This window comes from Rhipicephalus microplus, chromosome 2 (assembly GCF_043290135.1).
Source record: "Rhipicephalus microplus isolate Deutch F79 chromosome 2, USDA_Rmic, whole genome shotgun sequence".
In the NCBI taxonomy this organism is placed as follows: Eukaryota; Metazoa; Arthropoda; class Arachnida; order Ixodida; family Ixodidae; genus Rhipicephalus; species Rhipicephalus microplus.
In genome coordinates this window covers 87,252,323-87,324,411 of record NC_134701.1, presented here as the reverse complement: position 1 = coordinate 87,324,411, position 72,089 = coordinate 87,252,323, and the positions used below count along the sequence as shown (strand labels likewise).

Sequence of the window (72,089 nt, the reverse complement as noted above, 5' to 3'; positions counted from 1 at the left end):
TTGGCTCACTCCCGCATATAAAGCATTGGGACCTCAATAGAAAAAATGCATTACTGTTTTGCCAACCTTTTGTGAGTCACCAGTGTTCTTGGGAATCAGCAGGGGCATGCACATTTAAAGCATCATTTGCCCAAGCCACACCAACACTCCCCCACCGCAATGCAACCCCCCCCCCCCCCCCGCCAAGACTTAACTCATTCATGCCGACGTCCATGGTAGTTTGGTACATATGTACATATGTACTTTAATGTACATATGTACATATGTTTCTCACACATCACTGTAATATATACCACAGTGATGTGTGAGAAACTTGAAAGCTACTACAAATACATGACCAAATGACAGCTGTGCATGACATTTCAAGCAGTAAAACCAGTTCATAAGCGTGCATAGTATAGTTGCAATATCAATTGAAGAATAGCCACAGATTGACTGTACTACATGTTATTGTAACTATCATTATCTGGTGTCACTTAGCAAAAACCAATTTCATTTCTTAAATGAAATTTAATGTTCTCTCTGTACATCGTGAAGTATTTCCCTGCAGCTATAAGTTATTAAATTTCTTGGTTAATGGGCATTTTCGGCAAATAATGATGGTAAAATATTACATAAACATTACTAGAATGTTTACCTGTTATGTCAATTCTTTGTACAATTTTAACATTTTTTTAATGTTTGAAATATAACATTCAACATTCAATGTTTTGTTGGAATGTTGCAGTAATGTTCCACATTCAACGTTATTTTAACAGTGTATTTCTAATATATATATAACGTTTTACATACAACAAATAACGTTATATGTTTCATGTAAAACGTTTAGACAACGTTGTTGGAAAACATAAAACGTTTCTTCAACATTCGCAACAAAAATACAACGTTACTTTAATGTTTTGTGCTACCTGGGGTGTTCCCGCTCCTGCAGTGGTGGTGGAGGTGGAAGCCACTGAAGCGGCTGCAGGTGGCAGTGACACAGTGACACGTAAGCATCTGAGAACTTAGTGTTTTATTGATTATGGGACGTATGTTCCCCCAGTTCGTGAACTTTTAATCTTTACTCCACAGAGGGCCCCCCAAGTTACCCTGAAAGCGCGCCCGCTGCACCGGGTAAGTTATTGATCATCAAAGTGTTTTGAGAAAATAGCCTCTCGTGTGTTATTCGAATTGCCCAATTATCCGCAACATGGCCATAGACTTAAAGCATACCGCAGCATGCGGTGATGAAAATGCTGCATGTTTTCAGTGTCTCAGCCTCCTGTGCGGCCTCGCCGTCGACAGAGGCCACGGCGCGCCGACACCTTGTTGCGGGTGTCTTCGCTGTGCGACCAGAGCCTCGAGCAGAACGAGCAGTTGCTTGATGTGAGTAGACCCCTTGTTTACATTTTACGAAGAGGGTGTGAACATTTTCGATGCTCTGTTATGTTGACTGAAACCAACTTGGGCTGTAAATAAGAAACATGCATTGTATTGAGGGCACGGTATCTGACACCTGCAATGATAAACTGCCGGGCAAAAGGTTGGTTAGCCCTGAAAAGGGCTGTTTGATGGTAAGAGATGCATTTGAGGAGATGAATGAAGAGTAGTTCCAGCAATTGTTTGTTGATCCAAACGAAGAGGGCATAGCTTGTACACGAAGCTTCACACTTTCAAAGGATGCCACCAGCCCAATGAATTTTCAACTGAGGGGAAAATGTTGTGCACGTTGCAATTCTTGGCAGCAGCAGCTTCGAGCCGCGAGATGGTCAAGAGTTCTCAGCAGCTCATGAAAACATTTCCACCATGATGATTCATTGCAGGTGCTGTTGGGGATCAAAAGGTCAGCCACCCACATCACTTTCCTAGCGTGGCGTATGGCAGCAGCACAGGAGCGAGCGGCAGCGGTGCAGGAGAGCATCCTGCAGGGGGTCCAATCCTTGGCCCGGGCCACGGCTGAGGGCCCTCTGCGGGAAAGAGCTACATAGTTATTTTAAATTTTTCATCATGTTTTCAATGTTTTAAATTTTTATCATGCATTATTGGTTTGCTAGTTTTTATACGTTTACACGTTGCTGTCAATGAGGTATTTCATACGTTGTTTGTTTGCATTTAATACATATTACTAGCTTCAGGTTAGCATTTACTTTGTACAAGGAGTACAGCCTTTTTTTCTTCACATGCCTTTCATCTCTTTCGATGTTCGATATATGCGTTTCTCAATTTATGTTCGACCAACTCGTGAGGCAGCGTCTCCCCCCTCCCCCCCCCCCCATCTTAAAGGTGTCTAGTCATTCACACGAAGACCACGAGCGTATAGTTGACATTTTTGTGAATGTTTTTAGCACTGTGATATTTGTGTTGCCTCACTGTTTTCTAGCTCACTGCGCTTTTTGTGCAGCATTACCACATAGTGTTGGACTGTGATATCTTTTAGCCTCACACTCTTTCGCAGCTCGCTGCATTCTTTATGAAGCATCTTTACCTGCCGAAAATTGCTTACACTATGATATTATATTTCAGCGCAATGAGGCTAAGGTACAACTACAACCAAGTCTTTTTTGAAATCACTAAACTAGCAAGTGGGTATGTCGCACAGTTTCAATAATGAAAACGGTCACCATCACAGCAACATTCCAGCATCTGTTTTCATCTAGTATGCATTGTAAATTACTCATTGCAGAAATTAATTTTAAACGTGGTATGCTTTGGGAGCAGTGAGATTGCTGAGCCAAACATTCATGCCGTATGTCATCAAAATAACCCACATGTTATTTGCTGCTTTGATTCACATATTTTGTAGCATCGCAGTATAATTGCAGTCGAAAATTCAAATCAAATGAAATCTTATTTCAATATTTATACAATGTTGAGGACAATGAACAAAAATCCGGCACGGCATTGTGCTCGGCAAGCCTAGCGTGTACAATTGAATGCTTGTAGTGAATTACTATGAGAAGAGACGGATCTCTGTATCATGCGTTCATGCAACATGTTTCTAATGTAACTGCAATTTTTATGCGTTTTCGTGAAAGAAGTTGTGTGACGTTGCTGCATTGTTCCCACAATCTTTTGATGGCAACAATCAGCACAAGGTGCCCTTCATATGCGCTTGCTCTAATCTAGTCTGTTGTGACTGTGATCACTGATATAGAAAAGGGTGTTTCCGTTGCCTATATCATGTGACATATAAAGAAAATGGAGCATTTTCCCATTACCACCATGCATTTTGTTGAAGCACGAGTAAGTACTTTGTGTTGTGGCAAACACGGCCCTGTCTTGCCTGGGTGCACTGGAATTAGTATTGTTAAGGCGTTTACTAGCCGGCAACGAGCGAGAATATGTAATGGCGACAGTCACAGCCAAGCACGGGCTCCCAGCGCGAGCGGCGTCCTTGTTGGGTAGCCCCACTAGAAGGTACTCAAGAGTTCGACCCATTTCAGCGTTCGGAGGCTTCGCTACAATTACCCCGGGGTCGAAGAGGGAGCCGCCTGGCGACCTAACAGCTCGTTACTATGAGCGGGTCATAATAAGCCTTCAGGCGCTCCACGTTGACGATGTCTCGCCCACGGCGGCGCATGTCCGAAGATTGTTCAACGGGTTCGATGAGATAGTTGACGGGTGAGGTGCGCTCGATGACACGGTAGGGGCCTTCGTATTTCGGACGTAGCTTGGAAGAGGGGCCAGCTGCAGATGTCGGGATCGAGAGCCATACAAGCGCACCAGGAAGGAACGTGGGCTCAGAAGTGGTGGAGCCATCACGAATACTCTTCTGCCGCTCTTGCTCTTGCATTGTAAAAGTCTTGGCAAGCTCGCGACACTCTTGAGCAAGCCTGGCTGTCTCGGAAATCGGTGTACACTCAGATGGATCCGGCGTGTACGGGAGTATCGTGTCCATGGTGTGCGACGGGTGCCTTCCGTACAGCAAGTAGAAAGGTGAAAAACCAGTCGTGCTCTGAGGGGCGGTGTTGTAGGCGTAGGTGACGAAGGGCAGTATATTATCCCAATTAGTGTGGTTGGCAGCGACGTACATAGAAAGCATGTCGCCGAGGGTGCGGTTAATGCGTTCGGTGAGGCCATTCGTCTGTGGGTGGTAAGCAGTAGTTTTGCGGTGGACAGAATGGCACTCCGTCAGAATGGCTTCGACGACTTCCGACAAGAAGACACGGCCTCGATCGCTGAGAAGCTCTTGGGGTGGTCCGTGGCGCAGTATAAATCGATGCAGCAGGAAGGACGCAACATCGCGCGCAGTAGCCGCAGGGAGAGCGGCGGTTTCGGCGTATCGCGTTAAATGATCAACGGCAACGATGGCCCAGCGGTTACCAGCCGACGTCAGAGGAAGTGGTCCGTACAAATCGATACCTACGCGCCCAAAGGGACGGTCAGGGCAAGGTAACGGTTGCAGACCGGCGTGCGACATGTGGACTGACGGTTTACGGCGTTGGCAAGTGAGGCAAGAGCGAACGAACTGCTGCACATAGCGGTACATGCCGCGCCAAAAGTAGCGTTGTCGAATGCGATGGTAGGTCTTGAATACCCCGGAGTGCGCGCATTGCGGATCTGAATGGAAGGATTCACATATTTCTGACCGCAGACTGCGGGGTATCACGAGTAACCACTGCCGGCCGTCGGCGTCGTAATTGCGTCGGTGTAGAAGGCCGTCACGGATGGTGAAATGGCGAGCTTGACGACGCAAGGCACGCGTGGATGGCGTTGCGGATGGATCAGAGAGCATGTCGATGAGCGTGCCGATCCAATTATCCTTTCGCTGTTCGGTAGCGATGATGTCAACATCAATGGCAGAAACAGCAGCCGTGGATACTGAGCAGAGCACATCACCTTCAGGCAGAGGGGAGCGCGAGAGGGCGTCGGCGTCAGCATGCTGGCTTCCGTTGCGGTACAGCACGCGGATGTCGTAGTCTTGTAAGCGAAGAGCCCAACGGGCGAGACGGCCTGAGGGATCCTTCAATGAAGAAAGCCAGCATAGTGCATGATGGTCGGTGACGACATCGAATGGGCGACCATACAAATAAGGTCGAAACTTTGTAAGAGCCCAGACGATCGCCAGGCACTCTTTCTCCGTGACGGTGTAGTTTTTCTCGGCTCTCGTGAGCGTACGGCTTGCATATGCTACGACATATTCAGGGAATCCGGGTTTTCGCTGCGCCAGGACAGCGCCGAGGCCTACGCCGCTGGCGTCTGTGTGCACCTCCGTTGGGGCTGTAGGGTCGTAGTGGCGTAGAATGGGAGGCGACGTCAACAAATGGCGGAGCTTCGCGAACGCGTCGTCGCACTCGGATGACCATGAATTGAAGGGCCCGTTACTTCCAAGGAGCTTCGTCAGCGGTGATATGATCGTGGCAAAATTTCGTATGAAGCGTCGGAAGTAGGAGCACAGGCCCACGAAACTACGCAGTTCTTTGACAGATGCAGGTTTGGGGAATTCGGCCACGGCCTGAAGCTTGGCAGGATCAGGAAGAATGCCGTCTTTGGACACGACGTACCCCAGTATGGTGAGTTGCCGTGCTGCAAAGCGGCACTTTTTCAGATTTAGTTGCAAGCCGGCATTGCTCACACGTGCGAAAACTTCTTTCAGACGTTGGAGATGCGTGGAGAAATCCGGAGCAAAGACAATGACATCGTCGAGGTAACACAAGCACGTGTACCATTTCAAGTTGCGCAAAACGGTGTCCATCATGCGCTCAAAGGTCGCAGGTGCATTACATAGACCAAACGGCATGACGTTGAACTCGTACAAGCCGTCTGGCGTGATGAAGGCGGTCTTTGGTCGAGCGTCGTCAGCCAAGGGTACTTGCCAGTACCCCGAGCGCAGATCGAGAGAAGAAAAAAAATCGGCTCCATGAAGGCTGTCAATCGCGTCATCGATGCGTGGCAGTGGATAAACATCCTTGCGAGTGATCTTATTGAGCCGTCTGTAGTCCACACAGAACCGCACAGAACCGTCTTTCTTCGCAACAAGAACAACAGGAGACGCCCATGGACTGTCCGAGGGCCGAATAACATCGCGTCGGAGCATATCGTCAACCTGATCATTAATTACTCGACGTTCAGCAGGCGACACGCAATATGGACGTTGCCGTAAAGGTGGATGGGCACCAGTGTCGATGCGATGCGTAACAACGGACGTGCGACCGAGAGAACTTCGCCCGACATCGAAAGAAGAACGATATTCTTGCAACAGGTCCAGAAGTTGGGAACGCTGTACGGCCGTAAGGTTGTCAGCGATGGAGGGGCCAAATACATCAGCAGATGACGAATCAGAAGTGGAAACAGCATTGATGGTACACGACCTGGGACCGCGCGTGTCATCGGGTACGTCCAGGACTTGGGCGTCGTCGACTGGTTCCACTCTGCCGAGACATTCCCCTCGAAGCAAGGTAACAGCATACGGGGACGGGTTGGTTACAAAAATAGCAGTGTTGCCCTGGTTGACCTGCACGGTCGCGAAAGGTACTAGCAACCCTCTCCTGCTGCAAGCGCGGTCAGATGGGGAAACAAGTCCAATGGTGTCGGAGAGACCAGCGCAGTAGACAGACACAGCCGTCGTCGAGTTTGGAGGCACTGTTGTATCGTCTTTCGTTAGAATCTTGCTCAGTGTCGGGGGACTGTCTTCTGGCGTCAAATGCGAGAAGGGTGAGAGCTCAATTTCGGCGGCGGCACAATGGATGACGGCGTCATGGCGGGAGAGAAAGTCCCACCCCAGGATGACGTCATGAGAGCATGCCTGAATGACGATCAACTGGGCGACATACAGAACGTCCTGGATGACAACGCGAGCTGTGCACCCTGCTGTAGGATAAATGCGGTGCAAACTTGCAGTACGGAGGGATAACCCAGAAAGTGGCGTCGTCACTTTTCGAAGTAAGCGGCAGAGTTTTTCGTCCATAACTGATACGGCAGCTCCCGTGTCAATAAGCGCCGATGCACAAACACCGTCCACAAACACGTCAATGACATTCGAGGGGCTGCTCTGAGGGCTTTCACATTGCGATAGCGTCGCAGTCCTTGCCTCGGGGACTGCGACGACTAGTTTTCCCGCTCATGAGCTGCCGCACTTGGCCGCATGGGGGACAGGGAACGACGTCGTGGAGACGGCGATCATCTAGATGGACCTGGGCGAGATCGAGGTGGCATAGACGGCGGTTCTTCGCGATAAGGACGGCTGAGTTGGCCAGCAACAGGTGAAGAAATTGGAGCCGGCTGTACGCGATGGCAATAACGGGCCACGTGACCGGCGTAACCGCACGCAAAGCAGATGGGCCGGTTGTCGGGTGTGCGCCATCTGTTCACCGGGGTAGGTCTCACCCACGTCGCAAGGGCTGATGGACGGAACGGTGGCTGCATGGTGGACTGAAGCTGAGGCTGAGGGGTTACGTCAACATACGTAGCGGGAACACCCGCTGCAAAGGACGGAGGTCGAGCGGCAGCTTCGGCGTAAGTCAGAGGGGCGGTTGCTGGAACGACTTGGGGCGGCCTGGCGACCACTTGCGCGTAACTCAGGGGCGCAGGAGCCGGAGGCTGTGGGGGGTGGTACGCAGGCATTACCTCCGCTATTTCCTGTTCAATCGCTCGACGGATGGGAGGGAGAAGGGTAGTAGGCGATTGTTGAACAGTCGGTTGGTGGGCGAAGGGCAGGAGCGAGAACTGACGTGCGATTTCCTCACGGATGAAGGACTTTAGTTCTGCCATCAACGCCACTTGGTCACAACTGGCCTCCAAGCCAGCAAGCGTTGCAGCTCGTGGTGGGGAGCGTCGGGTCATCGAACGCTGCCGGCGGAGCTCCTCGTAGCTCTGGCACAGTGTGATGACCTCAGCCACTGTGCCGGGGTTTTTGGCGAGCAGCATCGTGAAGGCATCATCGTCAATGCCTTTCATGATGTTCCGGATCTTTTCAGACTCGAACATGGTGGGATTAGATTTGTTGGATAGGTCCAGGACGTCTTCAATATAGCTCGTGAATGACTCACCAGCCTCCTGAGCACGTTCACGCAAGCGCTGCTCGGCTTGCAGCTTGCGAACAGCAGGGCGGCCGAAGACGTTGATGATTGCGGTCTTGAAATCGGACCAGGTGGCAAAATCGGACGCGTGGTTGTTATACCACAAACTGGCAACACCCGTAAGGTAGAATACCAAGTTGGTCAGCTTGCCGTCCTCGTCCCATTTGTTGGGGACGCTCACGCGCTCGTAAATAGCGAGCCAGTCCACCACGTCAGTGCCATCAGCGCCAGTGAAGATGGGTGGATCGCGGATTCTGGGGACACCGGGACAAGGGGGTGGCATTGGAGGAGGCGTTTGCTGAGAAGCGTCGTGGTACATAGTAGATGGCAGGGTACGTGATCGTAGCTCCAAAGGCATAGACAGGGATCGCAGCACTCTCCACCAAATTGTTAAGGCGTTTACTAGCCGGCAACGAGCGAGAATATGTAATGGCGACAGTCACAGCCAAGCACGGGCTCCCAGCGCGAGCGGCGTCCTTGTTGGGTAGCCCCACTAGAAGGTACTCAAGAGTTCGACCCATTTCAGCGTTCGGAGGCTTCGCTACAGTATGAATAAATTATGTGTGTGATATGACAGCTTGCCATTCCTGTGTACCTCAAAAAAAGGCCCACGACAGCGCTGCGCTGCTGCTTTCCTCTGAGCAGCATGTTGCGCGGTGTGAGCATATGGCTCTCTCCTGGCTCCCCATCGTCATCCTCAGCTGGTGGCATGTCCCCAACATACTCATCCAAAGTGCAGTCCCCCGCGTCCAATGCAATGTTGTGGAGAGCAACGCAAGCATAAATAATTCGCGCTGCTCGATCGGGGTTGCAGAGCATTGTTCGAAAGTGCTGCAAGCAGCGGAACTTACTCTTCAACACTCCGATACATCTTTCCACAACATTGCGCATGGATGCGTGCTCCTTGTTGTATCGGCCTTCGGAAGTGTTGCCGGGGTGACTGCCAGGGACTAGAATCAGGAGCCATGGCTCGAGGGGATACCCTGCGTCTCCTGCAATAGAAAAATGGCGGCTGAGTGCTCTACCCCAGTTAGTTCACATTAATACTTACCAAGCAATTATTCGCCAGGCTGCAGCTGTGCAGCTAAACGTGCACGCAAAGGGTTGTGTTCCTAAACCCAGGAGTCGTGGCACGAACCTGGGAATCGTGGGTCCACGACAAGGATGCGCAGCCGCGCGTTGCACACCTGCAATGAACGATACAAAATAGTACTGCATCTATGCTCCAAACAAACCCCTTTTTGCTACACATAAGCCGGAAACAATGCATACTAGTACAGTCATTGGTGCAGGCAGTTTCACGTAGAGGGGAAGACAGGGACAGGGTGTAGCAACTGAGGAGGGAAGGGGGCAATGACCATTCTTCTGTAAACATGGCTACGACTTCCACTGAATGATTGACAAGTTAAAACTTACGCCTTGCTCTTGGGAAAGAACACTAGGAAATGCCAAAGCCACCTCTTGCAATTGTGGTTGTAAGCATTTTCGTGTTTGAAATACATCCCTATCGTTTATATAACTTTGCTACGACTGCGGCCCATATTCTGATTACCTTCAAAGAGCACAATTCCATTGCGCATGCACGCCAGAACGAAAACCCAAAAAACAACAACTAGCTCGCTCACACAAACACCTGCCACTTACGATAACCGAAGCCATGCGAGCCACCAAATAGCACGCACCTATTTGTCCGCAGGTTCTATCTTATTCTTTGAATTAGTACTTATTTTAGCTCCGACGCCAAAACTGAACAACTACTCTGATGGGCGAGTAAGAAAGGATCCTAACGGTACTTACGATCATGACGTTCAAGGCATAATAGCCCTTTCTGGACATGAAACTGGCCGTGTCGGCCAGGCTGTATCCCTCTGGCTTGCGAATGGCGACCATTGTGCGGTCGACACACGCCAGGATGCTTGGGATGCAACTACGTGGTGCAAACTCCGCCTTAGCCTCATCCTTGGCAACTGTGGTCAGTGGGAAGTCCACCACCTTTTTCCTAGCAGCCACAATAATGATCGCCTCCGTCACCTCGTGGATGGTGTTGCTCACCACCGTCTGAGACATGCCGATGTGTTCCTCGCGACCAATGCTCCTTTGGAAGCTACCTGTGGCGAAAAATCACAGCGCGCACAACACCTTTCTCTCTGTGGAAAGGCCACTGGCTCGCTTGCATCCGATGATAGGGTCAAGTTCATCGCACAAGCTACGCACTGTTCGTTTGGACAGACGAAAACATTGCGGCAACTCTTCTTCGCTGAACTCTTCAAATGCATCTTTTACCTCACGTTGTCGCCTCTGCTGGGTTACAGCTGCCGCTCAGGCAAGACGAAAAACCGTTGCAGTAGGAAACGCCATGTTGTCTAAGTGCCCCGATGCCGAAAAGTCGCGAATCCCTTACATTTCTATCCAATCCAGGCCACCTTGCAGCCATTTCATTTCATCCGGTCGCTTTCGGACGGTCTGTCCGACCGTTCCTTCGCCTTTCTCCGAAAACCGGAGAAAAAGTCCCGTGACACCCCAGCCCACGTCACTCATAACGTCACAGCATTTGTCACAGCTCGTATGGGCCAATCGTGTGCGACTCAATGGAACAGACCGCCTTTGTCCGGATTTGGAACTTGTAGTATATAATCGCACCACAGAACCCGGATGACAAAATCAGTGTTGCCAGGTCTTGGTAAGGAAGCGTCGACGAAATCAGACAAAATCACTCGAAATGTGGTCAGGGAAGTATTTATTCACAACAAAACTAAAAATGATTTCAAGCCTCCTTAACAAAAGTGATATTTAGCACTCAGAAAGGCAGCGATGGTCTAGTGAACCAGGAAATGTCAAAATCTACTGTCGCTCTGCTTGGCGTGCTGGTATCACGGCCGAGGTCGTGGTTGGCGCAAAAGACAGTGAAACGAATTTTTTTTAATGAAGTAGCATGCAATCGATAGAATTTTACAGCACCAGCTGTCTGTATAACCAACGAAACGAGCGTACTACTACTTACGACTGTGCTAAGCTTGCGTTGCGTGTCACACGGACAGCTACCATAGCGGAGGAAATAAGACGGTTGCGATCTGCGCATCGCAAGTTCCGACTCTCAGGCTGTGATTTAGCTAACGTCTTTGCTAAACATTTGCGTGATTCTGCGCCAAACACAACCTGAGAGGTCTGATCACGATCAAAAGACACCGTTACAAAGCATCAGCAAGAAAAATCAGGCGATCCTCGCAAAATCGCGAAAACCAGCATCAGCTGATCCGATTGCTGCATATATTTCATTTCATCATGCCGGAGTCCTGGATGGTATGCAGCTGCAGTAGTCTTGAACTCGACAAGCGTGAAAAGCCGTGGTTGTACGGGCTAGAATGATGCGTAAATACCAAGCGAGAATGACAGCCGTGAAAAGGTGAAGAAGCGCACAATTTTCGTCCTAATTAAATTAAGTTGTAGTACAAGGTGCTAGGCGTTGCCGCCAGGTTGGGTGCAAACTATACAATTCAATACAATAATACCGGCTCAGCCATACCGTGGGTTCCATGCTTCACCCAGAAATAAACACTGGCTACGCCCTTGAAAACGTGACCCAACATGGTCACATGTGTGTGTGTACTTCTAATTTCAGATACACCTCGCTCTGATTGCGACATACACCAGACCGCGTGAACACAATACGGCAGCACGTAAAATAAAATAACTAGGCATATACACGTGTATGCTTTATTAGTAAGAAATGTGCAAAGCCATAACAGTCCACCTACGCCTGTCCGCTATTAACTTAGTCCTAACAACATTACATGTATGCACTCTGGAAAAGTACCCGACTATGCTACCAGAGAGCGTATAAGCAAAACGTCGCAAAACTAACGAGGACTATGGTAGAGTGTGCACTACACGAGCACTAATTTTTAACATTTTTGACAGCTTAACCGCTAAGGAAAGCTCTGCATCGGTGCGAAGGGATTGGTCAAATTATTACTTGCGTTTGAATGCATAGCAATTGTAGCTGCTTCTTTTCGTTGCAACAATATTATAGCACACTACATTATTACTGTTTCATATATAAAACCGCGGAGCCACCACAGCAGTATGAGACGGTTTTTTGAGAAAGAGCTCTAGTCTCAGGGCTCTGATGACAGAGAAACAAAGAAGAAATCATTCTGCATGTGGCAACTCGACCATGAAATTGATGTACTACATAAATTGATAGTGAGAAGCACTATCTCAATCGGACTGCAATTGAAAAAACTTTCCAGGCAGCCTTACCAAATGACGCATATATTTATTATTTCGTTGAGTTTTATAGGCGCAAGGGCATCTAAGGCCAAAGAGCACCAGTACAAGTGTTGTTTTATTTCGGTTATTTATTTATTTATTCACAATACTGTAAGCCCTGTCGGGCTGTTACAGAGTGGGAACTACATCATACAATGACAATTCTAATTTACCAACAAAAGATTCAACTGTGTCTACATTCTCAAAGAAATCGGCGGCAAGACAGTTCCAGTCGACAATCGTTCTGACAAGAAAAGTGTTTTTAAATGTGTCAAATCTCGGAGTGTAGGGCATACTTACGTTTGGGTGATTGGTTCTTGATGAGACTCTTCCTGGGGGACGCAAAAGAGAGAAGGGTTTAAATTGAGCTCATTGTTGTAAAGCTGATATAAAAACTTTAGTCGAGTGATTTTTCGGCGAATGGCAAGTTGAGGAAGTTTAACCTCAGTGAGCAGGGTTGTTATTGACTGCCTCCTCTCATAAACGGAAAAAATAATGCGCGCTGCTACCCTCTGAACACGCTCCAGTTTATCTCTTTGATATTGGTGATGCGGGTCCCAGATCACACTAGCGTATTCTAAGGTAGGCCGAACAATAGTTTTGTACGCCTGAAGTTTAACCTCAGGAGGAGCACCTCTTAATTTACGTCTCAGTAGTCCAAGTTTCCGCTGCGCTGATTCGCAGATATTGTCAATATGTGCATTCCAATTTAGTGTATCTGTAATTGTCATACCAAGATATTTAATTTGGGTGGATCTTTTGATTTGGTTAGTATTCACTGTATAGTCAAACATTAAAGGCGTTTTCTTGTTTGAGACTGTCATGCAGGCAGACTTCTTAGGGTTGATTTCCATATCCCATTTTGCACACCAATTGTGAATAATGTTTAAGGCATCATTTAAACAAGTTTGGTCAGAGACAGTCTTGACGCGTGTAAACAAAAGACAATCGTCGGCAAACAATTGCACTTCAATGTTGGGATGTGCACCACTTGCAATGTCATTAATGTACAGCAGAAACAAAATTGGGCCCAAAACCAACCCTTGCGGCACACCAGAAGAAATGGGCAAAAAGGATGAATGTTCGCCGGCTATTTCCACAAAATGTTGACGATTCGTCAGGTAAGCTTGAATCCACCTAATTATTTGTAAATTAACACCGTAACCATGTAATTTATTTAGAAGTTTCGCATGACATACCCTGTCGAAAGCCTTTGATAAATCTAATGAAATAACATCTATTTGTTCTTTCGAATTTATAGCTGCAGCAAAGTGATGAATGGTTTCAAATAACTGTGTCACAGTTGAAAGGCGTCGGCGAAAACCATGTTGTTTGTTGTAAAATAGGTTGTTATTTTCAAAATACGCAACAAGATGTTTACCAATTATATGCTCTAAAAGTTTACACACTGTACATGTAATGGAAATGGGGCGATAGTTTTCAACCATCAGCTTGTCTCCAACTTTGCGCACAGGCACAACCCTTGCCAGCGGCCAATCACTCGGTACAACACCAGTTTCCAATGAGGAGGCAAAAATTTTGACTAAAAGTAATGCAACCCATTCGCAATAGCGCTTTAAAAACTCGTTCGGTATTTTATCAAGCCCTGAAGACTTCTTGACATCTAATTTTAAAAGCAATTCAATTATACCTTCCTTAGAGATAACAATGTCATCTTCACAATGGCTACCATGTTCTTGACTTATCGAGGCCATGTCCGTTGGGCTAGTATATGTACTGTTAAATAAATTGTTAAAAGCTTCAGCAACTGAAACTGGATCACTGCAAATGTTTCCATTTAAAAGTACTCTGATTGTAGCCGGCTTTGACCCAACCAAATATATCCAGAACTTCTGAGGTGAATTTTTCAAATAATCAGCCAACGTTGTTGAAACAAAATGCTTTTTAGCAGTTTTTAACTCCTTCCGCACGTCGGTACTAAGCGTAGCGATGGCAACGGGGTTTCTCGGTCTTTTTTTGTCGCGCCTGGCGCAGTCGTCGTTTCAAATGAATTATATGTCGATCAACCCACGGGTTTGTTTTTTGTAAGCATTTCTTTCTTTTCGGCACAAAACGAGATAAGCATTCACTTACAGTAAGTGTAAAGTATTCCCAAAGTTCATGAACGTTATTTCCTCTGGGCATCTTATCAAGAGCAGTTTCTAGTAGATCAAGAATGGATGTGTCATCAGCGCGTTTGAAATTGTAAACCTTCACGATCGGATTCTTTACTACGCCCTTATTTGCAATTTGAACCGTGGCCACGACAATCTTATGGTCAGAGATCCCTTCCTCAATTTCGACTGTGTAATGAAACGTTTCCTCTGACAAAAATACGAGGTCCAGCAAACTCTGGCACTGTCCTTGTATTCGCGTGGGGCTGTCAACTACCTGAATAAGACTGTGTGTTGCCATAGTTTCCAATATGCATTCCGCGTGAGGCTTCTCTAAGGGCCCAGGAATGCACGCCTCCCAATCTATTCCAGCCAAGTTGAAATCCCCAACCATAATTATCCGGCTTTTGGTACTAGTTAGGGCTGTTAAGTGATCATCTAATTTCTGAATGAATTCGACCGGGCTTCCCGGGGGTCTATAAATAACGCCAATTATTACAGCTATTTCGTCAAGAAACATCTTGCACCAAACACTTTCGTGGTCACCTAAAAGGGGTAACTGCTCATACTTGATGGAATCTTTAATCAGCAATGCCACACCACCCCCTCTCGTTGCCCTATCTTTACGGATTACGCTGTATGAACTGGGAAATACTTCGTCATTCGTAATGTCTTCGTTTAACCATGTCTTAGTTATGGCAATTAAATGTGGATCATGCTGTAACGATACGCACTCCAATTCTTCAAGCTTGTTTACGACACTTCGGGCGTTTATGTTTAGTAGCTTAATTCCATTGCTCGCCTGCTGTCAGTCCCGATCCCGCGAAGCAGTTCCATTATTACTGCGAATTCTGGCCCGAGCATTCGACTGCTTGTCCCACGTGTACATTGCACCATTATTATCGAGCTTGTCGTGAACAAGCTTGACTTTCGCCCCCTCTTTCTTGTCTTTTTGGGCTGATTGCCAAAGTAACCTCCGTTTTTCAAGGCCCCACCGCGGCGGTCTAGTGGCTAAGGTACTCGGCTGCTGACCCGCAGGGCGCGGGTTCGAATCCAGGCTGCGGCGGCTGCATTTCCGATGCAGGCGGAAATGTTGTAGGCCCGTGTGCTCAGATTTGGGTGCACGTTAAAGAACCCCAGGTGGTCTAAATTTCCGGAGCCCTCCACTACGGCGTCTCTCATAATCATATAGTGGTTTTGGGACGTTAAACCCCACATATCAATCAATCTGTTTTTCAAGAGTTTCCTGTGAGTAATCATGGGATATACTGATCTCTGATCCTTTCAATTTTTTACACTGGTTGACTATCGCAATTTTTTTGTTGTAGTCATATAGCCTCATGATAATAGGTCTGTCTTAATCGGCCTTTTTTCGCCCAAGTCTATGGATTCGCTCTACGGACGACACAGTGACACCAAGACGTTTAGTGAATACGCTTTTTAGCACCTTATCCTGTATATCTTCCCGCGTTTCGTTCTCAGCTTCCGGAATACTGAATACAATGAAATTGTTCTGTCGGGCTTTATCTTCCATTGTAGTTATTCTTTGCTGTTGGTACTGTATAGTTCGCTCTAGGTTGCGGATGGTTTCTTCGAGGCCAAGGAGCCTCCCACACTGGCCCACCAGAGATTGAATTTTGCCCTCAATATTAGCAAGCCTGGCCTCCATTTGATTTTGGTTGTCTAAAATTTTTTGAAGGAGTTCCTCAGTGGTTGGGCCCGGATTTGTTTCAAAATCACCAGAAAGTAACACTTCTAGATACGACCACAAAGAGCACAGAATTTCACAACACCTCAGTGGGAGCGGCAGCACAACAAGAAAAATGCAGTTAGAACGATAACTTGTTTTTGAGTAATAACTAACCTGCAAAGAGAGCCATGCGTGCGTGAGCGACATGGTCGCGAGCGTACTGCCGCCCCCACTGAAGTCCGGCGGGCTCGGCGACGGCTTTATATCCACGCTGCGGCTGACTTCCGGCGTTGTCCCACTAGGCTGGTCCCACCGGGTGTTCCAAGTGACGTCATATGCTTGCAGACACGGCAGATCCGGAAAAGTTGGTAGTTCCAAGCTTGATAACGTTGGCTCCACGATAAGCGGCAAAAATTAAAACAAATGATGAATAGCAAATATCTATGAATCATTTAAAACACGGTGCATTTAAAAGGAATGTCACTTTGCTAAAACCTTCATTTCGTTGGCTGAAGTCTGTGATGATAAATTAGTCTGCAAGGCCCAAGACACTCGACGCTGAAGTCCTTGCCTGGGCAAGAACTGCGAAGGCTCAGACATACTTTTTATGCACCAGGCGGAAGCTCACACTTGAGGCGCAGCCTGGTGGCTAGGATGGAATGATATCTTTGTTAACAATTTGACTTTCCTAGGATAATGAAGAAGTCTCTTAAGGTCAACCACTGCATCAAGTGATAAAAACAGCGCTGGATGAAGTGGGATATGATATCGATAGAGCTCCCTGAAATGGGTCAGTCGTGCTTGGTGAAGCACAGGACATTGTATGAGGACATGCACAATGGTTAGACTCTCTCCAGAGTGTATACATGTAGGTGGATCAGTGCCTGTCAAAAGGTGTTTATGTGTAGCATAAGTGTGGCCTATTCTGAGCCGTGTTAGAGTGACTTCGGTGAACCTGTTGAGTTTTTGTGGGATAACTTTTCTCAGCTGGGGTTTTACAAGGTGGAGTTTGTTGTCGACTTCTCTGTCCCATTCAGCTTGCCAGTGGTTGCGTAGACCTCTACGTACAACAGGTTTTAGATCTACACCCGGAACAGAGGTTATATCTATGGTTTGCCGACCAGCGGCTTCTCGTGCATTCTTGTACACTATTTCATTGCCCACCATTCCAGAATGACCTGGAACCCAGCAAATAACAATAGAAAGTTTTAGGTAGTAGGCCGCATAGATTTCGTTAAGGAGCTTGTTGAAAGTAGGGTTCTTGCTGTACTTGCCACAAGACAGGGCCCTGACAAAACTTAAAGAATCTGTGTACACTATAGACTTTTGTATCTTGTGTTGTTTAATGTGTTGTATACTAAGCAGGATACCATAGGCTTCCGCTGTGAAAATGCTGGTATGTGTATGCATGGTTCTGGTGTCCGAGACCTTTTGTCCATAGGCTGCACAAGATACAGATGTCTGAGACTGAGCCATCAGAGAAGAACGCGGTTGAACGATATTTGTGTTCAAGGGCCAAGAAATGTTGCTCAATGAGTGCACTTGGACAATTTTCCTTTATGATGTCTTTAAAAGACCAGTCACAATTGACTGGACATTGCTCCCAGAGAGGGATGTGTTTGACATGGTCACTTTCCTCGTAGTCATTGAAAAAAATTGCAAGTTTTTTTTCTGCAGGTCTTATTGCCAATGAAAACGGTGGGGCGATAGAAGGACGGTTTAGGTATAACTGGGTAGTAGACACATCGTTCATAAGTGTGTTACATGGGTGCTGCTTCAGAGACATGATATTAACTGCATAGTTAACTCCTAGATACGTGCGCTGATAGTCTAGTGGCCACTGATCCGACTCTGCATAAAGGCTTTGAATAGGGCTGGTACGGAAGGCACCAAGTGCCAGCCGGATACCTAGGTGGTATACAGGGTCCAACATTTTCAGTGCTGTCCTTGAAGCTGACTGATATACTATGCATCCATAGTCTATGCGTGACAGAACCAGGCTTCGAAACAGAGATATGAGACAGTGCCTGTCTGTCCCCCACGACTGATGCGATAAAATCTTTAGAAGGTTCATCGTCTTGAGACATTTTAACTTCAGCTGTTTTATGTGCTTGATGAAGGTGAGTTTGGAATCAAGAATTACACCGATGAATTTTAGTTCTTTGGCGATGACTATGTTTTGTCCATTCATTAGTATGCAGGGGTCAGGATGCATACCTCGTCGTCTCGAGAACAGCACACTAGTAGTCTTGTCAGTGTCAAACTTAAAACCATTCTCGTCAGCCCATTTTGCAAGTCGGTTAATACCTAACTGTATCTGGCGTTCGCATACAGTCAAGTTACACGATTTGAAACTAATTTGAATGTCGTCCACGTATACAGAGTACGATATCGCAGGTGGAATAACAGAGCGAAGAGAGTTCATTTTAACTATAAATAGTGTGCAGCTTAATACTCCTCCCTGCGGCGCTCCATTTTCTTAAAGAAATGTGCGCGATAACACAGTACCTATTCTTACACGGAACTTCCTTTCAGACAAGTAATCTTTTAAGATGGTAATCAACCTGCCACGTTTTTCGAAAGACCGTAGATCTTGCAGGATTCCATATTACCAGGCAGTATCATACGCCTTCTCAAGATCAAAGAAAACAGACAGACAGTATTGATTGTGTACAAACGCGTCACGTATATACGACTCGAGGAGGACAAGATTGTCGGTTGTGGATCTAGCTGTACGGAAACCAGACTGGCACGGGTGCAATATGCAGTCGTATTCTAAGTAATAGACCAAGCGACAGTTAATCATTTTTTCAAACACTTTGAGTAGGCAGCTTGTGAGGGCGATAGGCCTGTAACTATTTACCAAAGAGGGATCTTTGCCCTGTTTAAGGATTGGTAGTACTAGTGCCTCTTTCCAAGCAGAGCGTATCTTGCCGGTATAGAAAATCTTGTTGTTAAGTGCTAAAAGGCAGTTCAGGGTTTCATCAGGGAGATTTCTGTTCATTTCATAAGTAATTGTATCAGAACCAGGAGCATAACTTCCACAGGAACCAAGGGCGAGCTTGAGTTCATATAGTGTTAGTGGTTTATTGTATCCGTCTGATACAGGCTTGTTCCGGCACAGAGGTACACGTTCAGCTATGCTTTTGTGGCGTAAGAACTTAGTGGTATAGTTTTCTGAGCTTGACATTTTCTCGAAGTGTTTGCCAAGAGCATTTGCCTGTTCTTCTATTGTATCACCGCAGTCATTCACCAAAGAGAAGGAATTTGGGCCTTGTCCTTTAAGTTTATGCACCCTATTATAAACCTTGCTGACGTCTGTGTGGGAGTTTATTGAGGATATATAGCGTGCCCAGCTTTCCCGTTTGGCTATACGGCGAACACGCCTGCCATTCAATTTGCAACTTTTAAAGGTTATCAAGTTTTCTGCTGTTGGGTAGCGAGAAAAAGTCCTCCATGCTTTGTTTTGCCATATTTTAGCAATTTCACACTCCCGATTCCACCATGACTTTGTGTTAACCTTATTATTCCTGGACTGCGGCATGCACTTTTTTGCACAAGTAAGGACATATTCAGAAATATAGTTGGCCATCTCTTATACTTCCGAATGGTCTACTTCTTCGAGGTGTAGTGTACATAGCTCTATGAATTTCAGCCAGTTTGCAAGAAGAAAGTTCCACTTTTTGGGATAAGACGGCCGATCATCCCGTTATTTTGTTACTTAGAGATGGAAAATGGTAACTTCCATATGGATTATTAATAACTTTCCAATCTAAGTAAGGTAGGAGTGACGGTGACCCAATGGCTAAATCTATGCATGAATATGTATTGTGTGTGGTACTGAAGTATGTTGGCTCTGCCTTATTGAGCAGGCGGGCTCCAGATGCGAGAAGAAAGTTTTCTATTGCACGACCTCTCGCATCACATTTGGTGTCACCCCATAGCAAACTGTGAGCATTAATATCTCCAATTAACACATATGGTTATGGAAGCTGATCAATAAGCTTTTCGAACTCTGTTTTATTGAATGGTTCGTCAGGGGCAATGTAGATCGAGCAGATAGATATAAGACGGTTGAATAGAATAGCGCGAACAGCCACAACCTCAAGAGAGCTTTGTAGCCCAAAGTGCTGCCATGCTACGCTTCTTTGTGCAATGATGGCCACACCTCCAGAAGAGAAATTGCCACCATTTCGATCTTTACGAAAAACCACATATTGATTTAGGAATTCACATGAGTCGACTTTAAATGAGTTTCTTGAACACAAAACACTTTTGGCTGATAGTCATTAAGCAAGTCTTTGATATCATCTAGGGAATAGGCCTCTGGCATAGCACTGTAGTATTTGTGTGTCCAATTTAGATCTATTTTGTGTTGTGTGCTCAAGGATGGAAAGTAAGCTCACGAACCCTTTCCATGAGCCGTGACACGAGATTTTTCTTTTTTGGATCGGTCGACAGAGTCGCGCCGATCCTTAGGCGCTGGCTGCGCCCTCACGCTTGGTGTTGGGTCCATTGCCTGTTGCGAGGCGCTGGACACGCGCTCTTGCGAGCGCTGCATTTGTTTTGAGGGCCTCGCCTCAAAAGACGAGACCTTCGCAGCCCCCAGCCCGGAGGTTGGTGGATCTTTCTTGAATGGCGGAGCAGCACTTGATGCAACCGCCAAGGGGGCGGATGGCGTCACCGCTGGCTCACTACGCGTGTGCCAGACAGGCGCTGGGGGCCGTCGTGGCGCTGCCCCTGACGCGCCACTTCGGCAAAGCTAGTTTCTGGTAGGCAGGACACCTGCCTTCGTGCCTCCCTAAATAAAATGTTTTGTTTTACTTTAATTGTGATAATTTCCTTTTCTTTTTTCCAGCATGGGCATGACCGTATGTGACATGCTCCTCATTACAGTACGCACAGTGAGGAGAGTTTTCACAGGCATCAGATGTGTGGTCTTCAGCCCTGCATTTTGCGCAAGTTAGGCGACCTCGGCAGTTTTGCGAACTGTGGCCGAACCGCTGGCATTTGAAACATCGTAGAGGGTTTGGAATATAAGGCCTCACTCGAAGCTTGATGTACCCACCCTCAACGGAGTCGGGCAGTACACTTGAATTAAACGTACTGAGTGCTTAGTCTGGACTTCTTTGGCATCACATCTCCTCCTAATTCGTTTCACGTTGATGACATTCTGTTCGCTGAAACCCTCCAGGAGTTCAGCCTCAGCCAGCCCCAACAGGTCATCACCTGAAACAACACCACGGGTGGTGTTCATGGTTCGGTGTGGGGTTACTATGATTTTGGTATCTCCAAATTTCACTAGATTAGACAATTTTTCATATTGTTTCTGGTCGCGGAGCTCCAACAGAAGGTCACCACTTGCCATTCTCGATGCTTTATATGCTAGGCCAAAGATTTCTGTCAAAGACTTGGAAACAAGAAAAGGTGAAAGTGTTCGCAATGGTTTGCCGGGTGTGTCATCGTGGATAACGTGGAATCGGGGGAAGGATACTCTCTGGTGACCAAAAAAATGGAAGGCTTTCGGTGCGCCCTCTTTTCTGATGGCGATCAGGGAGTGGGGGGAAGCACTAGCCGTATGAAAAGGTTTATTTTCAGCAGCGGCGCCAGCCACCTACCATGGAGTCCTAAAAGGGGACGCTGCAGGGTCTGTAAGCACATGCCCTGCAGACGCCAGCTGTACACAACCACTATAACCGAATATGGTGTATCCAAGGTAGGATAGCCACATAGGGTTAACCCTTGCCGCCAGGAAACATGGAAGTCAACGGAAGAGAGTAGAGGACAGGAAAGATTTAAAGTAAGGGAAAAGACAAAGATGTGAGGTGGAGACGGGAAAAGGCGACTGGCGATTCCCGGCCGGGTAAATCCGGGGGTGCCATCTACGTGAAGCCGGGGCAAAAGGGGTGTGTTGCCGCCACTGGTGGGCTTTACAGCTCCAATCACCCAGCATTGGCTCAACCCCCAGGATCCCCTTTTCCCCGGGCACGGCAAAGCCACGCACGGCTAGGCGTGGGACGGAGTCGAACCCCCCCCCCCCCCCCCGTTAGCTGGGGTCCGTGGTGTCGCTACAAACCAAACGCCTGCTTGCGCAGGCGCCCCTGCGGGGCAAATTACGCATGTATTTACAGATTTTCGCGACTTCACTCAGCCCAATATGGGCTGTCTGTTGGTGTTACTGTGTTCTGCGAATGGTGCTGAAGGCTAAATCAGAATGCTGATGGCATAGCACCAACAGTCAACTGAGCCTAGCTGTTTCAACCCAGCACCTCCCATTGATATATAATGTCAGATATATGATGCAGGTTTTCTCCGATATTGGCCTCATGTGGTCCTACCATCAAATACTTCAAGAAGATGTGTAGATTTCAAATAACATACTGACAGTGACACCGTTCATTGTGTCTGATCTTCTACATATGCCATGCGGCATGACAAATTTCAGACATACATTCAAGCATTTTCTCCGGCCTTGAATTCTATCATGCTTGCCTCGACAACCCACTCATCGCGAGTTCGTCAGATGAGCACAGTTCACATCTGAGTTTTGTAATCCATCATCTGAACAACGCACATTTGTTAGCGCAAGCAGCTGTGCATTTGATGTCCAAAAGCTAGCCTAGTCCTATCTTCGTGTTCTCCCCATCCAGTCTTCAGCTCTACCCAGGCAGATTTATAGTTGTTGAGAGCTTCCCGTCCCCGAATACTAGATGCTAATAAGCCCTACAAGCTCCTTCGTCTTATTTTTGTGAACCACGTACTATACTAACATTTTGTACCATGGTGCCAGGCCATTATACATATTCCCTCCACTTCGTGCTATTGATACATAGAAATTCTACTATATTGAGCTCCCTTGGACCAAGATCTCCCATACAAACTTTGGGGGATCAACAGATGCATGCGCGACAGTGTATGGTACGCCCAAAATATCAAATGAGAGTTCCACTATACATGATCGTACGACATCTTGAATGCAATTTGTGCTAGATCACCGACTCGTCAAAGGAGTACATAAGGTGGCCAATCAGTTCCTGACATGTTCTGAAAACTTATGCCCACTATCTGAGCAGTATCACAGTATTTTTTTGTGGAGACTAAAGCCAATATATCCTAAAAAATGTCACTGTATCATGTAGTTGGCCCTGTAAACATATCCAGCAATGTGACAATCCGACAGAATCTTGAAGTGTCACAAAGCAATCCACTCAAGTGGTACGTACACCCACCTGATGCTATACTACACCTCATGTTATTTGCCTGGGAAATTTTTTAAATTTCCCGTGTACCTAAGTGTATGTGAAAGACTCTCTAATTGTGATATACCTAATTGTGCTTACAAGTGGGCAAAATGGTAAGTGCTTGTGTCATTACATTATTACATGGAAGAAATTACGTGATTTCTTTGTCATAGATTATGTGAGTACATCTCTTATCGGTACACGATACACTCCCTCAGTTACAATCGTTGCGTCCATATTCCCCTGAACTGCAGCAGATGTCAAACATATCCGAAACATATCATAGGAGCTGTCAACATTGTCATTGATGCCCTGTCACATAGCCCAAACAACATGTTCAACTGTCCCAGAGAAATATACACCTTAAAAAGTGGCGACTGGTTGACATGACAGCAAATTCTGCTATCTGCAAGAAATATAAGCTTCGACGCTGCTAGACTTTCAGTGGTGCAGGGTGGTTTGCCACTAACAGGAGACATATTAGCTTCAACACATGCCGTGACTCAAGAACTGACCATTTATGCCCCCTTGCAAGCACAATTAGGCATATTACTAGACTGTCTTTCATGCCCGAATACGCGGAAAATCCAAAGGTTTCCCCTGGCAGATAACGTAAGGTGTATGACATCACGTGGGTTTACGTGCCATCTGTGTCAAATGCTTTACAGCACTTCAATATTCAATCACATTGTGACATTGCGGATATGTTTGCAGGCCCAACCTCTTGATTCAGCGACGTTTCCGAGGATCTTATTGTGCCACTGACTATACTGCTGCCTTGCAAAAGACAAACTTGTAGGCTTGTGTTAAATTGCATGGTTCAGTGTTGGGTGGAATATATTCTTACTTCAGACATTTCTAGGTCACGCACTGTTGCTCCTGCTTTTTTAGCTGCTGGCTGCGTCACTCATGTCAACCTTGGTCCCAACAGATAGAGAAAGCCAATATGGACCGACAGTATTCCACCAAGCCTTACCTCCCAGTGAGCAATGGAAATAATGAAACGTATATGCATGACATTCAAGGCAGACATTGGTTGCAATACTGTAAAACTTGCTTTAGGCCTGACTGTAGGTCTACCCAGTGACCATGTTTTTTTACTTTGATAGACACGAAGCCCACCTTCCTGCCAGTAACTATACATCTCGCCTATGTTACATCATAAAGAAGCTTCTACCAATAGCTCTGTGGCAGCGCATCGGAAGGCACATATGATAGCAGTGAACTAGACTCATGTAGACGCATGCATAATGATATGATGTGGGCTAACCATCCCTCATTGGTGTCTTGTTGCCAACATTAAAAAACCTTTCTCTCAAGTAACTTTTACTGAAGTTTTATGAAAACAAGACTATGATTCATTTCTTATGCAGAAGTAATCATCAGTGCACAAATGGCCTGAAACAGCAAAAATATCTCACTTACATAACAAACACTTCCCAAAATGCCATGATTAAAATTGCATGTTAATTGGTTGTCAAGTCATTCTAGCTAATAAAGCCTTCACCAGCACCATCTCTTCAGGCAAAGTGAAAATATCTTTTTCTGTGATTTATGCATATGTTATATCTGAAATAATATTGTATGTGCGAAAAATGCCTCATTGAATTTGTGACACCTGAGTTATGATGGCTACAAAAATTATTGAATAACAGCTGTAAAGTTATCATATGATTCAGTAAATTTATGTTTTGCATGGGTGTACAAATGTGCTCGTTCTCCAGTGCCACAAATAGAAAGCGAGAATGTAATTTCAATTTTTATTGCCTGGTACTTGTGCTCAAGTGCTATGATAAACAAAGTGTAACTTCGTGTTTGTGTGAGCTTGACCCCTGCAACCAGACCTCACTTAAAAAGGTTGGTGCACTATTCTAAATACCTGAATTTTCAATCAGTTGGAATAAAATACGGTGTGGTCTTGCATCTTGAGCTTTGTCTCATTTGTAGATCAACAAGCTCGTGGTCGTAAGTCATGCCTAATTGTCTTTCCTAACTTATTCACCTCATAAAAGCACTGAAGCTTGTAAAGCCACATTTGCAAAAATTAAACATTGAGATCGTGCATGTGCCCCTGAACAGCAAAAAGCAATATTCACGCCACCAATGTGATGAATGCTGTGAACCCTGTCGTGCATCAAACAGTCCTCCAAACCTTTTGAGAGGCATGCTTGGTCATAACTCTGACATGGTTGCCAACACTATAGTTGTATAGTTCTATACAACTATAGAAGCCAGAACGCTTGAATAGGACTGAGAGATTCAGTTGGTATGGATTCATGATATTAGAACAGTACAACAAAGAAGATTAAAAACAAATGAGCCACAGCAACACAAGTGCCGATTCGCGGCTGAGGTTTATTCAAAATTACAAAACAGATATATACTACTACATCCACATGGCAATACGCAAAATTGATCAGAAATACCAAAAAATAAAAAACAAGTTGTACACAAGAGTGGAGGATTTGTTTACCCTGCAGTATAGTTGAAAGAAAGCTGATGCATGATTGTTTTTCATTTTGGCTGTACCTTCTCAATTTCTTCCTTTTTTTTTCAAAACTTCATCACAGGACAACTCAGAAAGCCTGTCCTTGCGCACGTTACTCAAGTCTTTTTTTTCTTCTTTTTCATGCCAATCAAAAACCAGAAAGCTTACTGAATCTCCAGATTAGTTATAGTTGTTCTTCCCCTACTTGTTTATGTGAAAATCCATTAGTATGAGCTCTTCGACTCCACTGTTGCCGTAATTGTCGTGTATCTTCTGCCTGAGTAGTTCTTTTTTGAGTCAACTCTAGCACACTGAAGTATAGCTACTATTCCGACTTCCAGCAGCTTTAGTGCAATGAACTGAATTTGTCGCTGACAGTAAGTCAGTGCAGCAAATTTTCCTGCAGTTCACTGAATCAAACACACATTCAAGGCAAGTCAAGTAAGAGGACAGCTAGTGATGGCATTTTTCATATTGAAAAAGTTGTTTGGAGCAAGGTACAGCATTAGATTTTAAGAAAGGCCATATAAATTGAGGAACATGTGAGCCCTATCTATATACAATTAATAATAATAATAATAATAATAATAATAATAATAATAATAATAATAATAATAATAATAATAATAATAATAATAATAATGAACATGAGAGCCGAGTCTGACAGGGGCTATACAAGAAACCACGTTGATTGTCATTCTCTGATCAGCTTCGAAGCCTCACTTTAGCTTAAGCAAGCCCGGCCTTATCCACTCATTGCATGTAGAAAGGTATTAAAAACACAGTACAAATGTTTCTTTATAATATACACAGTGTCATTAGAGCGACAATTCGTTTTTTTAATTCTAAATGAGTTCAAATTTGCAATAAATAAAAGACGTCTAAAAGTTTACATGCCTCTCTTACTGATATTTATGTATTTCATGCCTTCCATTAGGCACAACTACTACACTAACGTGTCAACGTGAATATAACAAATGGCTCAGACGTGAAAGGTGGTCAAAGATGACCATGCAGGTCATTGCTCATTTATTCGAAGAGCACCATCTGCATACAGCCCCACCAGTGCCCTCTGTCTCCTTTAATTTGAACACACTCCCAGCAACGATGAAGGTGGTGAGCTGATTACAGAGAAATTTGGTGAGGCGGTTTCTATAAACCTGAAAACAAGAGTCTTTAATCACGTAAAGATGAGTTGTGTGCGTGTATATGCCCCTGTTTCACATCATGGCGATGGGCAACAGGTCATCGGAACATTCTTATTGTGTTTGTGAGGTCGAGATTTCGGTTGGGCACGTTGCGTGTTCCCAGTGTTCAAGATTTCTTGCGGCATCCACTCTAGCATAAGTTCATGATTAGTGATTAATGTGTTCATTGTGTCACATTGTTGTCTGGCTTCATGTCTCGTTCACTTGCAGTCAACACTTATGAGGGTATGTTCAAGAGTTGTACTGAAGCCATTGTTAGGAATCCAGCCAAGTATCTTCCATCAGTGTATAAGAGCCGGATTTGAGTAATGGCTTTCTTCTCTATCAGTGCGCATTCCTTTTAATCTTCTTGTGCAAGAAAGGCATTGAAGGTAGGTTTTCATGACTTTTCAGTGCTGTGCATGAACTGCTGGCATGCCTGAAAGGTTTTTTTTTGTTGTGTTGTCTCAGTCAGGGTCACGTAGCCTCCTGTTGCTTTATAATATTTCGCTTCGTAGGATTGCTCTTTGCATGCTTCTTCAACACTTTGTACTATTATAATAGCAGGCACTAGCAGGTGTGGACTGTAGTGCTTTTATTTCGTGTTCCCCATACTTCTCGCTAGATTCATTTGTACACAGAGCAAGAAGTCAAAGTATGGTGGTAACATTTGCTTTGCGTTTTCTGTTGTTCTTATTGTATTTTAGCCAGGGTTGGTGCCAGGATTGGTCTATACTGGGGGTGCACCCACGATAAGCGAGGTTCTTCAGGAGGAGCAGAGAGGTGGGGAACTTGGCCATTGTGTTATGACTAAATTTCCTCTTGGGAACATAGTTGTGACACATAGTCATAACACAACACAGGGGTCAGGCGAAAATTGGGGGAGGTGGGGGGCCTCCAGTCTAGCCTCTCTGTGCCTACCCTGGCACCACCCCCGATTCCAGCCTGTGTCATTTGACTGCTGACGACCTCGTGTGACAGCTCTCCATTGTGCACTTATTGTTTGTCAGTTACTTGACTTATCAATTGAAGGCTGTTCATGTGATGAATACGAACCTCCGTCGGTTCTCGTTTTGGCATTTTCTGATGGCGTATCCTAAGTATCTTTTCTCAGTGTACTTCTATTTTACTTGGCTGGAAGATCAGCAACGTTACAACTTTGAACTCTTAGCATGTTTTTATGGACTGTAAAAGTAATCACCGCTCTTTTCTCCGGCATTCCGTTTTGATTGGTTGGCACGCCAGTACTTCTTTTCTCAGCTGGTGAGTGTTCTGTGAGTAGGACTTTCTCGCTGCAGCCTCCTGGTACTGGATGCAGTGCTCACTCAGCCAGCCTTATCGGCACAGCAGAAAACATTAAAATATGTGGACTAATCACTGCAGGTGTGCGCTTTTTTGGTTGGGGCTGGTGTATCATTGCAGTGGTGATGTCCTGAGCGTGCATTACTAACTCGACAGGCAAAGCCTCTTATTTTAGTTAGCTGCAAATCACGTGCGAAGAGTACTATTAAAACTTGCTAAGATTATAGTACCTTCAGGTGTGAATTATGATGCACTGTCAAGAAATATGGCAAATTCAGATAGCACAATCACAAGGCACTCAATATTACATTTCAAGGAAGAAAACGATGCGTTTTTTTGTGTGAGCTTGAGCAAGCCATTACTATTTCTATGAAATTAAATACTCCATCATTCTGCTGTAAGTCACATTTAGCTTTGATATAAAAAGAATGAAATCATAAGCTCCTGATGTGTGTGCATATAGTTTTTCATTGCATTAATTTCAGGAGAAGAAAAGCAACACTTGACGTTGGTTTTAGAACACGATTTGAACGACCCATCAAAGATAACAGTTCCTTCACTAGAGTGACCAGCTTTAATTGTGAGCAGCGACTGAGGTCAAGTCAGGACATACTGACTAGGGAGAAGGTTCAGTTCATCTGACGAACTATGCATTTTATTCTATTCTGGCCTCAAGTTGACAAAGCTAGCATGAACAAATTGCATACACAAATGTTGTCACTGAGGCTAAATGTTTATATTTGTTTCTCTTAGAAAAATGTTTCCATTTGAAAACATGAGGTCGCACAAACCTTGACCAAATTCTTGAACATGGGCCGTGGACTTATAACCCGTTATATAGGTGGAACTTTGTGTGGTGCAGGAATAGGGGGATGACGTCCTTGGTCTACAGTGTAGACAAGTCGAGTATGTGTTATTTGGTTCTCGGTATTTCATTGCTGAAAATTTTAAGGGTGGGCCATTCGCCAAGTGTCCCATTCCTCGGATATACCACTGCATTAACTATGAAGCACACATCTTGTACTTTTGCGCCTTCAGTTGGCCCATCAATTCAACTGCCTCTCTGATGGACGAGACCATTTTAGCCGTTGATAATACAGATAAGCTAAATATCTTGATCTGCATGTCAAACTAAAAGTGAAAACGGTCGTTTCAGTTTGAAAAGCCTTCAGGAAACATGTTCATATACCACATGAATATGAAAACCAATGAGAACTTCATGTGTGTAGAACAGTATAAGTCGCAAAGATATAAAATATGGGAAGAGTGATATACACAAGCTACTTTAGCCAACTGAGCCGTTCCTTGCTTTTAGTTCTGTTTGACTCTCCCACTGATTATAGGACGTCCTGAAGACACATACAACACAAAATTGCACACAGAGTATGTGATAATTAAGACAAACGCACTAGTTATTCGCTGATCACAACAATCCTGTTTGCTCTTCTGCAATGAGTCTGGAGAAAGGAAACTATAAAGATATGTCAGAGCTAGGGTGAGAAATACTGTGAGAAAGAAATTTCAAGATCTCACATGCCAAATATACAAAAAATACACAGCTGCTGACAACACAGGCAACAGTTTTCAGTACTACAAACAGTCACTCACTCGTAGCTTAAGATTTATTCATAAATATTGCATTTCAGTTGTGAGGACCAGTCCTGACACCAGCTGTCAAATGATCCTCCTCATGTTCTGGAGATTAACGCAATTTTTGACACATTTTCCGATTTGTAACATGTACGTCGATTGATTTCTCGAAAGACACGCAGGTGGCCTTAGCCACCCCACTGAGCGGAAAATTAATAAACGACAGCGAGTGTGAAATAAAGCTCTCTACTTTACTGTAAAACAAGCTTGCCAGATCTGTGCAGATCACATCCATCTTTCCACAGACTTAAAAAAAAAGCAGGAGGGAGGGGGGCCGGAGAGGGGTCTGTGGTTCTGTATTTGATCAAAACAACACAACGCCGTAAGCGTGCGTGTTTCTGGTTTATAAACGATTTAGCCAACGTGTTATGTGTTCTATGCATCAGCACATATTAACTCACGGAAACGTTTTTTTTTGCGCCTCGTACTGCGGGTTCATTAAGTATACACACTGCGTAAGCTAGCTGATGTTTTGGCTACAGTAGGGCAATATATATATATATATATATATATATATATATATATATATATATATATATATATATATATATATATATATATATATATATATTGAATTAACTTGAAGATAGCACATAAGAAAAGGATCGTATTTACTAACGTTTCGGCCGTGCCACGGCCGAAACGTTAGTAAATACGATCCTTTTCTTATGTGCTATCTTCAAGTTAATTCAATATAGAAAATACCCGGACCTGTCGTGCCTTCCCTTCAAGTTCTATATATATATATATATATATATATATATATATATATATATATATATATATATATATATATATATATATATATATATATATATATATATATATATATATATATATATATATATATATATATCAACAAAAAAAACGTTGCACAACAAAATTGTAACTCGCGACGACCCACGGAAACAAGGTGCCCGATGCCCACGCACTCCACCACACTTCACCAACCACTTGCTGCGATGTTGTAGGCAATTCGTGTGGTCATTGTGATACAGGATGCTAGCGTCGGTGCGTGTGTCAGATTACGGCAAATGCGCGTGTTGTACGATTCATTCACGGTAACGCAACTGATAACCCCAGTTCCCACACGTCAAGTACTTGTGTGCCGTTAACTGGTACAGCGCTGTGAACGCGAAAAAACTAAATTGGTCGTGGTGATAGCATAGCAGGACACACGATACGATACGCTTTGCGTCCGATATCCACGAAATCTAAAGCGCTTGGCGTGGCATCGCCAGCGTGATGCGACGAAATGAACGCCGGCGCACGCGCACGCCGGGTCACGTCAAAGTGGGTCACGTACGGCAGTGGCATCAGCGGTTGCTTCCGCGCACAGATCTGCACGATTTTCATCTGGGAAAGCACCACATCGGACGTCTGACAGGCGACAAACTCGATAAATGTTTATCAGTAAAACAGTCTACCTTGCACAACTTCAATCAACAATAATGCATATCAACTAGCTGTGCATGATTTATTGACAAAAATATATTACTCATGCGCTGGGCATATTACTCTCTCGAACTTGAAAAATCAACACGTGAGTGCAACCAGAACAGCGCCAAAAGCAGCAGACGCAGAAATCAACTCATACCGGTCCAATGTTATGGCAACGAAGTTGACTCTTTAGCCGACGCCGACAATAACGTTTGAATGACAGCCAGTAATGCCAGCCTAATTGCATGGCTCCGCCCATATTGGCTGCTGGTTGCACAACTCGGCCCATTGAGGCCGTTCTAATATGCTGGCACAGCTAATAATGGCGGGAAGTTATGAATGCTGGTCCAACATCCTCGTTCTATTCGGCTGGCACAGCCATTATTGGCGGATTGTTGTCAATGCTGGTCCAACATCGCCGTTCTATTATACTGGCATAGCCGTTATTGGCGGTACGTTGTTAATGCTGGTCCAACATCGCCGTTCTATTCGGCTGGCTCAGCCATTACTGGCGGTACGCTGTCAAATCTGGGCCATTCTCGAGCCATGAACGGCCGATCTATCCCCAACATTGGGCCAACGTTCTGTGCTGCCTCGGTTCGCTAGCTTCGCATACACCAAATTTGGTATTACGGATAATAATGGATGACGAACGTATGTGACCGGTGCAAACATGATAATCGTGACCTGCGTGTCATGTAACAAGACTACATGCCGCACTCATGATGCGCTCGCGGCCGTTTCGCTAGTTTCACATATTCCACATTTGATATTACGTCACGTGAATGGATGGCGAAGGTATGTGACTGGTGCAAACATGGTAATCATGAGATGAGTGTCACATAAGAACATGACTACTTGCCGCACTCAAGGCGCAAAAAATTGACGGCAGATCCACGAGGACAATAGTGATGAGATTATGCGAAGCTCTGAAGGTGATACCGTGAAATTTTCTTTTGTCAATTCGACTGGCGATATGCGCGCTTCCCCGCCACTTCCCATTGTCGAACGCTTTATATATCTGCTTCGCAACGTTGACGTAATGCCTCGGCCTCTCGTTCCTGTAGGAAAGAATCTTGCCGACGCTGACGTGCCGCTGCAGCTTCTTGTTCACGTACGGCGGGATCTTGCCGATGCTGCCTTGGTGATGTGGCTTCTTGTTCCCGTGCAGCAGGATCTTTCCGACGCTGCCTTGCTGATGTGGCTTCTCGCTCCCATACGGAAGAATCTGGCCAACGCTGACGTGCCGCTGCAGCTTCTTGTTGACGTACGGCGGGATATTGCCGACGCTGCCTTGCTGATGTGGCTTCTTGTTTCCGTAAAGCAGAATCTTGGCGGCGACGTCACGCACTTTCCCGGCGCGCTTTTGCCTCGCGTGCTCTCACTTCAGGGTCCTGTCTGCGAGCGCGCGCCCGCCTTTCGGCATCCTTATTCATACGAGCACACACTAACGGCAACGAGTATCGACAACTACAAACCTGTATCGATATGGTTTTGATTATAAAACCATTGCTTTAGAAAAGACCTGGCGTCTGTCGTTCAGCAGCTGGTGTCTTCTTTTTGTTTCGCTTTTAGAAAACATCTGGCGTCTTTCGTTGGTCTATTTCATCAAGCAACGGCGTTTTGAACAAAAATTTTTTGTTGTTATTCACGCACAGGAGAAATCTCACCAGGCACTACCTTGGAGTTAAACAATGGCTGCTACTGGGAATGAGAGACAGTGGAAGTCGGCTTTTAACACTTGTACTTCTACTAACGTTTCCTACTGAAATATGCCAATGGCTACTAATGAGGGAACGAGAGACAAAAGAATTCGGCTTTTAGTTAACGCGCACGCTGCAAATTTTTTTTTGTTCAACAACGCACAGGAGAAATCTTCCACCGACACCACCTTGGAGGTCAAAGCGTAAGACTGGTTTCACACCACGACTACGAGGGATGAACGGGTGCCGCTATTGGACGCGAGGCTCACCACTGGAGAAGCGGGCGTTGCAGTCGTTGTGGCCTACAGGGTTAGATCACGTGATCTCAATCTGCTCTGGCAAGCGAAGCGCACGGTTGAATGCGTGGCTTTCAAACGTGATTTCTAGGCTTTTCTGCCTTTGAAAAGCGTTCTTTAGCGCGGGCTTCATGCGAGCCGACACCGAGAGAGCACACATTGTGGGACAGTGCAGTCAAACTCACCGGCGGCATGGTACTCTACTGCTCCGTGCCACGCACTGCGGCGTGCTCCCGACCGGGTTGCAGAAATTAGGTGCCTTTTCTCATCTTCTAACCACTACCACCACCACTGTGCTCTACGTATGCGAGGGACCCAGACGTGAGCTTTCGGTTTAACCCCAAAGAAAAACAACTACTCAACGCATGGCTTGTAAAGCTTCGAATGGGCAAGGAACCAAGCTCCTACGCACGTGTGTGCAGCAAGCAGTTCCGCGAAGAAGACTTTGTGTACAGAGTGGGAGCGCCGATGTTCGGTGAGTAGTAGACGACGTGCGACGATCTTTCACGTACTACAGTGTTCAACGAGTGATACGTGATACGCAGTGCTTGGACCGCAGGGCGGCTAGTTCTATTTACGCCACTGGTGAGCAGTAGGTGATCGCCGAGGGACGGAATGCGAGCACAATGCATCGGAAGGACTCGCACTTTCATGCAATACAGAAATGCTAGCTCGGAGTCCCCAGTGCTTACCGGTGGCGCAAGAAGTATCGCGTTTCAATCGCTGTGCACTGTTCGTTGGCCGTAAACCTCTAGCATAACATGTTTCTTCCGCGGCAGGGTGGAAAAAGCGCTGCCTTGAAGCCGGAGCTGTGCCGTCGAAGAATTTACCGGTGTGCTCGCTGGATCGTCCGCGTACTGAGCGTCACCAAATCCGGAAGCAACAGAGTTGTTAGTAATTTTTTTTATTTTTTAATTAGTCAGCTACGTGGTGGCACGATTGTCAGTGTTCTTATGCTCGTAGGGCTTGCACGCGGCTTCGATGCTTCGAATGAGTACTTGGCATTATTTCTGTAGTTCTGTTCGAGCATGCTTACTGATGTGCTGCCAACAATGAGTTAATACTTAAGTCTGTTAAATTTATTTGTTAAAAAGCACTTCCTAATACGAAACTGCATTAAAGCTCGTGAATTAGTAGTCAAGCTTAAGTGCGAATATTTGTGTTTATTTAACCTGTTTATCTGTAATTATTGCATCGTGTGTACTTTGCTAACAGTGTTTACAATGGAATATTGACTGCTCCAAAAGATGCACAAGTGTGATCATATTAAAATGACCATATCAACACACTTAGGAGCAAGATGAAACAATGCTCCTCAGACTCCAAAGGTTAGAGATCTGAAGAAAACGTTTATTAACCAGCATGGTCATGAATTTATATCTTCTTGGATTATTCGCATATATTTTAATGCGCAGTGCCGATGTACACATTGCCTCGCGACTGAGTTAATTACCGCATAATAGCTTTACTGTAGGCACAAAACCATTGTAACGGCTTTATACAGCAGTATCCTGCAAAGCAAATTATCACTGAGTGCTTGACTTGAAAGAGCTAGTGGGTTAGTTGGCTGAATATTGAGATACTTTAAAAACAGTGCAGACAGCAGGATTACAGTGTTGCCTTTTCATAGTCCTGCTGTATGTGCCACTCGTTCAGTTTGTCGAGATATAATGCACATTATATTTAGTGGAAGCAGATTGCAAAAGTGTTGTGGAAGACAATATTTGTTAGTATTCAAAGGAACAAGTCGTAATTTAACACATATCATAGGAAATAACTCATAATGAATTCAGCTTAGTCTTCTGCGGTGTCTTGAAGCTGAAGTGTATCACATACAGTTTTGTAAACACGTTTGTATATTTTTAACGTGAACTGTCAAACATGCAAGAGCTCCGATGTGGATGTTACCTTTGTGTGAAAAATTAAAGCGGCTGCAAGTAATAATGACATGAAAGACGCATTCTTAAAGCACACTGTTGCAGTGCTTGCAGTAAGTAGTGACTGCATAAGACAGAAAGGTCTGTGTGACATTGTAAAAGTTTGTGAAATGTGACAGCAAACTAAGGTAGGTGTAGTAAACACTTTTGCTTGTGTGGTTGTCCCTTTTATTAGGGGACATTTATAACGTAGCTTGACACGAATAGTGAAAAAAAATTGGACGCCTCTTTCTTTTAGTTGCAGCAGACGTGCCATTGGTGATGGTACATTCCTCCCCCAAGCCCCCTGCAGATACTCTAGACGTCCACGCACAGCCATCTGAATATGAGATTCAGCAGAGCTTGGGCACATCCGCCTTCAGCAACCACCAAGATGTTAACAATGAAGATGGCCTGGAAGGTTAGTTTGATGGTCATATTGCTACCTGACTCATGTTCAATTTTTCGCACAACACAGTTTTAACAATCTTGTGCTTCAGATGTTCCTGCTGCAGCGCTTGCCTTCAGAAGAGAAATTTGAATTCAAGTTAACCCCCTTGATGCTGTGAGACATCAACCACTCAGCATAGCTCATCTAAAAACACAAAAAGACCTAAGTGTAATCGGCGGTCTTCCATGCTACCAGCTATTTTATAATATTTGTGTTGTGTACACTGAGAGCCGTATGCTTATGCAGGCAAAAAGTTTTTGCCTATGCAACGAAGATGCAGTGCTAATGACTATGATGAAGCTCCACCTCAACGTGCCATTTTTACTAATTGGGGTACTTTCTGGCATTCATCGCACTACAGCAGCAGATGTATTCGAAGCAACAATTGCAACACTAGCAGAAATACTGCAAACCGCAGTATTCTGGTGAAGCAAAGAGGCGGTTGTCGACAACCTCACCGTTCATTTTAAGGAATACCGAAATGTGTGTGCAGCTTTGGACTGCACGGAAATCCCACTGCAAAGACCAAAGGATCTGGAGTCGCAGCTACTCACGTACAGCTGGTACAAGTGTACCTATACAGCTAAGGTTGTAGTCTGTGAAACACCTGGAGGCCATATTATCTTTATGAGCAAGGCATATGGTGGTAGGGCATCGGATTCCTTTATTACAAAGGAAATTTAAGTAAAATTCTTGAGAAGTTTTTGCCTTCTATAGATAGTGTAATGGTTCACAAGGGCTTTCCGATCGATGAACTCTGCCTTCAGCACCATGTAACCATGGTTCGCCCTCCATTTTTACGCAAAAAGAAACAGCTTACGCAGCGTGAAGCACAACAAAACCAGAGCATTGCAGCTGCCCGCGTTCATGTGGAACGCACCATTCAGCGTATGAAAGTGTTCAAAATTCTGTCGGGAAACCTTGGCACTGAGCTTTTCCCGTACATCGATGACATTTTAACCGTAATTGCAGGAATTTTCGATTTGTCGTAACCCATTTTCAGTGCTGAGAACTTCTTGTGTGAGTGAAATAGCTTTGTGACATGCCTAAAAAGGGCATTATACCTGTGTCACACGGGCGTGCAAAAAGTCTTTTAAGTAAGCGGTTTTTTATGAAGTTGAAAGACTTTTAACAAAGAGGTGTTGCGGCGCAGACACACGGCAGCAACGATCTCCTTTTAGTGTTTTCGTTCGAAAACGCTAGCGAAAGCGTGGCGCTAGCAGTTAAAACAGAAGCAATGAAAATAAACGATGTATCACGATGTACAAATTAAAAGACTTGCGCACTGCTCGTTCCTTCAAACATATTTAGGAATAACAGATGAAGAAACACCAATGTGAAAGTTTGTTGCACTAGTTAATGAAGCATTCCCATAACTAGCGACGTGCACAAGTCCGTCTGGCACCACTGGGCTTTTATTTACCGTATTTGTTTTTCGCTGCTCTCGACTGCTCTCGACACGTTATGGGCGACCGTACGGGAGAAAAAGCGAGGATCGCAAGCCTCGCAGCCTGCCTTCTCGCTCTAGAAAGCGAGGCAGACGCTGCAAAAGCCGCCAAGGAAAGGATCAAGCAGCAACTGCTGTTCAGTAATTCCTTGCTGTGCGCACTGGAGCTGTCGGAGAAGGCCTGCGATCGATCGATCTGGGCTTTCAGACGAAACAAGACGTGGTTCGAGGGAACTGTACCTCACCTCGGTGAGCAGAACTTCAAGCAATCTTTTCGAGTATACCCGTCCACCTTTCGTTTCATTGTGGAGAGCTTGCGCAGTGAGCTCGAAAGACAGTGCACCAGCATGCGTGAAACCATCACTCCTGAGAAGCGAGTCGGCATTGCCCTATACAAGCTGTGCTCATCAGCCGAAGATAGGACTGTGGCCAACCTCTTTGGCGTTGGACGCTCGACAGTAAATACCTGATACAGGCAGTTTTGCGAGGCTGTTGTCGCTGTACTGGAACACGAGTGGATCAAGATGGTGACCGCAGAAAAATGGCGAGGCACATTCAGGAATTCGAGGCCGTCACCGGTTTCCGCCAAGGCGTCAGAGCCTTGGATGGATGCCACTTTCCGATCTCGCCACCTGAGGAGCATGCCACAGACTACTACAATTACAAAGGCTGGTAAGTGGCCTAATACAACTTCCTAATGTAAAAAAAAGCATGATTTATACCGTATTTTAATGTGCCTAGAAAACAGCACTATTCAACCTTTTCGTTACGCTATATAGTTCACTCCTAGCTCTGCCACAAGGGCAAGTCCACATTGCAATAAATAAAAAAAGCGATGCCAAGTGCTTTCGTCAACGCATAATTTTGTTCCTACCATCTCGCATCATTTACAGGCACTAGAGCAAGCCAAGCAACACAGTTTTCACGTAAGCATTTTAATGCAACAGCATGAAGATGCCAGATTGCGTTTGCAATGATAATTCCGAAATGCTCATAACGGCCGCAGAAAGCAGCAGCTCATCTGCAGAAAACTGAATGTCTAGTACCTACTTTATTGAAGATATATGACAAGGCAGCAAGAAAAAAAAAACATCCCTGGCTCCATTAATGACCACAGAAAGCAGCAGATTCTTAGCTGTACACAAATATACATGCTTTTGTGATAGTACTTTAAGGTAGCTGCATGACTGTAACAAGTACAAAAACACACGCACACACATTTGGTGTCCATTGCACTTCGCTGCATTCACCTTACGTGCCACGCTCTTTCTTTTTTGCAGGAATAGTATCATCTTGCTGGCACTTGTGGATCACAGATACCGCTTCAGGTATATCAACGTCGGAGCACCTGGACGCTGCCATGACTCGCACGTGTTTGGGTATTCGCAAATCTCCAATGCGATTGAGGGTCCCTTTTTTAAAGCTCCACTTGCCACCATAGTCGGGACAGTAGTACCACCACTAATTCTGAGTGACCAAGCATTTTCATTGGCACCCAGCCTGATGAAGCCGTTTGGACACCGCGGGAAGATTAGTGAAAGTGAAAAAAGAGTTCAACTATCATTTAAGTTCAGCCAGGAGAATTGTTGAGAATGCATTTGGAAGGCCTAAGGCCAGGTTCCGCTTCACTGCAAAAAGGATGGAGTGCCATGTAGGCAATGCTCGCTTAGTAATACGGGCATGCTGCGTGCTAAGCAACATTTGTGAGCACTTCAATGACAATGTCCACCTACAGTGGTTAAATGAGGTGCAGCCGTCATGCACAACAGAAGCCCAAGTTGGAAACGCAGCAGACACGAGGGCCGCGCTTGTGGACTACTACAGTCAAGTGAACTAAAAAGCACCAATCACAAGAATCGCCGGAACGAGTACAGGAAATCGCAAAACTTTTTATTTAAAAAAAATAAACCATTGCATCCACAAGTTTCTCCTGCAGCGTTAATGATTTGGTGCGAATCTTCTCCTTGATTTCGGCACCTGCGTACTTCATCCGTTTACTGCGGCCGCCATCTCCACTGTCGCTTGAGCTGTTTCTGCGCTCGGTGACACAATCTTGAATGTTGCTTAGCTGCTGATGAAGCCCGTGTGAATTCGGGTGGATCTACTTCCGTATCGTCACTTGGCTATCCGGCCACCATGCCGGAGATGAGCTGCATTTCAAGAAAATGACAAAATGCGGTGATTGCACATTTTCACATGTGAAATAGCCATTAACAATTGTGTGCCATACGTCTGTGTGATGGAAATGTCACGTAGAGAAGGAAATGTCAACAAGAGTGTTTTTGTGCTACAATGCCGACTCCCACACAAATCGCTTAACCATTACGTTTACCCTAAGGTCTGGTGTAATGGTTCCAAAAGCTCTGTGATGCCCAAATGGCAATGTGAGTGCAGATGTATTTCATCCACTGCAGTATTCGTCCCATAATGTACTCTTATGACTGTTCCTGTTATATTTGTTCTAGTTTGTGCCACCATGTCGTGTTAAATTGTACTTTATTGTGGTGATGTGGCTGATTAAACGCAAAAGAAAATGCTTTGTGAAAATATATTTCTTTGTTGGTTTATTTAGAACACTACAGCGACAATATTTCGGAAAACATGGCTAAAGGCAAACATGAAGCACCAACGTGGTGCACACTGTGCTACACCGGTACAAAGAGTGGGTTACAGCTTCAAAAAAACAAACAGCCACTGCCATTACACTTAATGCTGCTACTTGTTTGCAATAAAGAAAGTAGCTGCCACTAGAAGTTACTTACTTCCTCAACTGAAGGACTGCTGCTTGCTGGGCTCGAGCTGATCCCAGCGTCCTCCATTAAAGAGGGGTCGTTCACGGGCAGGCTTCCAAGAAACCTATGGATTTCTGCAAAAAAGGGCCAGCTTGGTGGGGACGAGCCCGTTGTCTTTTCTTTAAGGCATTTCCTGAAGAATACAAAAATAAATGAATAAACAAATGTTACAAGACTGACAACTGCGCGCCGAGAAAACCACTGGTACATGCAAAATGTACAATTGCGCGGCGAAAAGTAGAAAGAAGCGAATTGTTAAACTTGCGCCACATCAAGTGCGTGTTTCCTTCTTGTTACATGACAGGTTTGCGTGCTTAACAAGCAACAAAGACGTGTTTCTTGACGTTTGTACTTAAACATGTGTAACTGCAACATCGCATCACTGTAAAGCAATCCCACTGCAAATCGCTGAAAAGAAACTTTGTGTGCGGCTAAAACGCGCGATAAGCGAGCTTCGAAACGTGGCCATTCACTTGGCGTTCAGCGTTTTGCCTACGGTGGGGCGTCGTTTTGAAAAGATTGTTCGGACGTTTCCCACGCCAAATGTGCTTCACCGGCTCGCGAAAAAATTCTGCTGCTAAAATAGCCAGTAAACTTACTGGAAGCATTCGATAATATACCTGCAATCCAATTTAAAAAATAATTTTTTCCCATGATCGCTGTTGTCGTCCCACTTCCCTCCTCACGCTTACAGGCCGCTAAGACGCGTCAAGCGTGCCACCACTTCACATGAAAGGCCAGTAATGCAGCAACATGTTATGCATGCACCGAGAACAGTTTCAGTGTGTTTTGTATTGCTTCTCAACCATGCCCAATATGCTTTAGGAGAGCCATAGCTGGGATATAATTTTTCCTGTTTGACTTTTTATGGCGAGTTCTTGTGTGTATTTCTTGTTTTTCGGTATTGTTTATACGAGTATACTTCACATGTAACTTTGAATATCTGCTTTGATAAGATGTGCATATTTTTCTTTTTTCATCTTTGTTATGCTCGTGTATTTTTCTTTCACTCCTTGATGATTTTTTAGACATATACATGTACTCAGTAATATGAATTATTCTGACAGTACAAATAAACACTTGAGCAAACTGGGTATACTAAACACACACGACTTGAAAACCTTGCGGTTGGCTCTCAAGACACATCATTTGCTTAAGAATGACACTACCTTTTCACTCACTTAACACGAGCCTAAAAAATATCTGCCATATACATTTCACCATGTTAGCTACAGGAATAACAGGATCAGGACAAACTATGGTTCACAAACGTTGCACTATCAAATTACAACACCCTTGAAAAACAACACAATGATATAGAAGAAATAATAAGGAATTACGAATCGGGAAAAATAAAGCACCAAATATATCAACTACTTCCTTCAAAGTTTTTTTCTGTGCATATTGCCTGCTATTTGTGTTCAATGATTTTCGTCGTCAACAATTATACGTTTAATTTTATATTTACCTATATGTACTCAAAGTTGTACGAGAACTATTACTTATTTTCTGTAAGTTTTCAGTCACTTCCGTTGTTTTCAGTGCTTGTGTGCACTGTGTGTTTCAAGTGGGAGGGCCTCGTCAGATGTCAATGCCTTTAGTCCTCTCCTTCTGAAGTGTAACATTCTGCACTTGAATAAAATCAATTCAGTTCAATACTTATTTAACTGTTAGCTGATTTGTGTTTTCTTACCAGCATTACCTATAATACTTTGCTTCCCATGTTTTGTAAAGTTGGCATTATTGCATTAGTTTTCTCTTGTGAATAACAAAAGTTATTTGTCTCACATTTTATAGAACTCTCATTTACATGGCATTATTGCATTTGTTTTCTAATATTATTAGTTTTTGGGGTTCGACATGCCCAAGCCATATCACCAGGAGGCACGTTGTAGTGAAGGGCTCTGAATATTTCGACTGCCCGGGGTTCTTTAACGTGCACTGACATAGCCGGGGGGGGGGGGGTATGAAGCATTTGTATTCTCTTTGTCATTGTAACAAATGTTTTTGAGTAGTGATTCACCCTTTGCAATCTTGCTTCCTTACCTACAGTAATGACATTCTGAAAAGGATGAAATGCAAAAGTATTTATTTACATAGAGAGCTGCAGATTAAAAACACTATTGATCTATATAACTGTAGTCCGCCGTTTAGCACCCCTGAATGCAGTGTGGCATCACGAAATTCAACACTATTAATGTGCAGCTCTCTCAAGTACTCACACAGATGGGTGACTTTAAAAACGCCAAAGAGTTAGGAACACCAGTACAGCATCCCTCGCAGAGCACAGTGTGGCACAAGCAAACAAACAGCATGATTTTATTACGAAACCTCGCATTCTCTATTGAACTGTTTATGTTATCTAGTTGGCCTTGCAAACTAGAGTGTAATTAACATGTGCATGTGGCTTAAACAACACTTATTAGGCATCTTGTAATGTTTTACTGTGCTATATGTGGCAAAACATAGGATTTGAAGAAGTACACGGCCCTTTCTACAACAGAATTGCAAGACTTCATCAAGATCAACAGAAAATAAAAGAAAGTTTTCAGCGTCTTGAAACGCGAAAAGTCACGCCTGTGAACTTTTGCAAGCATAATTTGAATTTGAGCTTGGCAGAAACACTTGCTGGTTTTCTTAAGGTCAGATTTTCATCCTTGGACACAGCGATCACCTTCTGTTTGAATTTCTCTAAGCTAATTGGACATTTAACCTCCAGAGTCCCCTGCGGGCAGCAATCGCAAGTGACTAGCCCATCTGGGGATGCGCCAATACAGGGGTGCTCTTTTGAAATTAGGAGGCCAGTGTCTTTCACTTGAAGGCTTGTATGCGACCCAATGGCTGTGTAGAACTCTTCTGTTGTCTTTTCTAGCAAAATCCCTCGTGACTTTCCAGAAGTTTGGACATTGTGCTCTCTCATTATAGACTTCAAAAGAGGCCGCACGTCATGAGGCCCCATTTTTGTCCTTAATGCGCGCACCCTTGTGTAAACAAAATATGCAATGAAGGCTGTCACCATCCCTCTTTTTGTAGAGCATCCAGTGCAGTGAATCTCCTTGTTGTGAGGTTATGAAAGTGATTTCTTCTGTGTTTGAGTCTGTGAATGTATGCTGAATGTAACTGTACATGTCATTTGCTGACCTGGCTCCAGTTGCCACTGCTTGTGCAACTGCTTCAGTGAGTGTTGATGGTCGTGTAACAGGTGCGCTTTGCTGCTCCACAATTGCGTTTCTTTTCTCCTGTCAAGTGATTGCTGGGGATGCTGGAGACCTGCACGTTCCCTCTGACTTATCTTGCCTTACAGCTAAAGGAGATGCTCTTGATGCACCAGTATTGTTTCCTGTCAAACAAAGAGTCATCGTGACACCTTTGAGAACCCTTTGTGGACAAAAACGATGAGATGAACAAAATGAAGAGGTTAGCCTTTTTCTATCTTATTTCTTCTTTAATACACACACACCATAATTCCTCAAAAGCCTTGGCAAAAAGGTGGTTGCATAAAGACTGAATAAATCCAAGTTGTCATGCAATAATCATCACCATCATAAACAGCTACGAGCTTCATTGTATGCATTCTTACTGCCTTCAGTGTAGCGCAGTGCCGAACACACATGAGGCAATCCATGGAGCAGCCTCTCGAGGATGGTTTCTTCAGGTATTCTGACTTCTTTCCTCGGCTGAAAAAAAAGAGACGAATATATGTTTTTATGTTTATATGCATATTTCTTTAAAATGATGTGTCCTTGCCATTGTTTTTGGCCAACAAGTGACATGGTGTTCATACTCTTCATTATTATTTGTTACAGTTACATGTGCTGCAACAAGGAAATTGACAGAGCACTGATAATCAAGCCATTCCTTCATTGAACCTATTAAGTGACCAGAACTGCCGAGTGATTTATTGCATGCAAAGTGAAGCTATTGCAACTCTCACGTACTTACAGTTCTGCATTCCCTAGGCAATAATTCACTATTAAATTAGTCACCTTTTTCGAGCATCACAACTCTGCAATTAAACTTAGTTTATACTTCTTTCTTGCATCTGTCAGCTGTTCATTACCACATTGCTGAGGCATATCAGTAGAAGAAAGGACGTAAAATGTTTCTGTCGCATGAGTGTGCAGTAGTAGTGCTATTATGTGCTCACACTTGTGCTGCCGATCTTAAGATAAAAAAACAGTATTAAATTGCAAAGACTTTACTACGAATACTGTTCTGAATGAATATAAAGGGGCAGTGGCGTAGCCAAGAAGGGAAACACCCCCCCCCCCCCCCCCCGAAAAGTTTCAATTTTGCTTGCGATATATAGACGCACACATACCAATTCACGCACGAACAAACATACAGTATGGTTGAAACCCCCGCCCCTGAAAAATATTTCTGGCTACGCCCTTGTAAAGGTCTCAATATCCTTTGATTACAAATATTTTATTGACGATAATTTACCCTTACTCTGCTTCGCAAGAGCATGATGTTGCTGTCACCTGTCTTTGCTTTACTGTAATTTCTAGCTCGTGAGGGTCCTTGTTTACAGATGTCTGTAGAATCAGCCCAGCCAGTGTCACTTCTTTTTTACGTTGTTTTACGCTGCAGGCGACAACGTGGCCAGCTACAAATACCGAATTCACCTTCTTGTAGCAGACACGAAGTGTCGTACTGCTTGTCGATGAATCTGTAAATGCTGGACACTGGTACTTTCAATGAAACATAAAATAGCAATTAGACTACGGTAAACTACACCTTGCAGCACATTAGTGCATTTGAAAGCGCAAAGTAATTCGGCCGGCTTGTACATGGTGCATTTGTTATCGCAATCGATCCCTATCCGCACCGTATTCTTATATCGCGATTGGCCCCTTTGTGTCAATGGAGTCAATCGTAGAGAATTTTCATCCCGATGTGGCTCGATGGCGATCAAAAATGCACCGTGTGACAACCGTAGAAGCTTCAAGCAATAAAAGCAAGAGTTTAATATCAAAATCGAGCCGCAGACAAACTTCTGTTCACGTAGAATGTTATCTAGCTACAACTCTGAACGAAGCGCGCGCGTGCACACGGCTCTCGATGGTGCGCTTGCCTCCAATCATAAGAGAAAGATTGCGGCTGCATGCAGCTGTAAGCATGTTTGGTTGCCTCACACCAAGCGGATAAACCGCATGCGTCGTGCTTTGTTAGACTACGTGTAATAAACACGAGCATAAATTTACGCGTGCTATTTCTTTGTCGAGTCAACCGCGGCACGCTTTTGGATAGACACCGACAATGAATGAAGTTACACGCTGGACGCATTTCTTGCAGCAATATATGTATGCCGCAAGCGCACCCTAAAGCCCATATATGATGGTAAGCTTCAATTCGATGCAAAACGGTTGTTTACTTTTTAGAAAAGCAGCGCGCTCGGTCTCCGTGGCTTCCATGTCGGTGGCCATAGCAGACGACGCCGGCAGTCGGGGCGTAGTCTAATGTAATATTTTTTCGGAGCAGTTATTGTCCATCTCGTGCAGTTCGGGACGATGCCACAGCAGTATTTTACCGACTATGTCGATGTAAAATTCAATAATATTAAAGAAGAAAGGAGACGCGGAAGCGGCTGTGGCCTGAACGCAAGTGGCCTGGCGGAGTAATCCAACCCTGCACGTCACAGGGACGCCTCCGCATGGCAGCGCCTCGGTATGTCCTCGCGCCCAATAGGGAGCTTCGCCCCTAATACACTTCGAGTTGACCCGGCGTGCGTGCGCGCCGGCATTCGTTTCGTAGAGTCACGCTGGTGATGCAACGCCAGGCGCCGATCTGCCTGGCATATACTCGCAGGCGCACGCCACGGTGCGTTGCTTTGACACATGCGCATTTGAGCGCGCCCGGCGTCTTTCCATCACAAAGCTAAACAGACGCGGTTCTGTTTAGGTAACTTAATCGGCGCGGAATGCAGCATGTCGTATTTTGAGCCGGTTGCCACCGGGCCTCGCTTACAGTAGCTGGCCGCGCCTAGTGTCAGACAATAGAGTGCTCGTGCTTTGTTTGCGTAGCGACGCTGCGCCCAGCGTGGGCGCGCGTCGACGTTACGTGCGCTCGGCGCCGTTTCGCTAGCTTCTTTGATTGCTTTGTGGTGTTTAACGTCTCAAAACCACCATAAGATTATGAGAGACGCCGTAGGGGAGGGCTCCGGAAATTTCGACCATCTAGGGTTTTTTAATGTGCACCCAAATCTTAGCACACGGGCTAACAACATTTCCGCCTTCATCGGAAATGCATCCGCCGCACCCAGGAATTGATCCCGCGGCCTGCGGGTCAGCAGTCAAGTACCTTTGCCACTAGACCACCGCGGCAAGCCGCCGTTTTGCTAGCTTCACTTATACCAAGTTTTGTATTACTGGACGTAAATGGACGACGAAGGTATGTGACACGTCCAAACATGATAATCATAATATTCATGTCATGTAAAACATTACTACATGCTACGCTCATAGCGTGCTCGCAGCCGTTTTGCTAGCTGCACATATACCACATTCGTTATCAGGTGACATGAATAGATGATGAAGTTAAATGACACGAATCATAACATGAAAGTAACGCAGGGCGTCATTTACCTCCGCCTTGTATTGTGCTGATTTTAAAGTGATATGTCAAGCTTCCTCATTCGTGCTTCGCATATCAGCGATTTCCACTGTACGAGGGATCCGCCCATTTTATTGAGTGACTCGTCATGAAATGACGCTAAACATGTGTACAAATGTTACACGCAGAGACATATGAAGATTTTCAGATGTTTATTTAACCAGTTTTCTACTTGCACAGCATTGTCGGCTGGAAATGTGTTTTAGCAACGCCAGAAGCCGATCCGAAGTGCTGATGCTCTCGAAGATGCTGGTCCTTGACGCTGCTGCATAAATCAATTTCAGCGCATGGCACCTCCCCACAATTGACGTTAACCCGACGTGAAGGCTGGATGAAAAGAGTGCATATGTAATGTTTATCAAATTAGGTAGGCAGCACTGCAACCACTATTGACGTTTCACGAAGATTAGCGTCTATTTGAAAAGTAGCTCTGAGACTTGGCGTAGCTCTGTGGTAGAATGCTTGACTGCCATGCTGAATACTTGGGTTCGCGTCCTGCAAGGACTCTGACATTTATTCTTTGCATTCGTCGGGTGACCAGCGCTGCTTATGTCAGGTTTTTCTTAACACTGACATTTGTTCTGTGCCTTTGTTAGGTCGACGCTACCGATGTTGCGTATTGCTTACCACTTGCGCGTTCAAATTGTCCATGTGTGTTCTCGTCGTTCCTGAATAGATACCAAGTGTCCATCACCTTTGGTACATGCATACCCGCTTACGAGCGGAGCGGCACATACACGCCCGTGAGTATCTGTCTGGCACGACGTTTTTGATGACGTACGCGACGGGATTGTGACATTATTCAAGTCTTGACCAACGCGTCATATTCGTCAAACCATCTTACCCTCCCATGCTGAGGTTGGTTCACACCAAGTTAAGGAGGTCACCACGAGAGCACCCAAACCTAAGTGGCTATATAAATAGATACGCTCAAAGTCGCTGAAGTTCGTAAGAAACGCTTCGCATTTAAAGCGTTGTTCGGCGACGCGAAACGTTCGTACAATAAAATAGGGATAAGTGATTTATAGCGAACCTGCAAGGGCTAAGCAAGTGTAAGAGCTGTAAAACCCGCAGGCGCTTATCGAAGGTAAGGAAACTATAGACGTCAGACTCTGCCCAGGCGGCGCTGCGAAAAATGCCGCCACAAGCGCCCCCATCGCGGCGCCGGTCATAAATGGGTAGTGTACAGAGAGCTGTCCGCAAGCGAACGTGCATAGGCCCTCGCTTTTTGTTGGTCTTCAGGTGAGGTTTCATAAAAATCAAGTACTTTACCAGCTTCTTCCTTCAGTCCAACTTTACTTCATAAAAGTAGTCATGAAAGAAAAATGCGGGCACAATGCAAAACATGCTTCGTTTATTTATTGCCCCGCCGTGGTAGTCTAGTGGCTTAGATGCTCGGCTGCTGACCCGTAGGTCGCGGGATCAAATCCCAGCTGCGGCGGCTGCAATTCTGATGGAGGCGCAAATTTTGTGGGCCCGTGTGCTCAGATTTGGGTGCACGTTTAAGAACCCCAAGTGGTCGAGATTTCCGGAGCCCTCCATACGACGTCTCTCATTTTCATATAGTGGTTTTGGCACGTTAAACACCTCTTATCAATCAATCAAATCATGTTTCAGTAATTTCGGCGTTCTGCAACTGGCAATTCAAATGCAAGCGAAGCGAGCATCTCATCACATAAAGGCAAGCACTCTGACGTGCTTTCTTTACGATCTAAATCACGTCCTGGTTAAATGCTGGCTACATCTAGGAAACTATACACTAAAGATGTCCTCTTCCCCGACTACATCTAGCACTTAAGGCGGGACGTAACTGATTAAAGAAGAATGGCGATTTGGGCTAGTTGGTTTGAATTCATAGTAGTAGTCAGCGCTCGTGTTGTCCTCTTTTGCCTTCCGTACCTCGACTTTGTCTGTATCTTCTAGCACATTCGTGCTCGCGCTGCAGCCCTTAGTACCTGATTAAGAGTGCAACGGCTAAATGCGTTGTTAAATTGGGCATACACATGGTGCCAAAGCGATGAAGTGCATGCACGAGCAATCTATGCGAGCAGTGGTACGAAGTTCGCTCTATTCGGGACGAATGGCCCTCTTTATTTTTGCTTTGCAGTTGCATTCCCCATCGATTTCTCACTTTCTGTGCATATAACTGTTTTATTACGTGTGCCAGAATGCTCTGTTGACGGTTGTATTGTTTTTATACATTGCAAATGAGAATAAATGCTTCTACACTTTCACTGAATACAACTAAAGGCAGAACCGATGTCTCCTAGATAGCTCTGGAAACCGCGGAGTCAAACGGCAAAAAAAGATTTACCTGTATGACGCACGTGTTCGCATTGCCTAGTTGAAGCCGAGACCTATACCGGCTCGCACTTTCGAAGTGCGTCAGTTAGAGGGCTGGCAATGCTAGAGTAGTTTTGCACATAATGCTAATAGTACATATAGAGCCTTAATGGACCTGAGTGGTAGGTTGTCTCTGGCCCTCCAGGACTGATGCTACAATGATGTCACAAACGACTGCACTTCTCGTCTCGCCCGCGTGCCCCATCGTCCAAGGAAGAGCACCCTTGTTTTGGGAAGACGACACCCAGTGACTAAAGAACCAGCGGCGGCGCCGTCGCGTCTTCCCTACTCCTGTACTGAAAGGGACTCGCATGTGTTCGAGGGAATGACCTCCAGAGGGGACGGGAGCACGCGCACGCCCCGAAAAAGTTTTGACTGCTTCGGAACCGGCAGTTGACATGCAACCAGCGAAAAGCGTGGTTGTCGGTGTCGCAAGGCTCGCCTAGGCGACGAGCATGAAGTGGCCCGCGCACTGTATTAAGACGGCTTCATCACCGTCCACTTGCGTCGTCTGCTAACCTGCCGAGATTGTCGACGGCACACTGTCAACACCCCCCCCCCCCCTCATGTTTACCAAGGTCTGGCCTGGTCCGTATGGATTTTTATTGTGATTTGTTTTTGAACTGTTATTTTATTTTACCCAGGTTTTCGAGGAGTGTAGTTGTGAGCGCTGCCCCGCGCGTAGACAGTTGGAAGCGTGAGAATGATCTTTGCTCTGGAAATATTTTCTTGTATCTGTTTTATTTCTGTCATGTTGTTATTTTATTAACATTCCGTATTGTGGTTACTTGTACCTGTTCTAGCGTTCTTTTAAAACATTGTTATATAGTTGTTTTTTTTGTTGCGTATTAGTGTTTTTCCTCTGTTAGTTTTGTAAACTCTTTGCCATTGTCCTCGTTTTATTTAAAAGCTTGTTTGTGTTTAATCAAATGTCCGTGTCTGCTTTATGAGTACGTCCGTCAGGCCCATACATCACCACATGTGCAACCTCCCACACGGGTCAACCGACCTGCTAATAAATTTGAGATGCGCCACTTCGAGGCCTTTCAGGCGTCGCAGGCCGAAGTGTAAAGTGGAAAGCTGCGAGTCTACCGCAAGTAGATGTTATGGTGAATTCCATAGAAAGACCAGGAGTACTCAAAGACACGCTTGAAGTGTTTTCTTCAGAGCCAGCGTGCTTTAGTGGTCGAACGGGTGCAGGAGCACTGTCATCAGTTGGTAAAGCGACAGTGCTATTGCTGCGACTAGAGCAGCCAGGAGCAGTTTGCAGTTCCCTCGCCTGAAGGCGATGTAGGCACAGCACGACGAGTCACGTGGTCCTTGTACGTCACAGTCTCCAAATTTTTCTTCAGCCGGTGAGCGCGGCGGCAATGGTAGCAATCCAGTGCAGTTTGACACCGCTGTTTTGTATGGATTGCTGCAATGAGAGCTGGACGTTTGCTGAATGAGTTCATTGCATAAGCATACTAGGTTTTGGGACAATGAAGAATATGTGGCTGACCGATTTCACGCGTATTTTGCTGCTGCACCAGAGAGATTATAGCGGGACTTAGAATGTTTCTGTCACATAGTCTCCCTACTCGTCACCTCACCTGCCCTCCGGGAGCGCGGCGCATTCCAGTGGCAGGTTGAGTGGCCCTGCTCTCAGTGCTCTGCCAGCACTCCACAGTGCTCTGAACCTCTACTTATGTTCTCTCAGTGGAATTCGCCATTAGATCGGCGGGGCTTCACCGCAAGTGTGTGACAAATTAAAATCCGCAAAATCGCTTATGAAGAAGTAAAATCCCTGTGGATCGCTGAATGATTACAGTGCACACGTGACTGCGTAGACTTGACACGTCTTGTCGACTTCGACCTCCGTCGGAACTCTCTCGACTTGAGATAACGATGCTTTGCGCCAACTGTGGCTTGGTTTCACTTTCACCAATGTTTTTGCCTTCTGAATCATCATGGAAGACAGTGCTGCTTGCAGTAATTGCGGTAGCGAGGAAACAATAGAGCACGTTCTTTGTCACTGCCCTCGTTACAACGTGCAAAGACGGCAGCTAGCTGCTGCGTTAGCTCGCCTTGACGGCAGACCTTTCTCGGAACAATCAGTGCTTGAAAGGAGACATGATCTGCCTTCGCACAGAAAATCTGTGAAGGCCTTATTGAACTTTTTTCCGTGGCTGTTTTTGAGAAACGGAGGGGACACGAACCAGATTGTCTGGCTACATCGAACGTCAAAGGAACAACTGAGCAACCCAGCAACCCTGCCTCGTGCTCGTGCCCGCCGCCTCTTCTTCTTTTATTTGTAACACACTCCCGCGGCCCAACAAGTTCACGCACGTCTCAAGAAAGCTGTGAGTGAATCTGTCAGGAGTTGTTACACGGTGAGGAAAGGGCCTTGCCAGTGAAAGAGCTTGGGGAGGTGGCAGCTTGCATTGCAGAGGCAGTCGTTCAATCTTGTTTTGTTTGATGTCCAGGGGACTTCGTGGTCAAGTTGTTCCCTATCTTGAGTGAATCGTCGAGTGACACGATAAATTCGATTCCCTGCTTGGCACCACTGGTTGCCTTGACACGATGGAAAAAGTCCTGCTGGCGGCTTTTGCACTTCTTAGTTCGATTTTTTTTAAATTCGGGGGTGTCTGACTTTGGCCTGCTGTCGTAGACTCGAAAGGTTTTCCTAAAAGTCGCATACTTCCTAGGATTCATGTTTGTCAGCCGTTCACCGTATTGCTTCTGAAGCCTCTGTAGCTGCTGTGCGATCATTCTGTGCTTCAACACTTCGGGAGCCAGGTAGTCCTTCGTGTGCTCTTTGTCTGCTGATGAATCTGAGCTTGATGAATACCCAGAATTGACAGATATTTTTCTTCGTTGCTTGAAAAGGATGACTAAGATGCCGAAGCATCCTGGTTCCATCGGGCTTTGACCTCACCAAGGACGGGAATCTCAGCTGCATTTAATGGCAGCGAAAATTCGTCCACGTGCTCTGTAGCTGGTAGCGGATTGTCGGAGGAGGAGGTAAAACTTTATTAGACCAAGGGATTTGGGCACCTACGTCCCAGGGTCCCCGCACGACCCCATTGCGCTATGCGTTCATGAGTTCATGCAGCTCCATGACGTGGGCGGCCCGGTCAGTGGCGATTTTCTGCTTGGCCGGGTCCGTCGAGCGCAGCAAGGTCTCCCATTCCTGAGAATGTGGGTAAGGGTAGCGTGGGGGTGAGTGCATTGAGCACAGGACGGGGCGTACGCTCCCGGGTAAATGCGGGAAAGAATATAGGGGGAGGGAAGGGTGCGGGTCTGAAGGCGACGCCATAATATTTGGTGAAAATTTTTGAGGGATCGGTGGGGTGGTGGGTATAGCTGGCGTTCGGCGCGATATGACTGGGTCATCTCGTTGAACGAATGCATGCGCTCCCTGGAAGAGCCCGACTCCGATTCCGCCGCCGCCTGGTTGATGAGACCTCGGGCGTGGTCATTGGCGGCTTCGTTGCCGGAATTTCCAGAGTGCGCAGGCACCCAGATCAGCTCCACATGGCAGGCCGGGTTTTTGGTCGGCGAGCTGAGAATTCTGAAAGCGCTCTCGTGGACTCGTCCTCGCGCGAAATTTAGGATCGCGGTTTTCGAGTCGGAAAGGACGTACCGGGCATCAGTGTGTGCGAGGGCAAGCGCGATCTCCGCTTCTTCCAAGGATTCCGGGGTGGATGCAGGAGGAAGGTGGAGAGTTGCAATGAGTTGGAGTGTGCGATCAACGACTGCAACTGCCGCGTCGTCGCCCGTGCAAGCTGCATCCACCCATACGGCGTCCTCTTCAGAACCGTAGTATTTGTGGAGAGCTTTTGCACGGGCCTTGCGGCGGGCCGAATGGTAGGTAACGTGGGTGTTTCTTGGGAGAGGTTTAACTATTATCTGTGTGTGTATGAGTCGGAGGATTGGTAGAAGTGTGGGGTCGGCTGCTGGTATATGAATATTGAGGGTGTTAAGTATGTAGCTTCCGGTGAGAGTCTGAGCTAAACGAGTGTTTTGCGCTCGTCTGTGGGCCTCAATGAGTTCGTGTGTGGTGTTATGGAGCCCAAGCGGAAGAAGTTTAGTGGTCTGTGTGTTAGGGGGGAGGTGTAAGGCCACCTTGTAGGCGTTACGAAGCATGGCATCCAGGGTGGCTATTTCTTCTTGTCGAAGTCGGAGATACGGGATTGTATAAAGGAAGCGGCTCAGTATGAAGGCATGAATGAGACGACACAAATCATGTTCCTTCATGCCATAGTGTTTTCCAGAAACTCTGCGGACGAGGTGCGAGAGCGCATCCGTCACCCGCTTGAGTTTCCGGATAGTGAAGGTGTTACGGCCGTTATTTTGGATGTGAAGGCCCAAGATTCGGATTGTGTCGACCTCTAGGATAGGGCGCCCGTCCAGAGTAACGGTGATGGGGGCAGTGGGAAGAGTACGTGGTGAAGGGCGTATGAGAAGCAGCTCAGATTTTTCCGGGGAACAGGAGAGACCAATGCTTTGTGTGTGTTGTTGTGTAATGTTTGCGGCGGTTTGTAAGGTTTCCTCTATGTCGCCATCACTACCGTGGGTGGTCCACAGTGTGATGTCGTCTGCATAGAGGGTGTGGTGAAGGTGAGGCATATTGTGAAGAGCGCGGGCTAAGGGAATGAGTGTGGCATTGAAGAGAAAAGGGGAAAGGACCGAACCTTGCGGAGTGCCTACACCACTGAGGGTATATGGAGGGGACGCATGGGGGCCCATATGAACCTCGGCCGTGCGTCCTGATAGGAAGGCTTGTATGTAGGCGTACATACGAACGCCCACGTTGAGGGGGGAGAGAGCCGCCATGATCGCTCGGTATTCTACTCGATCAAAGGCCTTGGTTAAGTCCAGGGCCAAGACGGCTTTAGTATGAGCGGGGATGAGAGGATCAAGAATGCCGTGCGTCAGTTGAAGCATGGCATCTTGGACGGAGAGACACGGGCGGAAGCCCACCATGCTGTGCGGGTATAGGTTGTGGTCGTGCATGTGTTGAGTCAGTCTGTTTAAAGCAACGTGCTCGAGAAGCTTCCCGAGACACGATGTGAGTGAAATGGGGCGGAGGTTTGATATGGTAAGGGGTTTGTTAGGTTTAGGGATGAATACAATCTTGGCATGGCGCCAGGATTGCGGCAAGGTGCCTTCCTTCCAGCATTTATTAAAGTAATCTGTAATCTGTGCAATCGATTGATCATCCAGATTACAGAGCATGGAGTTAGTTATCCCGTCTTTCCCCGGTGCAGAGCTTGTTCGGATGTTCTGGAGGGCCATACGGACCTCGTGCTCCGATATGTCGTTGTCCAGGGCTTCATTCGGGGCTCCCGTGTAGGGCGGGAGAGGGGAGGAGGTGCCGGGTGCCGTGTGTGTTGTGCGTAGTTGGTCCAGAAGGGTGTCAGGGGAAAGCGTGGAGTTGTGAAGTAGGCGTGTAATGTGATGTTGTGACGTTGTGCGTGAGTGTGTAGGGTCGATAAGGTGCCGTAGGAGGTGCCATGCGTACTTGGTAGAGAGGTTGCAAGCTATGCTGTTGCACACCTGACCCCAGTTGGAACGACACAACTCCTCGGCGTGCGCAGTTATTTGTGTCTGTAGCGTAGCCAGTCGGCGTTTTAACGTTCTGTTATGTTTCTGTCGTTTCCATCTCTCCAGTATGCTGTGGTGCGCCTCCCAGAGGTGGGCTAAGCGAGTGTCCAATGTAGGGGTGTTGGGTGGTGTGGTAATCTTTTGTGTGTGTGCGGTTATATTGATTGATATGTGGGGTTTAACGTCCCAAAACCACTATATGATTATGAGAGACGCCGTAGTGGAGGGCTCCGAAAATTTAGACCACCTGGGGTTCTTTAACGTGCACCCAAATCGGAGCACACGGTCCTACAACATTTCCGCCTCCATCGGAAATGCAGCCGCCGCAGCCGGGATTCGAACCCGCGCCCTGCGGGTCAGCAGCCGAGTACCTTAGCCACTAGACCACCGCGGCGGGGCTGTGCGGTTATATCATCTAGAAGAGATGAGACCCAATGATCAATGTCTTGTATCGGGGTATTGGGGAGTATTGGATAGCGGGGTATTGGATAGCGTCCCAGTGAATCAGATTGTGGGTGAGGAGTCGAGGTCTGTGTGGTGTGTGAGGTATTTTTATGGCGATAATATAATGGTCGCTTCCAAGTGTGTGTTGTGCACGAGACCATGAGATATCTTTGAGAGAACGGCTGAGTGTGAGGTCTGGACTAGTGTCCATTGTTACGCTATTGCCGATTCGGGTTGGTGTGAGAAAGTTGTTATGTGTAGTGAGGCGCAAGTCTTGAATGGTAGTCCAAAGCCTGCGACCCCGTGCTGTGGTGTACCGATAACCCCAGTCTGTATGCTGAGAGTTAAAATCTCCGCCTATGAGTAGGGGGTTTCGGCCCGCGATGCGGTGAATTCTCTGCAATAGCGCATCGAGAGTGGCCATGGCCTGGCGTGGGGTGTGGTAGATATTGGCCATAAAAATCGGAGGTGTTTTAAGTTTCGTGGGGATGAGTTCTATGAGGACGCACGGAGTGGAGGAGGTGATTGTGTGTTCTTGGTAGGTAAGGGTGCGATGAATAAGTGTGGACACTCGGGGAGTGTCAGTGAGGTCTCAGTGTACTGCATGGTAACTATGAATTTGGCTTGGTGTTGCGTGTCCTGTAACAAAAGAAGTTTGGGTATGGCAGGGAGGGCAGGTATTAAGAGCTGCAGTGGCGCGCGCTTGCCCCGAAAGCCGCGGCAGTTCCATTGGATTAGTGATAGGTGGGTAGAAGTATCACGACCCGCCATATTGGAGCGTGGGCGGAGCTAGGATTGGTTGTTGTTCCTGTAGTGTAAGTGAAATAGAAGGAGCAGGTGTGTGTGAGATGTAGGTAGAAGACCCCTTATGTGATGAGCTGGTAGTTTCGAGCCTCTGAAGGCGGGTCTCAAATTGCGTAAACCTAGTTTCTAGAGTTTGGGTTAGGCGTGTGAATAGTGCATCCATCTGTTGCTCAAAACGAGTAGACAGCTGCTTGACTATCGTTGAAAATTTAGCTTCGATGCGCGCCTCCAACGCTACCAATTTGTCGTCAAATTTGGCTTTCAAGTTTCTTAGGTCAGCCTGATAATCGTCGACTGAGTCTGAGCTGCGTTTCTTTTTAAGGGGGGGGGGGTGAGGAGTGTGTGGCGGGGCTGTTGGGTGACTGCGCAGTGGGTGGGGTGACTTGTTCTGTAGATAGCTGTTGCGAAGGAGGTGAGGGGGGAGTAGGGCTTTGTGTCAGAAGGGTCGTGAGACGGCTTACCTCCACACGCAGGGCCCGGAGTTCCTGGTCATGGGGGTCCGGGGCAGGCGGAGTGTTGGTTGTCGGTGGTCTGGTCCCATTAGGCGTCTTCAGCTTGTCCGCCCATGTAGGTTGGTCGGAACTCTTCGACTGCCCTTTTCGTTGGCCGGCACGTGGCTCAGAGCGTTTGGTGCTTGCACCGCGTAGTGAGTGGTCTACTCCTTCCTGTGATCGTGGTTCACGTGGTGACTTGGGCCTGGTTACTTTAGGTAGGTGCCGGTGCTTACACTCCCGGGTCCCCGACAGATGTGGGCCTTCGCAGATGATGCAGACTGGAGTACACGTTGGATTTGCCTCCTTCGGGTGTAATTGGCCACATCTGGGGCACCTGTGCGTCCTAGGTTGTATGCATACATCCGTGCGGTGGCCTATGGTCCGGCAGTTACTGCACGTCTCGACCCTTGGTGTATAGGGCGTGCACAGATGCAGTCCTCCACCATAAACAATCTTTCGTGGGACGGTGGCTTGTCCAAAGGTAATGAGAATCGATCGCGTGAGTCCCATTCGTCGAGCGTCTAGTATAGTTTCGTGGGGGTTGCGGGAGATCAAGTCCGCGAGTAGTTCTTGTGGTGATTCCTTCCAGTAGGCGTTTGTAATAACACCCCTGACTGAGCCATCGGGGGGTGCGATGTATGCCGTCATGGCATACTCATGCTTGTCGTAGGTGATGTGCTGTAGCTGCACAAGCTTGAGCGCGTCCTTTTCATTCACCGCAGACACTGTGCAAGTGTTATTGACAGGGTGAATCCGGAGGGTCAGCGTAGATGGGTCGGTCAGCGCAGCGGCCTGCATGAGAGCGGTGAGGAGGCAGCGTGGCTGGAGCGTCGTAAGGTCAAGGCCTCCCTGGGAGCGGAACACCACTTTAAATCCGTCGGGTGGAAGGGGCGGTAGTTGCTTGATCTTTTGGGCGGTTGTATGGAGAACGCGCAGCTGCGTCGAAGAGCTCTGTAGCCTGGGAGTTGTGGCGGTCTGCGGAGTCTCGCGCGACTGGCTCGGCGTCTCTCGCACAGAAGGATCGACGTTCGTACCGTGGCTCGCGTTTCGTGTTTCCCGGAGGTTTGCCTGGGCTCTGAGGACTTGGGTCCAGTCCCGAGGGTCATACTGGCTTGGGTCCGTGCCTTGTACTCGAACCTCCATGCTGGCCTAAGGTGAGGAGGCTGCGGCGCGACGCGTCGCAAGGCCTAGCACGGCGTTGGCGCAACGGGGCCTGGTTTTTTGGGCCTGGTGGCCCTCCTGGGGCTCGCCGAAACCTCAAGAGGGGTTAGTGGAGAGCGCTCACCTGTATGAAGGCGTTCGTGTTGTTGAGAGCACTCGAGATACCAGCGATTGGCAATTTTCGCTGTCGCGGTACGGAGCCGAAGCGAAGTGCTGCTGCACTCCAAGACCCCTAGCGGCCAATCTCCCGGATTGTCGGTGTCCGTCACGGCGTCACGAATCATGGCGCACATTGAGCTGACGTTTTCGGCTGCATGAGTCTGAGTCATGGCTGTGTTTTGAAGACATCGCTTATACATCGCTGCCGGCGTTTCGAGACGACAGGTCTATCATGGTGTGCCCCGCTTCGCGACAGTCCTCGTTTCTACCAGTTTCCTTCAAGATGGACATGACATAGTGCTGGAGCTGTGTCATGTAGCCATTGCACATAAGGTGCAGGTCTCTGGCGTCAGGCAGAGACCTGCATCTTCGTCAGATATTCAGTCACATCGTGGACGGTCACGGGGTGCATGTCCTCAATACTGTGCGGCTCGTAACGGCACTGCTGCTCACTGCTCTGCGGGTGCACGGGGCCGCGGGATGGGCAGTGCGTGCGTTTGCCCTCATCGTCTGGGACGAGACACTGTCTCGGGGAGCTGCAGCTCAAACCACAAAAAACCGGGTCCTTCTGGTGGATTCGCATGGTGTACCCGGCGTTGCCCTTGGACATCGAGATCTCTATGGCGCACCATGTGGACGAGCCTTCGAAGGGAGGCGCCATAGATCGCGTCAAAAGCGTCAGGTCTTTCGGCGTGCGCTGAAAACTCGTTCGAGTTGTCGTTGACGTTTATCTTCGCAGGCCACTGAAATGCGAAGTCATCGTTTGCTTCGACGTCGTTGCGGGAGGAGTTCCAACGACTTTGTACTCAAAGTCGCTAGCTGTGATCAGGTCCGCTTCCAAGTCTTCGTAGTGAAGGTAAGCCTTTTGTCGAAGTTCACTAGGTGGACGTGTTTCGCGACGAGAATTACGAGGAGCTCCTGGAGCCGGAAAGCAGGGGTCGTTGAGTCGGCCAGAAGGGCGCCGAGCATCGAAATGTCTTTTGTGATGGCTGTCCCGTAGAGCTGCGCAGTACTCGGAGTTTATCCATGGGCGATAGTCGAAGACCAGACGGTCCAGTTCGTTTCGGCACCAGAACGAAATGCGAGAAACGAAGAAGGCGACCCACACCCGATTGTCTAGCTACATCAGAGGGGAAAGAAACGACAAAGCCCCTTCTTTTTCTTTTATTTGTAACAGTAGTGACCAATTGTATAGGCTATAGCACCTCAGCTCACATTTCTTTTTCGCGCGTCTATTTCGCTCTTCGCGTTCTTCCTCATCTTTCTTCCCTATCATCCCTTTCCTTAGTGCAGGGTAGCAAACGGCATGCTCCTATTTCTGGTTAACCTCACTTGGGTATACGCTTGGGTGAGCATGCGATGCTGCTTATACGTTTCGCTGCACCCTTGAGCTCTGGAGCAGGTCTCGACACGTCTCCACACTGCGCATGTATATCTCTAGCTTAGTCAAGATGGTCACGACCAGCTCACAACACCACCGGTAGGGAATAAAGGCCTACATGGGGGCCGAAAAGACAGCAGGCACATAGAATATTTTAGGCAGTTTCAGAGTAGCGCACCGCGAGCCCTTGCGGTGTGGTCGCTGCCACTGCGCATGCGTCGTAACGCGATGCGCCGGGCGCGCTTGCGGCCTGCATTCGCTGGATTTGAGGGTATGGTGTGGCTGCGTTGTGGGTTGCGGTTTGCTGGAGGGCAAACGCTTTTCTGAAACTCATATCGCGCCCGCTAAGCGGGCGATGCCCGCAGCGCTTGCAAACGTTATTCTAAAACTCCCTAATATTTTAGTCTGAGTCAGGGCAGAAATCAGTGCTGGATACTTTCACAAGTAGGTGATCATTGTTTATTCTGCCGTACTTGTCGCGTGTGCGATATGGATCGCACTTGGCGGCAACGGGCTCGGTCGTGTTGTATATAGCACGCACGAAATACACCACGAAGGTCACCTTGAGCATCTGTAGTTCGCCTGTGATTTGTGTCCATCTGGGAATTGGCCGCCATTGCCGTCAGCCGCTTGGACGCTCGCTCACCGAGAATTCGCAGCCGTGATGAGCTCCGAGCTCACGATATTGGACAAAGAACCTCGTCACTTTGTTACGAGTCGTCTGAAACACATTGCGGTTGCTCGTAAGAACGCGCTTGGTTTTATTACGTTGCACGCTGTAAGTGCTGCCGGCACGGGCTGGTGGGGCTTTCGCTATCCTCGTAACTCAGCGAAAATTGGTCGCCATTACAGTTGGCTTCCCTGTCAATCGGTCGCAAGCAGCTTGCAACGGCTGGCGCTCGCGGCTGTGAACTCGCGTTTGCTCGCTGCACTTGCACTCGAGTTTGTGGAAAAGGGCCGCATTACCGTCGGTTTCTTCGGCGCTCACTCCAAACCAGCTCGGCGCTGTTCGTTGCGGTGGCCTAGCGTATACAGGCTCTCCTGTTAGGGGTTCCCTGGCAGCAGACGCACTGCGTGCAACGCCGTGTTTGGTGCCGCGTTTGCTTGCTCGAGCTGAACGGCGTTCCCCGCTTAGAACTGTCCGACTTCTTGGTGGCCCGGTGATTCGCGGAACCTTAATGCGTCTACCGCACTTCAGCTGTTGCGCTACGGGGATAGAAATGTGTCTTTGACAATGTGTGACATCACGGTAACATTATTTGCATGTCATATGTCACACGCATGTTCTTATTTCACCTTGCACGGTTTTGTCATATGCATGCATAGTCAACCTCTGTCACGTGTGTGACTATTTTTATAATTTTATTGTTCAACCGTAGGCGCACATCGTGCATAAGGCTGTAGCTGTGTGCACTGCCGTCTACAATGCCTGTCAACTACCGCTTTCGTCGGAAAAGCTTCAGCAGGACTGCACGAGATGTAGAGGTAAAGTTATTTGCGAGTCATATTTTACACGTATGATTTTATATCAACATGCGCACACTAGTCATATGGGTGGATTTTCATCGCAATAGGATGGAAAGGTGGGCTAGTTGGTAATTCATGGTGGTTCAGCAAACTGGGACCGCGGGTGTAAACACAGACACAAAGCAAAGAAGAGGCACACAGCACGAGCGCTGAACTAACGACTGGTTTATTCCCACGTTTGAAGGACATATTAGCACAAAAGGGTGCGCGTGTCAACAGGAATAAGATGATAGTGTGAGCAGCAAGCATGGCGTTCATTCGAAGCACTTGTCTATGAATTATCAATATAGCTAAACTCACAGTCAAGTAGTGATAATGACGGATGGCTAATACAATGATTCTTATTTCTAGAAATGTGATATGCTTCGGAAATTTCACGCGTGGTTTGAAGCGGATTACATAAAAGTACACTTGTTTTTTTTCAAACAATGGTTGAGCGCTCGTGCTGCGTGCCTCTTCTTTGCTTTGTGTCTGTATTTACTCCCGCACTCCCAGTTCGCTGAACCATCATGGATTTTCATCTTCTGTCACGTGTGATAGACCCTTTTTACAATCTTGTTGTACAGCTGTGGGTACACAACATGCAGAAAGCTGTGTGCGCTGGCGTCTGCAATGCCTGTCATCTATTGTTGAGAAAAAAAAAAGAGTACATATGTTATGATACACCAACCTACCCAACATTTCGCAGAATGGGCGCAAGGCATATGCTAATTTAGTTCATTTTTGTACGAAATAAAGTAAAAGCAACGTTGAATAGTTCCACGATTTGAAGTACGATAGTATGGAAATGACTACGAATTGCGCTCCACTTTAATATTTGCTTCACCTGGCGGAGTACATGGCCCTGTTCGTCATGGTTGTAAACATATAAACTGAATAAACGGCTTGTGGTTTATATGTCACATTCTAAATGAAGGCGACATTTATAAAGCGGCTACACAAGGTCCAAGTCATCCCAATGGTGGTCAGCACAGAACAGCCAGAAACAAAGGCATGAGCACGAGAACTACTGCATCTTCCTCTGCCTCTTTCACGCTGGCAGATAAAGCGCGTGGCATTGCACCTTCTCTCGAAAAGCATCAACTCTCTGCTAAATTATGCGCACACGGTAAACACAAACCTAATGTCCGGAAAACAGTGAGTGTCACAATGGTATGGTTTTATCCGCACCACGTGCACAATCTCTGGTCGCAGCTGTCGGCATCGTGGTGGTTGTCTGCTGTCCAGAAGGCCTTCGCAGTTGAGGTTGTTCACTCGTCATACATCTTTGTACGGGCCGAAACAGTGACTGAGAAGTTTTTCAGAAAGGCCTTTGCGGTGAACGGGGATCCAAACTAGCACTTTGTCACCCGGTTTGTATTCTACTTGCTTGTGGCGAAGGTTGTACCGTCGTGTGTTGATTTCTGTTGTTTTTTTCTGTTTACACGGGCTAGTTGGCGTGCTTCCTCAGCTCGTGGAAGAAAGGACGACTCGATGTCTTCATCAAGATTGTCAAGTTTGTCCATGTGGCATAGGAGCATGGCATCTAACATCGTCTGCACATCACGGCCGTATAGAAGACGAAACGGCGTGAAGTGTGTGGGCTCGTGCGTAGCGCTACTGTACGTGAATGCCACATAAGAGAGTACTTCATCCCACGGCTTGTTCTGTGCGTCTATGTACATAGCCAACATACCGTTCATAGTTCTGTTGTCTTTTAGTCAACTTGTTCGTGTGTGTGATGGGCTGATGTTCTGCGGTGAGTGGGTTGCTTAACTGGAAGAAGGGTTAATTCTAAGAACTTTGCCGTAAACGCCGCTCTCCTCGATCTGTGATGACACAGGTTAGAGCACCGTGGCGTAGTAGAATGCTCTACAAAAAAATGAGCAACTTTCGAAGCTGTGCCTTTGGGAAGAGCGTTTGCTTCTGCGTAGCGGGTAAACAAATGTAGCGACGACTATCCACTTGTTTCCTGAAGATGACAAAGGAAACGGTCCCAGGAGATCCATGCCGACCAGATCAATAGGTGTTCTGGGTGGCTTGATACGGTGAAGTCATCATTCAGGCTTCACAGACGGGGACTCTCGGCACTGGAATCATGGCAGGCTTGCACGTAGTGTTCAATGCAAGTGGCAAGTTTCAGCCAGTACTAAGGCTTGCCTACCCTAGCGAGTGTGCAGGTGATACCCGGTAGGCCACATAAAGGGTCGTCATGCGAGGCAAATGAAATTTTGTCACAAAGCTCTGCTGGAACGACCAATAGACAAGTTTGCTCGCTCGAATCTGTGCTCTTTTCGTACAACAAGCCTCGTCGCAAACAAAAGGATGACAATCCACGAGCTATATGCGGGGGTAGAGATTCGTTGCAGCCCTCGAGACGTTCAATTAGAGGTCGCAATTCAACATCCGCTTGCTGTTTTGTAGGTATATCTGTTATGCTTACGACTCCAAAAGAAGGCCAGTCGTCTTCAATGTTTCGAGTGGCGGGCTCTACTAGCGCGCGTGACAACGTGTCTGTGTCTTAGTGCGCAGGACCTGACCTATACGCGATAGCGCCGTCGTACTTCTGCAATCGTAGGCTCCACAGGGCTAGTCGTCTGGAAGGGTATCTCAGGTTCGCCATCAACCACAGCGAGGGATGATCCGTCACAACTATGAATTATTACAATAGGTTTTATTGGCGCAAGGGCATCTAAGGCCAAAGAGCGCCAGTACAAGTGTTGTTTCATTTCGGTTATTAGTTTAAAAATTAAAAACAAATGATGTGTAGCAAATATCTACGAACCATTTAAAACACAGTGCATTTAAAAAATGTCACTTTGATGAAAAAAAATTAATATCGTTGGCTGAAGTCTGTGATGATAAATTAGACTGCAAAACCCAAGACCCTCGCAGCTGAAGTCCTTGCCTGAGCAAGAACTGCGAAGGCTCAGACATACTTTTTATGCACCAGGCGGTACCTCACACTTGAGGCGCAGCCTGGTGGCTAGGATGGAATGATATCAATGTTAAAAATTTGACTTTCCCAAGATAATGAGGAAGTCTCCTAAGGTCAACCACTGCATTAGGTGATAAAAACAGCGCTGGATGAAGTGGTATATGATATCGATAGAGCTCCCTGAAATGGGTCAGTCGTGCTTGGTGAAGCACAGGACATTGTATGAGTACATGCACAACGGTTAGACTCTCTCCACAGTGTATACATGTAGGTGGATCAGTGCCTGTCAAAAGGTGTTTATGTGTGGCATAAATGTGGCCTATTCTGAGCCGTGTTAGAGTGACTTCGGCGAATCTGTTGAGTTTTTGTGGGATAACTTTTCTCAGCTGGGGTTTTACAAGGTGGAGTTTGTTGTCGACTTCTCTGTCCCATTCAGCTTGCCAGTGGTTGCGTAGACCTCTACGTACAACAGGTTTTAGATCTACACCCGGAACAGAGGTTATATCTATGGTTTGCCGACCAGCGGCTTCTCGTGCATTCTTGTCCACTATTTCATTGCCCGCAATTCCAGAATGACCTGGAACCCAGAAAATAACAATAGAAAGTTTTAGGTTGTAGGCTGCATAGATTTCATTAGGGACCTTGTTGAAAGTAGGGTTCTTGCTGTACTTGCCACAAGACAGGGCCCTGACAACACTTAAAGTATCTGTGTACACTATAGACTTTTGTATCTTGTGTTGTTTAATGTGTTGTATAATAAGCAGGATACCATAGGCTTCCGCTGTGAAAATGCTGGTATGTGTATGCATGGTTCTGGTGTCCGACAACTTTTGTCCATAGGCTGCACAAGATACAGATGTTTGAGACTTTGAGCCATCAGAGAAGAACGCGGTTGAACGATATTTGTGTTCAAGGGCCAAGAAATGTTGCTCAATGAGTGCACTTGGAGAATTTTCCTTTATAATGTCTTTGAAAGACCAGTCACAAGTGACTGGACATTGCTGCCAGGGAGGGATGTGTTCGACATGGTCACTTTCCTCCAAGTCATTGAAATAAATTGGAAGTTTTTCTACTGCAGGTCTTATTGCCAATGGAAACGATGGGGCGATAGAAGGACGGTTTAGGTATAACTGGGTAGTAGGCACATCGTTCATAGGTGTTTTGCATGGATGCTGCTTCAGAGACATGATCTTAACTGCATAGTTGACTCCTAGATACGTGCACTGATAGTCTAGTGGCCACTGATCTCACTCTGCATAAAGGCTGTGAATAGGGCTGGTACGGAAGGCACCAAGTGCCAGCCGGATACCTAAGTGGTATACAGGGTCCAAGATTTTCAGTGCTGTCCTTGAAGCTGACTGATATACTATGCATCCATAGTCTATGCGTGACAGAAAAAGGCTTCGAAACAGAGATATGAGACAGTGCCTGTCTGTCCCCCACGACTGATGCGATAAAATCTTTAAAGGTTCATGGTCTTGAGACACTTTAACTTCAGCTGTTTTATGTGCTGGATGAAGGTGAGTTTGGAATCAAAAATTACATCGAGGAATTTTTGTTCTTTCGCGATGACTATGTTTTGTCCATTCATTAGTATGCAGGGGTCAGGATGCAAATCTCGTCATCTCGAGAACAGCACACTAGTAGTCTTGTCAGTGTTAAACTTAAAACCATTCTCGTCAGCCAATTTTGCAAGTCGGTTAACACCTAACTGTGTCTGGCGTTCGCATACAGTCAAGTTACACGATTTGAAACTAATTTGAATGTCGTCCGCGTATACAGAGTACAATATCACAGGTAGAATAACAGAGCGAAGAGAGTTCATTTGAACTACAAATAGTGTGCAGCTTAATACTCCTCCCTGCGGCACTCCATTTTCTTGAAGAAATGTGCGCGATAACACGGTACCTATTCTTACACGGAACTTTCTTTCAGACAGGTAATCTTTTAGGATAGTAATCAACCTGCCACATGTTTCGAAAGACACTAGATCTTGCAGGATTCCGTATCGCCAGGGAGTATCATATGCCTTCTCAAGATCAAAGAAAACAGACAGACAGTATTAATTGTGTACGAACGCGTCACGTATATACGACTCGAGGAGGACAAGATTGTCGGTTTTGGATCTAGCTGTACGGAAACCAGACTGGCACGGGTCCAATATGCTTTTGTATTCCAAGTAAGAGACCAAGCGGCAGTTAATCATTTTTTCAAACACCTGGAGTAGGCAGCTTGTGAGGGCGATAGGCCTGTAACTATTTACCGAAGAGGGATCTTTGCCCTGTTTAGGGATTGGTAGTGCTATTGTCTCTTTCCAAGCAGATAGTATTTTGCCAGTATTGAAAATCTTGTTGTAAAGTGCTAAAAGACAGTTCAGGGTTTCATCAGGGAGATTTCTGATCATTTCATAGGTAATTGTATCAGAACCAGGAGCATAACTTCCACAGGAACCAAGGGCAAGCTTGAGTTCATATAGTGTTAGTGGTTTATTGTATCCGTCTGATACAGGCTTGTTCCGTCACAGAGGTACGCTTTCAGCTATGCTTTTGTGGCGTAAGAACTTAGTGGTATAGTTTTCTGAGCTTGACATTTTCTCGAAGTGTTCACCAAGAGCGTTTGCCTGTTATTCTATTGTATCACCGCAGTCATTCACCAAAGGGAAGGGATTTGGGCCTTGTCCTTTAAGTTTATGCACCCTATTATAAACCTTGCTGACGTCTGTGTAGGAGTTTATTGAGGGATATATAGCGTGTCCAGCTTTCCCGTTTGGCTACACGGCGAACACGCCTGCCATTCGCTTTGCAACTTTTAAAGGTTATCAAGTTTTCTGCTGTTGGGTAGCAAGAAAAAGTCCTCCATGCTTTGTTTTGCCGTTTTTTAGCAATTTCACACTCCCGATTCCACCATGGCTTCGTGTTAACTTTGGCATTCCTGGACTGTGGTATGCACTTTTTTGCACAAATAAGAACATATTCAGAAATATAGTTGGCCATCTCTTCTACTTCCAAATGGTCTACCTCTACGAGGTGTAGTGTACATAACTCTCTGAATTTCACCCAGTTTGCAACATGAAAGTTGCACTTTTTAGGATAAGACAGCCGGTCATCCCGTTGTTTTGTTACTAAAAGAGTTGGAAAATGGTCACTTCCATATGGATTATTGACAACTTTCCAATCTAAGTAAGGTAGGAGTGACGGTGACCCAATGGCTAAATCTATGCATAAATATGTATTGTGTGTGGTACTGAAGTATGTTGGCTCTGCCTTATTGAGCGGACAGGCTCCAGATGCGAGAAGAAAGTTTTCTATTGCACAACCTCTCGCATCACATTTGGTATCACCCCATATCAAACTGTGAGCATTAAAATCTCCAATTAACACATATGGTTCTGGAAGCTGATCAATAAGCTTTTCGAACTCTGTTTCATTGAAATGTTCGTGAGGGGCTATGTAGATCGAGCAGATAGATATAAGACGGTTGAATAGAATAGCGCGAACAGCCACAACCTCAAGAGAGCTTTGTAGCACAATGTGCTGGCATGCTACGCTTCTTTGTGCAATGATGGCCACACCTTCAGAAGAGAAATTGCCACCATTTCGATCTTTACGAAAAACCACATATTGATTTAAGAAATTCACATAAGTTGACTTTAAATGAGTTTCCTGAACACAGAACACTTTTGGTTGATAGTCATTAGGCAAGTCTTTGATATCATTTAGGTTATTAAATAGGCCTCTGGCATTCCACTGTAGTATTTGTGTGTCCATTTAGATATGTTTAGTGCGATGTGCTCTAGGATGGAAAGTTAGCTCACGGACCTTTTCCAGGGGCTGTGACACGAGATTTTTCTTTTTTGGATCGGTCGACGGAGTCGCGCCGATCCTTAGGCGCTTGCTGCGCCCTCACGCTCGGAGTTGTGTCCATTGCCTCTTGCGAGGCATTGGACAAGCGTTCTTGCGAGCACTGCATTTGTTTTGAGGGCCTCGCCTCAAAAGACGAGGCCTTCGCGGCCCCCAGCCCGAAGGTTGGTGAGTCCTTCTTAGATGGCGGAGCAGCACTGGCTGCAACCGCCGAGGGGGCGGATGGCGTCACCGCCGGCTCACTACGTGTGTGCCAGACAGCCGCCGGGGGCCGTCGCGGCGCTGCCCCCTGACGCGCCACTTCGGCAAAGCTCGTTTCTGGTAGGCAGGACCATTGCCTTCATGCCTTCCTTAATGAAATGTTTTGTTTTACTTTAATTGTGATAATTTCGTTTTCTTTTTTCCAGCATGGGCATGACCGTGAGTATGCGGCATGCTCCCCATTACAGTTCGCACAGTTAAGAGAGTTTTCACAGGCATCAGATGTGTGTTCTTCAGCACTGCATTTCGCGCAAGTTAGGCGGCCTCGGCAGTTCTGCGAACTGTGGCCGAACCACTGGCATTTGAAAGATCGTAAGGGGGTTTAGTATATATGGCCTCACTCGAAGCTTGATGTACCCAGCCTCAACGGAGTCGGGCAGTACACTTGAATTAAACGTAAGTATTAGGTGCTTAGTCTGGACTTCTTCGCCATCACGTCTCATCCTAATTCGTTTCACGTTGATGACATTCTGTTCATTGAAACCCTCCAGGAGTTCAGCCTCCGTCAGCCCTAACAGGTCATCATCTGAAACAACACCACGGGTGGTGTTCATGGTTCGGTGGGGGGTTACTATGATTCTGGTATCTCCAAATTTCACTAGATTAGATAATTTTTCATATTGTTTCTGGTCGCGGAGCTCCAACAGGAGGTCACCACTTGCCATTCTCGATGCTTTATATCCTGGGCCACAGATTTCTGTCAAAGACTTCGAAACAAGAAAGGGTGAAAGTGTTCGCACTGGTTTGCCGGGTGTGTCAGCATGGATAACGTGGAATCGGGGAAAGGATACTCTCTGGTTACCAAAAAACTGGAAGACTTCATCGGTGCGCCCTCTTTTCTGAGGGCGATCAGGGAGTGGGGGGAAGGAACTAGCCTTATGAAAAGGTTTGTTTTCGGCAGCGGCGCCAGCCACCCACCATGGAGTCCTACAAGCGGACGCTGCAGGGTCTGTAAGCACAGGCCCTGCAGACGCCAGCTGTACACCACCACTATAACCGAATATGGTGTACCCAAGGTAGGATAGCCACACAGGGTTAACCATTGCTGCCAGGAAACACGGAAGTCAACGGAAGAGAGTAGAGGACAGGAAAGATTTAAAGTAAGAGAAAAGACGAAGATGTGAGGCGGAGACAGGAAAAGACCAGTGCCGATTCCCCCCGGGCAGGTCAATCCGGAGGTGCCGCACAACTATGAATGGGCGTCTAATGAGGTAAGGTAGAAACTTAGCAGGGGCCGACATGACGGCAATGCACTAACTTTTTCATGGTGCTGTAGTTGGACTTGGGGCGTGACAGGGTGCGACTCACGTAAGTGATAACTTTTTCAACTCCTTCCTGCCGCTGTACGAGTACTGTGCCCCGATCGAAGTTACTGGTGTCGGTATAATTTCTGTCTCGGCATCTTCGTTGAAGTGCCCAAGAACAGGTGGTGATGCCAGGCTATGCCTTAACCCTGTGAATGCCGTTTCTTGGTCGGAGCTCCCAACGAACGGTGTGTCGTCTCTAGTGAGTCGAGTCAGGGGCTCGGCAATTTTCAAAAAAGTATTTACAAAGCGCCGGTAAGTACTCAAAGCGCCGGTGGTATGCATATGAACTAAGGAACGGCTGAACAATTTTCTTATCGGTAGGAATGAGAAAGGCTGCTACAGCGGCAATTTTCTCAGTCAGGACGGACACCTTCTGCTCTCACTACATTGTTAGAAAATAATTCCTCGTAATATAGACGTTTCTGAGGCTTCAACGGAAGGTTAGCCGATTGGATTGCCTCGAGTACTTATCTTTGCTAATTCAAATGTTCGATAAAGGTGGCCGTAGATACGGCCACATTGTCTAAGTATACCAGGCAGCTTTGCTACTTTAAGTCGGCTAACACAGTGGCTATCATGTGTTGGAAGATGCTAGCTAGTGCAGAGCAGAGACCAAACAAAAGCACTGGGAATTTCTACCCTACCAGCAGTGGCCAATGACCGATGAGTGAAAACAGCTTGGATTCCCATTGGCTTACGTTATTATTGGCAAATGCCCGGACAGCGTGACAGAAAATATCATGACCTGCCAGCAAACTATGGGCGAAATGGTAGCGAAAGCCTCAATTTTTTAAGTGATTGATTAATATGAGGGGTTTAATGTCTCAAAACCACCATATGATTATCAGAGACGCCGTAGTGGAAGACTCCGGAAATTTCGACCACCTGTGGTTCTTTAACGTGCGCCCAAATCTACTTTGTGCATTTTCTTAGTTGTTTGGCCCTTCTCAATTATTAGAATGAAACGGAAATTTTGAAAAATACCTGTGATGTTTTAACATGGAGGCCAAGGACTTTCCTGCCTCATATTGTACTTGCTGGCTATTGCTCACAGAATTCGCCTATTCATCAAGCATACTTTCTATTGTGTATTATATACACTTCGGAGGAAATTCGTGGCACGCGCGACACGTACAAGCGGTAAAAAAGTGGAGCGGTTAGAGCCCATGTGTCCAAATCTTTGGTGTACTTTGTCGTGAAGTCAGACGAAGAGCTACCAAATTGCCAAGGATGATCTCTTTTTCTGGTCAATAATGCAGTTCGCACTGTCTCCTCTACGGAACACTATTTCTTTTTTCATCCAAATGACCAGAAGTGTACTAGCAAGTGCACAGCGTGGTGTTGAAACTGTACACTTTGTACCGCGCGCGCAGTTTGACCCATGCACCTTGCGCTTAAGAAAAATAGTTCGCGAAAGCATTGAAACAGGTATATTTCAAAAGCTGTCAAACTATAACGGCTGTCAAGGGCTCAGGTAATAGTACAAAAGTCGTCAAAACTATTAGAAAAAATCTAGCTTTAAGCCAGTACACAAGCATGCACCGTTTATGATCACTTCCATGTTCCAGCGCGTGTATTACTGTGCACCGTCTTCACTTTGTATGCAAGTTTGATGGATGTCATGGCCGGCACGGCCGTGCAGCGACAAGCTTTTTATTCACGATGAAATAGAAGGTGAGTAAATATTAACATTAACTGTATTTCCTCGCAGGGACGCCTGCACAAGTAGGCGTTTGGTGTGTAGCGACACCACGGACCCGAGCTAACGGGGGAGTTTTGGCTCCCTCCCACACCTAGCCGTGCGTGGCTTTGCCGTGTTCGGGGAAAATGGGATCCTCGGGGTTGAGCCGACGCTGGGTGATTGGACCTTTAAGGCCTCCCCGCAGAGGCAACACACCCCTTTGGCCCCGGCTTCACCTAGACGGCACCCCTGGGCTGACCCACCCAGGGGAAATCGCCAGTCACCTTTTCCAATCTCCCTCTCCCTACATCATCGTCTTTCGTTCTCACTTTATATCTTTCCTGTCTTCTCCTCACTTCATTTTACTTCCAATTTTTCCAAGCGGCAAGGGTTAACCTGGTGTAATTATCCAAACTTGGGTAGATATATTAGGTTATGGCAGTGGCGTACTATTGGCGTTGTGCAGACATCTTTGCATGTTCTGCCACGTCTTCTTGTTGGGCTCCGTGGTGGGTGGTAGGCGCCATTACTGAACAAACTTCACTTTTCTATGGGATCACGAAACCCCTTCTTCATTGATCGCCCCTTCAAAAGGTGGAACACCGAAGCAAACGTAATGCCGATTTCGGAAAAAACAAGACCATTTCTTTAAGTACCACATTATTCATTGCGAAAACTCAGACAAAAAAGCTCGCAACATCTCCCCATTCCTCGTGTCCAGGTGCCTAACCGAGACTATCGGAACTGGCTATAAGGCTACAAAGATGGCAAGCGGGGACTTGCTGGTAGAAGTTAAAGACAAGACACAGCTTCAGAAACTAGAAAACTTAGTAGCAACTGGGGACAAGCCTGTAACCGTCTCTGCGCACCGAACGATGAACACTGTCAAAGGCGTTGTGTCAGACGATGATCTAAAAGACCTAACAAACGATGAGCTTCTGGCTGGCTGGAAGGATGAAAATGTCATCCATGTACAGCGTATCATAGTGAGAAGAGAAAACAAAGAAACTTCAACCAAGCACATAATTGTGACCTTCAGGTGCTCCACACTACCGCATAAATTAGTTACCGGCTCCCTAAAACTGTCTGTGAGACCCTACATTCCGAATCCGCGGTGCTGCTTCAAGTGCCAAAGATTCGGACATGCTTCTCAGAGTTGCCATGGGCAGCTTACCTGTGCACGGCGTCGTATCACAGGCCACTCTACAGATGATGACTGCAAGGCCGAACCTCACTGCGCGAACTGCGATGGGGAACACGCGGCGTATTTTAGATCCTGCACAGCATGGAAAAAAGAAAAAGAAATTATTACCATCGAAGTCACCCGCAACATCAGTTTCCGCGAAGCAAGGCATCGCGTCTCCCCTTACTATGCAACAAAATCATTTGCTGAAGTGGTGCAACAGGGGGCAGCACCACGACGGCATCAGGTGGCTGCCCAAGCTACGCACAGCGTGCTGGAGCGACCGCCGCTTGCCCCTACTGGGGGAGCAGCCAAGGCTGCTCTGGCCTCAGTCAACACGGCCCCACCACGGGCGTCGACATGCATTGGCACGAACCAGG

The 72,089-nt window shown here is 46.5% G+C and overlaps 1 long non-coding RNA gene and 2 pseudogenes across 1 annotated transcript; 2 read left to right on the top strand and 1 right to left on the bottom strand.

The window, feature by feature from the left end:
* The first annotated feature begins 35,963 nt into the window (after positions 1-35,963).
* On the top strand, positions 35,964-36,772 carry LOC119169836 (uncharacterized; annotated as a pseudogene).
* A 379-nt stretch (positions 36,773-37,151) lies between these two features.
* On the top strand, positions 37,152-39,111 carry LOC142796303 (uncharacterized; annotated as a pseudogene).
* On the bottom strand, positions 39,065-71,809 carry LOC142796304 (uncharacterized). The gene is made up of 4 exons (XR_012893726.1): positions 71,701-71,809; positions 43,564-43,660; positions 39,954-40,116; positions 39,065-39,341 (listed from the first exon to the last, which is right to left on the bottom strand). It is a non-coding gene; the product is annotated as an uncharacterized LOC142796304 (long non-coding RNA).
* Positions 71,810-72,089: the final 280 nt, after the last annotated feature.